The sequence below is a fragment of the Amblyomma mixtum genome, chromosome 4 (assembly GCF_055824585.1).
Source record: "Amblyomma mixtum isolate Tamu chromosome 4, ASM5582458v1, whole genome shotgun sequence".
Lineage (NCBI taxonomy): Eukaryota > Metazoa > Arthropoda > Arachnida > Ixodida > Ixodidae > Amblyomma > Amblyomma mixtum.
In genome coordinates, this window is record NC_143015.1 from 60,169,684 (window position 1) to 60,241,533 (window position 71,850).

Genomic DNA, 71,850 nt, shown 5'->3' on the forward strand with positions numbered 1-71,850 from the left:
ATATTTACTGCTGCTTTCAAGGTATAAGGGAAGGCGTTATTAAGAAAACTAACATCTCTGCGCGGAGAATGTTCAGTAATATGGGCTTCAATTAACTAGCGACCCTAATTAGAATGACACCACTACCAGAAATAACACTTCGGTTCTTTGTCAGCGCCTGCAAGTTGAGAGAAATAGGAATGAAGAATAATGCTGAAATTGCTGCAGAGCTATTGTTTACGTCCCCAGCTGTTACTCTTTACGAAGCCGAGCCGAAACTATATCCGGGAAATGGGAAGCAGAGAGAGAAGTAGGGGTTGTTTCATCCCCTCTGCTCTCCAGCTTTGTTGCTATTCTGTCTCGTGTTTAATCATCGAGGTTTAGTTTGTAAAAGTCGGAGGTGTTTACAATTTTGTCACTACGGGATGAACACGACTCTTCCGGGGCTACTATCTCTTAATGGGCCGCGTCAACTTAAAGAAATCTGGCAGAGAATGCAGCCAGCCGTGGCTTCCTTGGGCGTGAAACTGGCAGACCTCCGGGACTACGACGAGATCAGCGCAGCCTCAAGTGTTCACAGAGTCACGAGGCAAAATACATCGGTCTGTCCGGCCTTTTTCATTATTTCATCGAAGCACAGCGCTGGCATGTCCCTGCTAAGCGTTCCTGGATGGCTTGTTTACTGTCCACTCGTATAGCCGAACACAAGGGCGTCCTATGCATTTCGGCCCCATCGGGCAGAAGCTGTAGCCTCGATCATATACTCCTCGACGGAAGGCTTCTTTAGAGCAGGGTCCTTTTGCCTCAAAGGAGTAATAGTGTCTCACTGTATGTGAGGAAAACTGCACCTTGAGAAAGGCACGAAAGAGTAAAAGAGCAAAAGAATCGAAGAAGAGGCGCCGTAATACAAGACTCCACAAAAATTTACACCACCTGGGCTTATTTACCGTACGCTGACATCCCACAGCATAAAGGTGGTTACTGCGTTTCGCCTCCATGGATACGTGGCTTCCATGAAGGCGCTATTTTATTGCGCTTCCTCGTGCTCGGTAGCCGAGTTCATTTTAAGCTGCCACTGCAGTAGCGACTTTGGAGTGCACATGTGTAACGTCACCCATAAGCAGCACCAGCGAACAATTTAACTTTTTTTGAGACGGTGTTTGCAAATATAAGTCATAGTGTCGACCACTTCATGAAGCGGAGCTCTTCTGTTAACTCAACCCTATAAAGTGTGCTCTGCGGTAAAGAATTTACAATAGTGCTGGATGATTCGTTCTGGTGTTCTGAGTGTGCATAGTCTGGGTTCACCACAGCGTGGAGAAAAGGATAAATATGCTTGCCTATCCACACAGCTGCTATAAATGATACTGCAAGGTACGGGGAATGCAATGCTGATCTAGATAATATTATGGGACAATGTTTCGAGGCGATGTTCGCGAGGATAGGCCCAGAATAGAACCCAACGCATTATATTCTTAACCACTGGCTTATGTAACAAAACTAAGGCCAATTTTTACCACCATCGGTAAAAAAATATAAGCATTCGTCTAAGCGAAACATTTGTGAAAAGCCTAAAACGCAAAATGTAGTTTGGACGTGGATAACGCCGGCACATTTTTATCTAGCTTTTTATGCGCTTAGCGTGATATTAAATATTACCAATAATTTCAAGGTATCGAGCTCTTCTAAAATTTTTCAAACCCAGCGGGGGGTCTCGGTGGCTATGGGTCGTGTCATGATGTAGGATAAACACAAAAAACGCCCTTGTGGTCTGTGATCTGAGCGCACTTTAGGAATCGATTTTGGACCAAAATAATGTGCATATCCCCACTATACGCTATTTCTCATAGCCGAATTATCGCTTCGGGACGTGAAATCCCAGAATTAAGCAAAAAAACCTTCGAAATAAAAATTTTGTAGCCTTCACAAGACGAAAATAACCGTAGCGTCACCAAGTATCTTTCAGCGCCTGTCTTTGAGCCTGGTGGTTGTAAGCTCAAAATTTAACACCAGAACCATTCGTTAAAAAAAAATTCGGTGTGGCTTAGCTTGGTTAAGCCCGGTAATTGCGAAAGCAATATCCGTACCTACGCCATGGTACAGCTAGTAGTGTAGCTGGTGGTGGTGCTTGTGGTTAGACTTGTGGTGATGCATCAGTTATACAATCCAATCCAAACCAATCCAATCCAATTCATTCCATTCCATTCCATTCCAATCCAATCCAACCCACTCGAATCCACTCCTATCCACTCCTATCCAATCCAATCCAATCCAATGCAATCCAATGTAATCTAATCTAATCTAATTCGTTCCAATCCAATGTAATGTAATCGAATATAATCCAACTAATGCAATCAAGGTCAAATGAAGGTCAATGGTGGTCACCGCCGCGGCACGATGGTGGTCATCCCGTAAAGTGCAAGTAGTATTGCTTTCGCGATAAAAGGGTACTCGCGTCCCCCAGCCACCGAGCGTCTCGCAAGGGCGCGTGAGCGTATGCCAGATTATCGATCCTGTTCGTCTGTCACCATTATTTTTTTTCCTGTGTGCGCCCATTTGCCCACACGGATAGATTGCCAGAATTGAACTGCATGCTCTGTTTTTTTTTATCATAGAAATGCTTTACCATGAGCGATTTCGGTTCCCTCTCAGCAAGACAATTGGATTGGAAAACGTTTATTGTCAGCACTGAGCCCTAGTGGGCATTATACTAGGTGGCTTCGAGCCCATGGCTCTTGGCGACCTTGTGAGCCCACTCAGTGGCCCGGACTTGCGTCAACGGGTCTGAGCTGGCCAGTATAGCCTCCCACCGCTCTAGAGAAGGGACTGGTAGTAGGTCCGCCGGTGGCGGCGCCTTTTTGCAGCTCCATAAAATTTGGTCATATCCGTCTATCTCGGCGCATTGTTTGCAAGTAGCGTTGTATTGTGTTGGATACATGTGTGCTAATCTCGACGGGCTAAAGAAGGCTCGCGTCTGGAGCCGATGCCACGTTCCCTCCTCGCTTTTGTTGAGCTTTTTTCTGGTGGCGGATAGATCCTCCTTTCCAGTTTAAACTGATTGGTGTATTCGTGAAATGATATGAATGCCTCTCTCGTGAAATTTGGGGACTCAACCCGGCTCACTGCTCGGCTGACATAACCTCGAGCTATACTGTGAGCCAACTAGTTTCCCCTGTTCCCCGAGTGTACCGGCACCCATATTAGTTCCACCTCTCTTTGGTCCCAGTCTTTATGTCTTAATATTCGTTCTGCCTCCTGGGAGATCATACCCCGCGCAAAATTGTTGATAGCCACCCTGGAGTCGCTAATTATGGTGACTGCTTTGGTGCTGGCCATTGCCATGGCGATAGCAGCCTCCTCCGCTGTCCCTGAGTTTTTTGTTTTGACCGAACCGGCCGTTAATGTTTCACCCGAGTCGTTCACGGCCACGACCACAAAGGAGTCGCCTCCTTCGTATTCCACCGCGTCTACATAGGTTGTGTATTCCGAGCCTTCGAGCTTGGCTTCAAGGGCCTTTGCTCTGGCTCTCCTCCTGTCTTCGTGAAAAGCAGGGTGCATGTTTTTAAGCATGAAATGCTTTTAGCCCCCGTTGTCGGCAGTGTGGTGACGTCACGCCGAGACTGAGAGCCATCATCCAGGCACTGAAATGCACTCATCCGGCCACTGAAATGTTTAGAAAAAATTTATTTACATATGTACACATGCCAAGGTTACAAGATACATTCACATTTACAAAAACACATGACATTAAGCATGTAAGGTGAGCCAATTAAAGAGGTACCATAAACATGCACTCATCCGGGCTCTGAATAAAAGGGCACCGTACGAGACTTGAGATTTAACGAGACTCTCTAAGCCCTCCTACGCGACCGGCATGCAAGCGCCGGTTGGTCTCCAAAGGAGTCACAAAAAATAACTGCCGCCAATGCTTCTCAATGTTTATCAAGATATCAGTCGCTGTGCGTTGATAATGCACCGAATTATAATTTCCGATTTCTAATAACGCGTGCAAAAAGCACATAAATGCCACGATACACTTCGTTGTCATACGTGATCTCTTAGGGGCTTCGCGCATCGAAGCAAAGCCGCACAGGCGCACAGGGGCCCGGGGGAGAAGCGCTGCGTTCAAAGGGCAAGGCATCGCGCCGAACGGGTGGTGGCGTTCCTCCCTTCCACTACAGTGCGGTTCGGGTGTCCACCGAGATGGCAGAGAATTACTGCGCCATTTCCTTTCCTCAAAAAACCTTGCGTCCAAATGGCAAGGCATCGCGCTGAACGGGTGGTGGCATTCCTCCCTTCCTGTACGGTGCGGTTCAGGTGTCCACCGAGATGACATTAGGCCCGTAAACATTTCATGCTTACTCTACTCTCGGTTACGGGAGAGGCAGAGATTTTTTTGGAAGTGGTTTAATAGTGAGTAATTTTCTAACTTTGGTCTGTAATTTTGCCTGCGCGTTTCTTTCCGGAATTCTATCATGTAATCCTAGGTTGCTCAGGATCTTTCTCCCCGGGGGTGAGGTCGCAAGCCTCCTTAATTGCGCAAATATATGTGCCTCGCATAGTTCCGTGGTGGTGTTGTAGATCCCTAGTTTAAGAAGTTTTTCCGTAGGAGTGCAGTGGGACAGCCCCAATGCTGCTTTATATGCCTGCCTTATGATCCCATCTATTTTGTTCTGTTCCGCCAGCCCTAGCTTGAGGTAGGGAACGGCGTAAACTATTCTGCTTATCACGAAAGCCTGAACCATTCGGCAGAGATATTTCTCTTTGACTCCCCGTCTTTTGTTAGCTATTCGCCTTATGAGCCTGGTTGTCACGTTAATTGTGGACTTAAGCCTGTTTATTGTCTCTGTGTTCTTTCTATTGTCCTGTATAAGAAGTCCTAGGACCCTGATTTTGCCAACCCTGGCTACCGGAGTCTCATTTACCAGTACGTGAATGTCTCCTGCGTTGGTATCGCGTTTGCTAGCCCCCCGGATCACCAGAAGTTCGGATTTGCTTGGCGAGCATTTTAGTCCTGCCCATTCCGCGTAATCCTGAACAATATCGATCGCGTGTTGGAGATTTTGTTCTATTTCCCCATCGTTCCCTGTATGCGTCCATATTGTTATGTCATCCGCATATAGCGTATGGTTTATACCTTCGACAGTCTTCAATAGCTGCGGTAGGTTCTTCAACGCCAGGTTGAATAAGAAAGGAGAGAGCACTGAGCCCTACGGAGTTCCCTTGTCTCCCAGCTTAATAGTTTCTGACTGGATGTCTCCTAGATTTATTTCTGCGGTTCTGCCGGTTAGAAAGTCCCTTACGTAATCGTAGGTCCGCTTTCCAGGGGCAATCTCCGCCAGATTAGTTAGTATGACCTCGTGTTTGACGTTATTGAAGGCTTTATGTAGGTCTAGGCCCAGTATAGTTTTGGCGCCCCCTTTGTTGGGCGGGTCTATGATGTCTGCTTTAAGCTGGAGCATGACGTCCTGCGTGGACAACTTGCTCCTGAAGCCTAGCATCGTTTCAGGAAATACCTCCCTTTCCTCTGCGTATTCCTGGAGTCTGTTTAATATGACATGTTCCATCAGCTTCCCCAGGCAGGACGTTAGCGATATCGGCCTGAGGTTGCCCACTTCAAGTTTCTTCCCGGGTTTTGGAATAAAGATTACTTTGGCATGTTTCCATTGTGAAGGTAGACTACCTCGTTTCCATATCTCATTTAGGTAATCTGTGACTGCCGTGACCGAGACTAGATCTAGGTTCCTTAGCATTTTGTTGGTTACCCCATCTGCCCCCGCTGCCGACGTGGTTCTTAGTTGACTCATTGCTCTCCATACCTCCGCTGTCGAGATGTCTTCATCTAGCTGTGTGTTCTCTGCTCCTTGGTAAGCTGGAGATGAACCCCTTTGTCTGTGTTAAGGTACCTGCTCTTCAGTTCCTCTATTAGGTCCGCGGCTGTTCGCTGGTGTTTGTGAATCAATCGTTTAAGCTGCCCTTGTGCCGCCGACTTTGTTTGTCCTGGGTCTAGTAAGTGGCGAAGAAGATGCCACGTGTTCTTGCAGCCTAGCTTTCCATTCATTTCATCGCAAATTTGTCCCCAGTGTTGACGCTGAAGCTCGTTTGTGTAGTCTTCTATCTGTTTTTCGAGTGTCGATATTCTCTTCTTTAGTCTTCTATTGTGTTTCTGTTTTTTTCCACCTCTTCAAGAGGCTCTCGTGGGCTTCCCACATGTGGGCCAGCCTCGAGTCTGTGATATCATGGTCGGGGGTTGGGGTCTGTCTAGTGTGACTGTTTACGTCTCTTTTGATCGTCTCAACCAATTGATTTATATCCGATATCTCCCTCGAAGCGGTTCTGTCCCGGACTTTTCGGAGGGTGTCCCAGTCTGTCAGCTTCGTTTCGCGCAGCTTCCCCTTCATAGGCCTGGTTTGTGTTTCAATCTCTATGATGTAGTGATCGCTACCCAAGGTGTGTCCTGTGTTTGACCATCTTTCACCCTCGAGGTCTTTGCCTAGCGTCAAGTCTGGGGACGTGTCTACGCCGACGCTATTGCCTATCCTCGTGGGGTCTTGCGGGTTGTTTAGTAGCGTGAGCCTTAAGTTTTGGATTTCTGTCCATAGTTTGTTTCCCTTAGGGGAGGCCGTCCGATATCCCCATGCCGGATGCGGGGCGTTGAAGTCCCCAGTGATTACTAATCCCTTCTTATAAGATAGTCTAATGGCTTTACGTAATAGGTCCGCCAGCCCTGTGCCCCGGTTTTTCGGTGAGTTGTATATATTCAGAATAAAGAGACTTTTGTCCCCTTTTCTGTTTGGAATTATTTCTAACATCACGTAGTCTCGCTTGTGTTTTCGAGTGCGTGTTCTGTTGCCGTTAGATTTCTTTGAGCTAGCGTGGCCGTGAACGACTTGGGTTTGTGCTCTTTTTGCACTTCTAGCGGGGTGTACGCGGCGTAGCAATTTAATTTGACCATGCCGCTTGCCTCCTGCAGCGTGGTTACGTCCGGTGTGGTTATGTTTTTTTGAATGTATGCCTGCAGGTTCCATCTTTTGGACTGGAAGCCTCTGCAGTTCCACTGCCAGATTCTAATTTGTTGGCGAGGGGCCATGATGTCCTATAGAGGCTGCTGCTGCGGTTGCAGCGAGGGGAGGGTGTTGCCGGCAACAGGGGGAAGCCTGGCTTCTATGTTTGCTAGTTCCAAAATTTGCTGGAAGCAACCCATGGTTCGTTCCCTGAACATGACGAATTCCGCCCTCAGGTTGTCAGCACGTTCGGCTATTTTGTCTACCCTAGCGGTAAGGGCATCAATTCTAGCGTCTTGAGCGTCAACCCGCTTCAATAGTGTGTTCATGTCCGACCTAACCTTGATGTGGGTTTTAGCCGATGCGTCCTCGTTAGTACTTTCTGGCGCCTTTTTGGGAGTACTGTCGTCTGTGTTTCCCTCTCTGGGTAGAGGTCTTTTCAAGGGAACTCTGGTGTCTGTATCCATTGCGTTTTGAATCTCTCCCCCTTGTGATTATTGTGATTATTGTTCGACCACCTTCGGCTGTTTTGTGTTAGCGTTAATGAGTTTCCTCAGCTCTGCCATTTCCTTCTTCATGGTGTCTAGCTCTTTGTCTCTCTTAGCGAGCTGCTCTACCAGTTCCTCCTCCCGAGCGGTTTCCCAAGAAGAGGCCTTATCTGGCCAGCTCACCTTTTTGCCCGCGTCTCTGTCCTTGCTTGAGCCTCTTCCTCTGCTCGAGCTGCTCTCTCTGTCAGGACCCTAGCTGGCGCCTCCGGTCCCCGGTAATGGTGGGAAGGAGCTCGATCTGCTTCTCCTCTGGTGGCCTTGGCGGGTGCCGCTGTGGTCCCTGGTCTTCGGTCTTGGTTGGTGTCCGGAGTCAAGTTGCCCCAGGTCGTTCTTGGCTTTATAATGTTCTTTCTTTGCCAGCCGATACTTGCAATTCCGGCTGCCGGTGTTGTGTGGCCCCCCGCATACGATGCATTCGGGCTTGCATGTCGGCAGTTCTCCCTCCGGAGGGTCTGGATGGTCTTCGCCGCATCTGCGGCACCGCTTTACCCATGGCTTATAGCACACATCCGTCCTGTGTCCCGTCTTCCTGGAGTTGTAGCAGGTCTCTACCCGCTCTCGGTACGGGTAGACGATGAACACTGATCCCCAGTAGAAGACTTGTCTGGGAAGCTTTTTCTCTCCAAAGGTGATGAGAATAGATCTCGACTTGCCAATTCTTCTGGCGTTCAGTACTACGATGTCCGGGTTGCGTTTGATGAATCCTTCACGGACTTCAAGACAAGTTATCTCGAATCAACCATGCTAGTGTTGTAGAACTTTTTGACGGGTTAGTTGGTACATTCTCTTCAAAGAATGTCGTATGCTAGTGTTATTCGCCCGTGCTTCGCAAGGAGTCAGCTTTCCCAGAAATTTTCTTTCCTTAAAACTGAAGAAGGAACTGCCTGCCAAAGACGACTTTTGAATCTTCTGCTGTGAATATAGGCATGAGTGCATGCCTGCCACACCTGACGTAACCCTCTCCTGTTAAACAGCACTGCTGCTAGGGTTGTGGATAGATATAAAGAAAAAACGAATCTTTTTCTCGAGTAGGCTTGAGACCTAGAAACGCGATCTGAGTTCATGCCTTTTCTAACCACCGTTTACGCCGCTCAGTCAAGCAGGCACGTGAAGACGTGTGAGAGCGCAAGGTCGAGATGCTAGTGTTTTCGCGCCATTTTGGTGCCTTCTGCAAGAGAGAGAGAGAGAGAGAGAAAACTTTATTTACAAAGGAATTCGGGGCACGCCCCAGGGTCCCCGCACGACCCCACTGCACTCAAGTGTTTATGTTCCTGAGGTCCATAACACTGGCAGCACGGCCGGTGGCGATGGTCTGCACGGCCGGGTCCTCCGAGTGCAGCAGGGTCTCCCAGTCCTCCCAGGTCTTGAGGTTCTCTAGGTCCCGCGGGGGAGGGTCCGCCGGGCAGAGGGAAAGGATGTGGAGGGAAGAAGCGAAGGGTTCTGGGCATAGGGCGCAAGCAGGAGTGGGGAAGGAGGGATGATAGTGGGTTAGGGTAAGGGGCGAGGGGAGAGTATGTGTTTGTAATCTGCGCCAGAGTGTTGCGTGTCTGTTATCTAGGGAGGGGTGGGGCGGGGGGTAGAGCTGGCGAGAGGCTCTGTATGCCTGGGTCAGCTCACTGAATGAGTGCATGCGATCCTTCGTGAATCCCCGATCCGAGGCCACCTGAGCCCGGTTTGAAGAACCTCGGGCTAAAAGGTTGGCGGCCTCGTTTCCGGGATTCCCGGAGTGCGCAGGCACCCATATCAGCTCCATTTGGCGGGGCGGGGGTGCATCGGGCGAGTCCAGTATGCCAAAAGCAGGGACATGAACTCGGCCTCGAGCAAAATTTAGAATCGCAGTTTTAGAGTCAGTTAAAATATACCGGGCTTCCGTGCGGGTTATAGCAAGTGCAATGGCGGCTTCCTCTGCAGCCTCTGGGGACATATCTGGAGGGAGAGGTAGTGTGAGGAGGGTGGATGAAGAGGAGTCCACCGCAGCTGCTGTCGCTTCATCACCCGTGCAGGCAGCGTCCACCCATACGGCGTCCGGCTGGGGGCCGTACGCTCGATGGAATGCCTTCGCACGGGCTCTGCGCCGCTGCTCATGGTGGGACGGGTGCATATTCCTCGGGAGCGGCCTGATGAGAAGCTCTCGGTGAAGGGATCGTGGGATGGAGAGAAGGGTTGGGTCGTTGGCCGGTATTTTGATTCCCAGGGAGTCCAGGATATACCGACCTGTGGAAGTTTTTGTAAGCCTGATGTATTGGGCCTGTCGGTGGGCCTCCACCAGTGCCTTCTGCAACTTTCTTTCACTTGTTTCTGCTTTCTTTCCGAGCCATTGTCATCAAGCTTTTCACAATAATAGCTTCGAAGGCCGAGCACGTCGCCGACACCAGGATGACATGCATTGGTACGCATCTCGCGTAGCGCACACACGTCGGCGGAAATGATGGCCTGGTGGACCGGGAACTGTGAATGTGGTCACGTCGGCATGGGAGTTGACAGGGACCGCTTCACTGGAAGTAAGGGGTCTTGCTTCTTCTCGAAAAGGCTCCGCCTTGCCTTTGTACCAAAGGTCGGCCAGCTCAGCACAAAACGTTGGAGACTAACATGAAACTGCTACGCCAGTTTTTTTTTTTGCTTTTTTTTTAGTGGCGCAGGTTGCCGTTTTAAAAAATTGCGTTCCCCCAATCTGGGTAATTTTCTTCGCTTTTGAAATTAATCTTGGTAGAACAATTGTCTTCAGCGCTTCTATTTTATTTGCAACTACTTCTTGGGCTGTAGGGTCATTTCTTATCGGTAACGTCAAAATTATACTTTATTTCGCCTTTTAGTCTTTTTTTGACGACAATTCTTTGTGTATGTTTAGCAGACTGTCATCAGATGTTAGTAATAAAATTTTCCCCAGTAACACCTGCCTTACGGTCACAAGTAGCCCTACGTTAAGCATTTGCAGGACTTTATGCATACATCATGTAGCAAGCTGCCAGAAAACGTTTTACAAAACATCATTTTGGACGCCTCCATAAGTGGCCAGTCAGCCAGTTTCATTCAGCTTTCACTTATTAACGGGCCAAGCCTGCCCTTACTCTTCAAGAAAGGATAAGGCATAATGCTGACGCATTGTGATCGCATACTGATACGTAAGCGCCCCCGTAATTTCTCTCCCTCTTTTTTTTTTGGTTTGAAAGGAGCTGCGGTACGCGTTATGGCACTCAAGAGAGTTCCTTTTTTATCTGATCTTGTTTGTTTTCGTAATCAGGCCAATACTGAAACAGACGCAAGGCCGTTCAGATGACTGTCTAAAACATTTTCTCCTAACGTCCTCACCTTCATTGGCCCCCTTTTTCCATCACAATATGCGAGTTTTCTTAGACAGGTGGTTGCAGTTTTCCTCTTGGGCTTGTCACAAGGCAAAGACGAGAAAGCACACACTCTGCCGCCTTTTGCTTTTTCACCTGTAGGCAGCAGGCTTTCCATCATGTTACACGAAAGCCGAAAGAGGTATCTGACCGTTCTTCGTTGCGCTTCGAAGCACGATAGTTTCCCGATGTGTGCGTACTAGACGCTACATGTCTCGTTCGCTGCTGCATATTTTCAAGCGCCGAGAAAGTTGAACACGATTGATTTTGACGGGAGTACCGTCCAGGGTTATATGCGATTTCGAAGATGACCCCGACCCTAGGGCGCAATATACTGTATCCAAGTGTCAAAGTGCTCGGCTTGTCTATAATTTATTTCCATGATCTCTCACACAGCCCTGCCGGTAACTTCCGCATCGTTTTTCAGTCATGCCGATGCTTCATCTTCGATTTTGTGTTGCTCCAGCGAGACAACTTCATTGGAGGTGAATTTGTTTGCGCTGCGAGTGATGACCCGAGGGATGTTCCAGATGGCGCCTGAAACGTTAAAATTGAAACCTTAAAAGCCACTTTCTGGTTCTTCCGCTGCGGTTTTGGCAGACCTCGTTCTTTCGAGGGTCCGCAGGCTGCCGCAATTAAAATAACAAGAGAGACTTGAGGCTCTTTCACATGCCGGTGAAAACCGCAGCACGTCGCAGTGGCATCCTTATAAAATAAAAAAGAGAGAAAAGACAAAACAAAAAGAGTGAAAAGTTACCCTAGAGCATAGCATGCCACAAGACTCAGAACATCACCTTTAAAGTGCACTACAGAACTGAAAGCGCCAAATCAAATTCAAACCAAAATTTATATGAATTAACTGTCTCAATCCAAAGATCTGTGCATAATCGCTTGTTGTACAATCGATTTTCAGTATTCGTGGTCATGCTTAATTTAGATAAATTATACGTGCCTAAAAAAATTGTTGTGTGCATTCATGGCCACCTAAAGACATTAAGCAAGCCACATACAGCGTACATTTTTAAATTTCTACCAGTAAACATCTCCCACTAAATTACCTCACCTTTTGATCGATGTGGAAATGCAATGTTGAGTCAAGGAAAGCGCTACTGACAGACTGATTTAGTTGTGCTACTGATTTTAAATTCCTTCGAAGGCTGCCCAGAGGAGGCGGCCCTGTTGCTACGGCTTTCGTGCCAGGTTGAGTGATTTCTTGTTAATAATTGCACAGTTAAGAAGCCTCCTATTTACGGTTCCAAGCAAGCAGCTACCGCAAATGCTACTTACACGCTACTCACACACGATCCAGAGAGAACGCTTCTTGTAAAGAAGCATGTTCCATCCGCAACACAGGAGGTTAAAAACTGCATCTTCCTTTACAAGCAGCCCGCAGTAACTGCCTGCTTCGCTTTTATATCATAGTTGTAGAACCTTAGCAGGGCGGTTTCCTCAATGTTTTAGGAATTCCTTCATTTTGTAGACGTACAACACCAGAATACGGCGTAAAAAAAAGAAACAGTCAGCAACACCGGGCCACGGCCCGTGACGACCTTTATTACTCTCCTAGCTAATCACAACCGCAACGAAATAAGCTTCTCTATGCAGAATCTTATCGAACTGGCCAGGTTTCAATATTCTAGAGCTTATAATTTATTTGCTTTCGACAAGCTACTTGTTTAGGTAAAAATAAGGCTTTAATTGTTTTAAAAATAAATGTTTTAAATAAAAAGAATCTCACTTTGGGTTGATTTTACGAAAACGTAAAAATAACAATACTCGATGAAGGAAAAATGAAACGCAGAGAGAGAGAAAAAAAACTTTATTGTAAAAGGAATTCGTGCCACGCCCCAGGGTCCCCGCACGGCCCCACTGCACTCAAGTGTTCATGTTCCTAAGGTCCATAACGCTGGCAGCCCTGCCGGTGGCGATGGTCTGCACGGCCGGGTCCTCCGAGCGCAGCAGGGGCTCCCAGTCCTCCCAGATATTGAGTTTCTCTAGGTCCCGCAGAGGAGGGTCCGCCGAGCAGAGGGAAAGGATGTGGTGACAACAGGCGAAGGGTTCTGGGCATAGGGTGCATGCCGGATTGGGGAAAAAGGGATGATAGTGGGCTAGGGTAAGTGGTGAGGGGAGAGAGTGTGTCTGTAGTCTGCGCCAGAGTGTTGCTTGTTTGTTGCCCGCCCCCAGGGGGTCCCAGCAGGAGAAATCGTATGCGGTGGTCCGTTGGCAAGAATACCGCTCCCTCTGCAAGGAGATCCCCGCCGACGGGAACTTCCTGGACCACGTGGTGGCCTGTGCCCGGCGGGCCCTGACCATCACCAAGGTCCCGGCTGGCTCTCATGTTCCTGGCCTCCGCCTCCTGAACCTCAGGGCAAACCGGAGGCGCCAGGAGCGGATCGCCATGAGGACCCGCCTGCCTGCAGACTGGACTGCCTACCACCGCATCGACGCTGCCTGCCGGAGGCATGCCAGACGTCGCCGCCGGGAGAGCTGGACAGGGGATATGCTCGGAGATCCAAAGGTCCAGCCACTCGGGCAAAGCCTGGCGCCTGCTGCGGTCCCTGGTGAGCCCGCGTACTTCCAGGCACCCCATCCTGGCCATCGCAATCTCCAGGGCTACCAGCACCGACACGCTGGCAGAACTGATGGCTGATCAATTCTGCCCTCCCAGCCCACCCGCCCCCACTTCCTTCGGAAGCCTTTCCTTCCGGCCCAGCCCCCCCCCCCCCCCTGCAGAGATCCATGCCCTGGTAGCTGTCCAATGCAACTATAGCATCACGGCCCACGAGCTACAGGCAGTCCTGGACCACCCACGAAGACGGACCTCTCCGGGGGTCGACGGCATCACACCAAATGCTTCGCAACCTCGACGCCCCGGAGAGAGACCGTCTGCTCGCAACCCTTAACACCATCTGAGACTCCGCGACCCTCCCCGAGGACTGACTGACAGCACTTGTGGTACCCATCCTCAAACCTAAGAAATCCTCCCGCCTGCCATCCTCCTACCGGCCGGTCTCCCTCACCTCCTCAGCCTGCAAATCCATGGAGGCAGTCGTCCTGTCCCGCCTCACCTGGATCACCCAAGTAACTGGCTTCCTTCCAGAGCAGCTGACGGGTTTCAGACGGGGCAGGTGCACAGCCGACTCCATAGTTGACCTGGTCTCCACCCTGGAGGATGCACTACAGAACGGGGACGCCGTCATGCTGGTCCTGCTGGACGTCCAGGCGGCCTTCGACACCCTACCACATGGCATCATTGATGAGGCGCTCTGCCGCCTGGGCGTCACCGGCCGGCTCCTGGAGTTCATCCGGGCCTTCCTACGGGGCCGCATCTTCCGGGTCCGAGTTGGTGGCCAGCTGAGCTCTCCCCATCCCGTCCTGACGGGGGTCCCCCAGGGCTCAGTCCTGAGCCCTCAGCTCTTCAACCTGGCCATGGCTGGGCTACCAGCTGCCCTCAAGACCAGGTCCTCCCACAAGGTGCAGTGCTCAATCTATGCGGACGACGTTGCGCTCTGGGGGAGAGGGGCACCCAAGAGGATCCGGTAGATGCGCACCGCCCTCCAGAGAGTCCTGGACTCCTCAAGAACGTACCTGAAGTCCATCGGCCTCAATGTGTCCCCTACCAAGACCGAGGCCTTCCTTTGTCATCCAAAGGGTCTCCGAGCACGTATCAACACCCTGACGCTTGATGGGACTCAACTCACGTGGAAGGAGCAGGTGCGTTACCTAGGCCTCCAAACGACCGTCGCCTCTCATGGATCCCAGCCACAATGGCCCTCCTGCCTCGTCTGCGGCAGGTCGGCAGGGCAGTCCAAGAGCTCCTTGCCGGAGTCACGGCTGCTCCCCTTCCTGGGCCCTCCGCCTCTATCATGCGGCTGCCACTTCCCTAGTGACATACGCCCTCCCACTGGTGACACTACCACCAGCCCGCTTGAAGCCCCTGGAGAAAATCCACCGCTCTACACTGAGGCAGTGCATGGGCCTTCCTCGGTGCTCTCCCATTGCGGCCACCCACACAGAGGCTGGGACCTGGCCACTGTCTCTCCTCCTCCTCCAGACTGGGCTTCGACACCTTTACCACCTGCACCACTCGCCAGACGGTGGGGCCTCCTGTCCCGTCTCAGCCAGGCCCCGTCTTCCCGCATGGGGCTCCTATGGAGCACCTTCACCCGGCTCCTTGCCCCTCCTACAGCCGAGGAAGCAGCCCCTCCCCCCCACCACCACCACCCACCAGGCCTCCGCTCTCCATCTCCGTGGACCTCAAGGACTGCAGCAAAAGGCGAACTCCGGCTGCTGCCCTCCAACAGAGATTTTCCGCTCTGCTGCGCGAGACACTGGAAGGTCAATTACAGATCTTCACAGACGGCTCAGTCCTCCCGACCACCGGACAAGCTGCGGCAGCCTGCGTCGTGCCAACCCTGGGTATAGCCCTGGCTTGCTGGCTAGGATGCCCGGCCAACTCTACAGCGGCCGAACTGGCCGGCCTCCATCTGGCCGCAGACCTCCTGAGTCTGATTCCTGGGCAGCAACCAACCGTCATCCTGACGGACTCAAAGACTGCCCTCCTGCTCCTACGGCCAGGACAGACAAGGCAGGACACTGTTGCCCGCCTCAAGGCCCGCCTGATGACCATCGAGGACTATGGCCGCCCTGTTTCCCTGCAGTGGGTTCCCTCCCACGTCGGCATTGCGTGTAACGAGGCGGCAGACCAGGTGGCCGGAGCTGCTCACACTAGCGGCTCTCCCATCAACCCAGCGGTGACAGAACTCGACTTTGCCCGCCCCGCTCTCAGGCGGGCCATTCAGGGTCTCCACCCAGATCCCCAACTGGCCGCAGGGGAGCACTTCCTAAGGGTCCCTGACGACCTGCCCCGTAAAGAGCGCTCCCTACTCCTGCGGCTCCGAAAGGGCTCCTCCTAAACGCAGGCCCGTCTCCATCGCCATGGCAGAGCCTCCTCCCCAGGATGCTCCTCCTGTGGGGCCGACGAGTTCCTGGACCACCTCCTCTGCACCTGTCCAACCCTGAACGCAGCACGTACCAGCATGGTCCAAGGCTACCGTGCCCTGGGCCTCCCCGTCACCTCATCCCAGGACCTGCTCCACCCTGCCCGCAGCCCCCTCGCTGCCTTCAGGCTGCTCCCGGAGTTCCTTCAGGAGACAGGCCTGGACACTCGGCTCTAAGCCAAAACCCCTCCCCAGCTGTTCACCTGCATCCCCCTCCAGGACCCCAGCCCCCGTGCACCAGACCCGGTGCATTGGAGCCCTCCCGGTGCGAGCTGCACCACACGCCAGAAGAACCCTGTCCAACTGACGACCACTGCGCGCGCGCTGCTTGCGAATCCCCCCACATCCCCACCCCGCTCCAAACAGTGCCCTCGTTCAAAAGGGTGTCAGAATGCGAGCGTACCCCCCCCACCCCCGTAGCCACAAGTAGTAGTTATCTAGGGAGGGGTGCGGCGGGGGGTAGAGCTGGCGTGAGGCTCTGTAGGCCTGCGCCAGCTCGCTGAATAAGTGCATGCGCTCCTTCGTGAATCCCCGATCCGAGGCCACCTGAGCCCGGTTTAAAGAACCTCGGGCTAAAAGGTTGGCGGCCTCGTTTCCGGGATTCCCGGAGTGCGCAGGCACCCATGTCAGCTCCACTTGGCGGGGTGGGGGTGCATCGGACGAGTCCAGTATGCCAAATCAGGGACATGGAGTCGGCCTCGAGCAAAATTTAGAATCGCAGTTTTAGAGTCACTTAAAATGTACCGGGCTTCTACCGGGCTTGCTGCCGGGCCATAGCAAGTGCAATGGCGGCTTCCTCTGCAGCCCCTGGGGAGGTGTCTGGAGGGAGAGGTAGTGTGAGTTGGGTGGATAAAGAGGAGTCCACCACAGCTGCTGTCGCTTCATCACCCGTGCAGGCAGCGTCCACCCATACGGCGTCCGGCTCAGAGCCGTACGCTCGATGGAGTGCCTTCGCACGGGCTCTGCGGCGCTGCAGCTCGCATTTTTCACCCTGACACAGAACTGTGATGCTACGAATAGAGAAGCGCACATGCCTAAGCCATAATATTTAAGCTTCGTCCTTCTGCACAGGAAGTTATTTTCGCTGGTCTGTTTATGAGAACCTACAGACTTCTCTTCAAAAGTTCTTACATAGCCTGCCACAGTCTCTGCGATAGAAATGCACAGGGTGTGCTTTAATTAAAGCAGTCTGTGCTTGCACTGGAGAAAATTATAAAGCTACCAGGAGTCGCAGAGGTGAGTTGCCGCTTTTCTTACACCGTGGCGATATTCTGAGCATCGATGACGTCGTAAATCGCTAGCTTCATGGATCAAAATCACACCCCGTGTCCTGAGAACATCCGACGCAGCTTGTAAGTCTAAAGCCACATAAATTCACCTTAAAAAACTTTTTGCATGGATGGTTCGTTTCCACTCACAGTTCTGTCTCTGCAGTATTAAATATGAAGTCTATTGTTCCCTGCATGCCACCGCCACACTGCCTGCATGAGTGGCATCAAACGCACAAGCCCCTTCTATAGTTGTCCCTGGCTCCTGTAGACTTTTTCGTCGATCTCCTTCAGCTTGCTGTTCGCACGCTAGGAATTGCAGCTTCTAGCACGAACACGACGCGGGGACCCCAGCAGAGTGACGGTGCACAACGATTGCAATGGATTTGCACTTAGGCAACTCACCGACCTGGACACTCCAGGTTGTGTAGCTCAAAGCCTTGCGATATGGCCTGCCATTGGGCACAAAAGGTAAAAAAGATACATTAAAGAAAAGGTGTTTAAGAGGCACCGGCACATGCGGGGCTACCGCCGCTGGATGGTGTGCAGTAACGAGAGGCATAAAAATAGGCTTTCTTAGTGTGACAACACAAAACCCCGAACGTAGTTAGTTCGAAAAATGCTGCGACAGAAGCAAATAAAAGATCATTCTAAGAGTGCAATTGCTCGCTCGCTGAAGAATATCGCCTACGAATCTAAAAAACATTGACTAGTTTTTTTCGACGAAATATTCTCGAGGATGAAATTATCTACAATGTCATGGGCAAACTGTAGGTTCTAGTTAGCTTCGTGTGATCACTCTCACATTAGCATTATTGGGTACTGGATAAAAAGCACACCAGCGGAACGCTTGATCGATAGTAGAAGAGACTACATAAAAAAAATGGCTGAGGCTTAACTTGGTTAAGCCTGGAGAATGCGAAGCATCATCGTGTCGCGTAATTTGGATTCGCACAACCACAGCGACGGCGCGAGGTGGGCCCCCGTTTCTCCACTGTCGTGACGTCATCGTGTCACGTGGTGTGACGTCATGTATCACGCGATTTGGAGGCGCACAACCACAGCGACGGCGCGAGGTGTGCCCCCGTTTCTCCACTGTCGTGACGTCATCGTGTCACGTGGTGTGACGTCATGTATCACGTGATTTGGAGGCGCACAACCACAGCGACGGCGCGAGGTGGGCCCCCGTTTCTCCACTGCCGTGACGTCATCATGTCAGGTGGTGTGGCATCATCGTGTCACGTGATTTGGAGGCGCACAACCACAGCGACTGCGCGAGGTGGGCCCCCGTTTCTCCACTGTCGTGACGTCATCGTGTCACGTGGTGTGACGTTATGTATCACGTGATTTGGAGGCGCACAACCACAGCGACGGCGCGAGGTGGGCCCCCGTTTCTCCACTGCCGTGACGTCATCGTGTCATGTGGTGTGACGTCATGTATCACGTGATTTGGAGGCGCATAACCACGGCGAAGGGCTGAAGTGGTAGCTAAAGTAGTATGCTTCACATAAAAATGAAATGTTTTAAAAGAATGCTTTCCTAAGTTTTATTTATGTGCATGCTCTATTTCTACATTCTCGCCGCACAAAATAGTTGAAGTCCAAGGCGCTAAACTGCTATCAAGCTAAGTAATGAGTGTAAGGTTTTTAAATAGAGCCGCATTTTCACCCGTCTGGAAAGTTTACAGTGGTGTCAGAAGACCAGAATTTTTTTCTAAGAAATAATGAGGGAATTTACTTTGGACCGTGTGAAGAAGTCGAATAAATTTATTGCAAAGATCGGTCCGGGTTAGGCACAAAATCTGGTGCATTCGGCATGAATTGGTCCTTAAATTCCACGCTTTTTATGCCTAGCAGTGATATGACTCTTTCACAAGAATTTAGTGTTTTTCATATTGCGAAATGTTTATTTCGTTCTGCTCGCTAAGGCGCTAAGTACTATACTCAAAGAAGCATGCTTGGTAACCTCTCACTTAAGTACTACATTTACAAATATGATCTCCGGGCTCGTTAGCTGCTCAAATCACAAACACTGATTTTTCGATGTTGCAAGTTGCAACCTTTGTGATAATTTTCAGCGAGTTTATTATGTCTCAAAAAAAGATGGCCGCCGCGGTAGCTCATTCGTTATGGCTCTTGGCTGCTGACCCGAAAGACGCGGGTTCAATCCCGGCCCCGACAGTCAAATTTCGATAGAGGCTTACTTCTAGAGGCCTATGTACTGTGCGATGTCAGCACACGTTACAAAACCCCAGGTGGTCGAAATTTTCGGAGCCCTTCACTACGGTGTCCCTCATAGGCAGAAGATCGCCGTCAGCCGGGCCCCATACGCCATGGACCAACACCAAATGAACGTTTAGACCGTGAGTTGGGTCTTGCGGAGACCCAGGAGGCCTGCGGGCCTCGAATTCTCTTGCTAAATAAAGTTTCCCCATCCAACCATCCTTCCGTCCCTCCACCCGCCCGCCCGCCCATCCCTCCCTCCCTCCCTCCCTCCCTCCCTCCCTCCCTCCCTCCCTCCCTCCCTCCCTCCCTCCCTCCCTCCTGTCCATGCATTCGTTTTCAAGCGGTTCATAGGGGAGTTTTGGAAATGCTTATTTGCGTCGCCATCTGTTCGGGACAGCCCGATCAGCTGACCAATACATAAACCACGTGAGTGCAGTGGGGTCGTGCGTGGACCCTGGGGCGTACCCCGAATTCTTGTTCTATTAAAGTTTTTTTTTCTCTCTCTCTTTCTCGGCACGCACAGCAGTCGTTAAGCCCCGTGAACAGGAAGTGGCATGTCGGAACCCACCGTCTTGTTTCTTAAGACAAAGTGTGATACGCCCAGCGCGATGAACTGAAGCACTTCCACGGACGCCACCTCATAGCAGTTACTAGAATGACCAGGCGCGTCCACTAAACAGTCTTTCTTTTGATTTTGTTTATGAGGCCCCGAAGGGCCTTCCAAAAATTGCCTCGGCCGACGGTATTTCACGTCGTCCAGGCGGGGCATTGGGAAAAGTTTTCAACTAGCAATAGTCGCTCCTCAGTTGAGACTTCATGGGATGCGACACTGCCTCTGCGCAAAGCGAACAGGATCCGGGCAGCGTTGGGTCACCTTTCTCGCCATGCCTACTTATTGGTCCAGTTCTCAGAGGGGCTTAATTAAAGAAAGCCGCCAAACCGCATGAAAACTCGAGGTACAAATTTCACAAAAGGCTTCTTGACTGTACGGAGCAGCAGCCGTTTAATTGAAGCAATGCAACTGCAATTATAAAAATCGTGTTCTGGCGGAAATTGGCATTCAAAAACTCCTTAGCTTGAACCAAGAGCGTGACAATTGATGGCATGACTGGGCAGTGCGTATGACGTTGACAGCTTTCAGCAATACCTGTGTTTGGGTTAGTTGTTTGTTTTCTCAGAAGTCTGAAAAAAAAAAATATATGGGGACCCTTAAGCTCCGCCTTAAGCGTGGCCCGCATGGAGCGTTTTTCCGGGCGATTCGTCGGCGTCGACGGCACCGGAGCGTTTTTTTGCCGCCGGAGAGGACGTTTTTGCCAAATCGTCGGGTTCTGCCGAAACAGAAAAAAACTTCGCCGCCGCGCCGACGCAAGGATACTGCAGCAGCGACAGAGGCCCAATGAGAGCCGGAGCAGGCGTCACGTGACTCTGGACGGAGCCACGCCGGCCGAGAGAGACGCGCTCGCGAGCTCTCTCTGGCACTGTAGCTTGAGTCGGACCAGGGTTGCCAGGTTTGGCTACTTTGCGCCAAATTGGCTACTTTTAGGACCGCCTGGCGATAAAAATTTGAACTTGGCTACTTTTTGGCTACTTTTGAAATCGAAGTTAGGACTGTAATGGGCCCCTTTTTCTGCCAATGGTCCATGCATCTTTGCTTGAGTGCGTCAGAATGCCATACGTGAACACCATTATTCTGCGATGCCAGTCTTTTTGTTTAAATTTTGCCTGTAATCATGTCCCAGACTTAAAATACTTCTCGCTCCTGTGTTCTCCCAGGCGAGACTCCGCCACCGCTATCCAATGCTCATATGTAGGTTTCATTAGAACCAACAGTAAGAAATGTCTCATCTCTATTCACTCAGTGCGCCTCAGCTGAGTAGGGAAGTGACTGACTATTTAGCTGATGTGCCTTGTTTCCTCAGTTGGATACTGGTTCAAAGCGCGTGTATCGGCCACACATGCTAGCCCGGCATCCGATTGGATGATGCTGAAAATTACAGTCTTGGTTAAAAATTTTCAGGGCAAATACGGTTTCCTTTTAGCCGATTACTGGGGAACGGGGAAGAGCAAAAGGCTTTGAAACGCGATGACGAAGGCTCTTTGTATCGTACAGCGATATCCCGAGAGCCATGAGTGAAAAAATTTGAACAAAGCTATGCGTTCTATGCCTTTAAAACATATGAACTGCATGTGGCGATCAACCTATTTTTGCAATACAAAGCTGAAAAAAGATCAGAGGAGAGAAACGGAAAAAGAAATAGGCGCATCAAATTAAACCCTTGTTTATGAAGCAGTGAAGAAATTTCATGGAAAAATCAATGCCATATATATATATATATATATATATATATATATATATATATATATATATATATATATATATATATATATATATATATGGCATCCCTGGCATTGATTTTTCTTCACTGCTTCATAAGCAAGGGTTTAATTTGATGCGCCTATTTCTTTTTATATATATATATATTTCTTTTTTATTTCTATTTCTTTTTATCATGTATATATATATATGAATTAAAATTGCCATGCCTGTGGCTTAGGAACGCCAATTATTTCTCCTCTGAAAAGAAGAAAAACTGTTCTGATTACTTTTCCCACACTCTCTTTCCCTTCAGAAGTTCCTCGCGCGTTTCCGTGCTTCTGTCCCATGGTGTTTATGCCTTTTATTTCATTTCATTTGCGATACTTTTGTAATTCAGAGTTATTCGCATTCACAATTACCCTGTGTCCTACAAGAATTATATATTTCTTGCGCCCTTTATGCTTCTGGTGACGCTTTTATGCAACCTTGGCGCTTTTTTTGACTACTTTTGACACTTCGGCAGCTACTTGGCTACTTTTTTTGCCACTTTTCTGCTTTTTCTGGCTCCTTTTAAAATTTAGGACCTGGCAGCCCTGAGCTTGACCATTAAAACTGCGTCATGCTTCCCGGGAAGACGGCCGTTTGGAGCTCTGAGGGTACCGAGATCTAGTTCACTATAGTACCGAGGCTTGGGTTTCGGGTTTCTCGGCCGAAACGGCCGAGCAGTGAGTTGTCTTTCGGAGGAGTCGCTTTTAGCTGGCCGCGCCGTCTCTCAGGGTATCACGGGCATGCGTAAACGGTAGCGCCATCTAGTGACAAGACGTCAAAGCACATCAACGCTGTGTTGAAGAAATTTTTTATCCGTAATTACTATAACTACGATGGGTGCATTGCGAGCCTTTTTTTTTTCAAGAAGAAAAACTGCAAATAGATGAAAATATAACAACTGACTAAAAGCTAGGCAACTGCTCCGCCAGGTGTCGTTCTTGTGAGGTAAACACACTGCATTTAGTTAGGCCTAAGAGCTTGAAGATCGCCAAACTATCTCAAAAACAAGGGGTTGTTATCGCTTATACCTCTACGCGTGGGCGAAAGTGTGCGAAATAAAACCGAACCGCTACCATTTCAGCGAGCAATTGCGTCGAAGAATCCAGCGGTGACATGTATTTATACCGAAGCGGGCGAGCAGGGCGCCGCCATCTTGTCAACGTATCCCGTAGCTCGCGCCGCTCGGCTGCTGACCATGCGGGAGTGTATTCGTCGACGCCGGCGCGGGCGTTGGGCGCGCGACACGATTTCGCGGGTAAAAAACGCTCTATGCGGGCCAGGCTTTAAGGGCATGACGTCGCAGTCGCCTGCGGTCGTCTCTCGTTACACACACCCACTCTTTATCATGCAGTCGTAAGACACTTTTATGATCGACACAAAGTACATGTGACCTCCAGCTTGTGCTCAAACCGTGCAAGCATGCCTTCCGCGGCCTTATTGGCAATATGCCTGGCTCGCAGCCATGTGATGGGTTCGAATCTGTCTTGGCTTTCTAAAATCTTTAACGCACATGAATATACTTTATGAGGATAACCATTTGAGACATGCAGCGAACTTTGATTTTTATTACATGCGAACTTTCAATCACTTTAGCCCCGCCGCGGTGGCTCAGTTGTTACCGCGCTCGGCTACTGACCCGAAAAACGCGGGTTTGATCCCGGCCGCGGCAGCCGAATTTCAATGGAGGCGAAATTCCAGAGGCCCGTGTTCTGTGCGATTTCAGTGCCCGTTAAAGAACCCCAGGTGGTCGAAATTTCCGGAGCCCTTCACTACGGCGTCCCTCATAGCCTGAGTCGCTTTGGGACGTAAAACCCCAATAAAACAAAAATGCATGATTTTAATTCGACGCGTGACGTCACGTTTCAAAAGATCGTTGTGGTTTTGAAATTCTCACGGGAGGTTATGTGGCTGCGATGCTATGAGCCTCTCGACCAATTAGTAATTGTAGCGTTCAACGCCACCGAAGGTGGCTATTCTGTGACACGATCTCCTTAACTCGATAGCATTAAAATACGAACCCGCGCATTTATAAAAATTTTATCGCCTGTTTTATAGAAATCAAAAATTTTTGCACCTTTCCTTCTGGCTGCCAAAGCGATATTTTATGAGTGTCTTACGCTGCCTCGGTCTGTCGTGTTAACACTGGCCTGCCTGATCAAATAACCCCAGGTGATCGAAATTTCCGGAGCCCTTCACTACGGCGTCTCTCATAGCCTGAGTCACTTTGGGACGTTAAACCCTAATAAACAAAACCAAACCAATCTATTCATAGAGGCAGCTTACAGCCGCTATGTACTTACACGACATATCTGTGCACTCAGAAAAGATAATCTACTTTTTGCTGAACTGCCATAATGGACTTTCCCAGATTATGCTGCATACGCCCGATAAGTTGCAAGCGGCATATAGTAGAACGTTGGCTTAGTACTTCTCAGCCACCTGCTTGAGATTATGTGAAAGTCTTGTATATAAGCAATCACGACGATTGGTTCTTTTCCGGTGTTCACTTCGCCCTAATCAGCCGTTAACGTTGGCTGGCTTGTGTTTATTTAAAAGCTTCTAGCAGACACAGGAATTAAAGGGTTCTGGGTATCCCGCTTGGTGAATATCTTTGTTTAGCGCCACATAAAAACTACTTGCCCTCTCATGCTCACAACAGTACCTTTTGCTGGGCTAGTAGGTGGGACATTGTGTTTTGTGTAGAATTTAGCGCTGTTTACTTTCCTGAACTCATGCTCACAAGTTTTTCGCACTGCGGAACTTAGGCAAGTCGCCACCATTCTTCTCTTGATAAGGCTGTACTTTTTTGGACTAAGCATTTGCTTGTAAAACCATCAGTCTTGTTCGTCGTGTTTAAAAAGAAGTCTTAAATAAAAAAACTCGAGGTTGTTATTGATTGGCGCTTCTTGGAGGAAACAAATTTCACTGGTGAGGATGGTAATGATGCAATCAGAATTGGTGCTTGGTTTGAATCTGTTTGACTTATGAGGGCGGATAATAGCCCACATAACTAAATATGTGAACAGTATCAGTTCAGTAGAAGACGATCATCAACACTTTTGTCAACACAACACAAAAACATGTCACTCAATATTGGTTTGGTTTGATTTATGGGGGTTTACCGTTCGAAAGCGACTCAGGCTATGAGAGGCGCCCAAGTGAAGGGCACCAGACAATTTCGACCACCTGGGTTCGTTATAACGTGCACTGACATCGGACAGTACATGGGTCTCTAGAATTTTGCCTCCATCGAAATGCGACCGCCGGGGCCGAGTTCTAACCCGCGTCTTTCGTGTCAGCACCCGAGCACCATAACCATTGAGCCACCATTACGGCTGTCTCGAAATCTTGGATTAAGAGACCGACCAATGCCAGCGCCGCCACGCGGAACTTAAAAGCGTTTGTTTGTAGAAATTGGCAGTAGAAGAAAGGTAAAATTTCATACGTGCTAAATAGTCTTTACAGTTACTCCCTATTAGGTCCTGAATTATGGTTTCTCCCTTTAGAGCGATCTCTTCCATGCTTCCACGCTTTCATCGTTCTCGTTTTAACAGACATGTTAACTGCTTACGCTTAATCCTAATTGATTAAAATTTATCTGGAGCTATACTCTACGATGCCTCTTTCTGTAGCGGCTAAAGCGCTCGACTGGTAAGCACGAGGACATAGGTTCGAACCTTCCCGCGGCTTCGGCGTTGAGATGGAGGTGAAATTCAGTGGGATTTTTTCATGTTGTGACTGGTAAATGAAAGAAAAGTAAAATGTCCGAGGCGATCCAGTGGCTCGAGGCGAACCGCAGTCAGTACCACGTGCAGAACACGAGTTAACGAAATCGTGTTGTCGGAATCCCAGTATATTATTCTTACACCGTGGTCGGAATATATCTTTTCCTCTCTTCTTTCTTTCACTCCCTCATGCCACTGTTGACATAAAGTGCTGCTGAGGTGTCCAGATAGAAGAAGAGCTACCGCTTCTTTTCTTTCATCAAAACACAATTTTCGGCCTCCCTTATTTCACGCCTTGCCTCTTTCTCTCACAAGGATTTTTTTTTTCGTGCGCTTCAGCTGTTGTGTTGCATGTGTGACAATCATTTCCATCACGTCCTCGGATGCCCGAGGATCGCTGGCTTTACTTTCATCGTAGGTTAAGCATATATACTAAGCTTCCCATCTTTTCCAGTTCGGTTGCTCACGTGGTGCAATGTTCTCCATGTAATAATTGCATTAACTTTATGCCCCAGTGTAAGGGTTCTTATCCAAGTGTGTTAGTTGCCTTATAAGTTCACATACACTATTGTCATGAATACTGTGTCTGCCGCCAACAGGGGGAGGGGGGGGGAGGGTAGTTCTGCCTGCGTTACAAAGAGCAAGTTTCAAGAAAAATGAGCGAAAAAAGATATTCAAAGCAGCTCACACGTGAGTGAAAACGGAACATTCACCCAGCGTTAGCACAAGTGAAAAAGAATATCTTACAGACCGAGTCAGAAGTCTAATATAACCGGAAAAAGAAAACAATTTGAGGGAGGCTGCTGCTTCACAATTCATTGCTGTATAAATTTCACTCTACTGTACATTTTTAAAATGGGCACCTTTTTCTGAATAGCACAATACGAACGAGTAAATTGCCTTCAGCATGTTAAGTTCATTGTCTGCTGTCTACTGCAGATTTATTGTATATCAGCTAGAAAGATGAAAACTTCCTCCCGCATAAAAATCTGTCATTAATTAGTTCATCGACTAAGTGCCTCCGATAATGCAGCGTACTCTGGAATGATCTTGGTTAGACTGATATGGGAGCATGTTATTTTAAACTCAAGGAAACAAGCCGGTCTCGCAAGCCAGTGCATTACTGACTACGGGGAATGTGTAACTAATGTGGCCGGCCCGGTGCAAACCTAGCAACCACTGAAATGCTCGAGGCCTCTGCCTTCTCGCTAACGTGTAATTACTTCTTTCCTTGATCGCTCCGCTGCGTTCGCGAAGTGGGAGTTAGATGCGCTGCATTAGCGACCAGCCACCTCCACCGTCATTTATCACAGGACCAGGGTCGCGCAGATGCAGCGACTGTGAGAGGCGATAGAGGGTGCTTTGTAGCAGGCATTACACTTTTTCTCTCGTAGAGTGCAGCGTTAGGGCCGGTCAGTAGAGCAGGAAGACCGCACTACAGCGGCCTGCATGTTATGTTTATACGTGAGTTTGCGAACTAGCTATGCATGGCTAAGCACGAAGCATGCAGTGGAGATCTTTCAGTAGATATCTTCGTATTGGAGTCCATGCGCTAACAAACCGTAAACGGGAAAGTGAATACTAGTAATGACAGAAAAAAATCCTCCAAACCATAGAAAAAAGAAAGGTGAGATATTTCGCATTTAGACATGAAACATTAGCTTGAGTTCTAAAGATATCCTGAGTAAGTAGTGTTTACGCTGATGTCCGGATCAAGAGTGACGCTTAGCATAGCGCATTCTGTGGCCGTTAGCACAATCCGTTTTCGCGCGCAGTCAGTGTGCACGCGCTGATTGTTCCCGACGTGACATATATGCGAGCAGCTGGCTAGTAAGAGGCGCCATCTGATGGCCTCAGGTCGATCTTTGGATGCACAGCGGCTCCCCGTGGAAGTGTATCGCTCTGTACCAAATTTCTCTGTTGTCGTCATTAAGGCAGGTTTTGCCCTTCGCAGGGCAAAAGGTTCTCGCAGAGACCTCAAATTGTCCTACTCCTGTTGTCGGCCGTGAATCGCTTACGCCGATGTCATAGCATCTCTCTGGCTGGCTCTCTGCTGCTCTCAGTAATTTTTTCCTTGGGTACCTCGGCGAATTTCGCGAAGGAATGAATGTCAGAAACAGAAAAGTTTTTCAATTACATGGTTGTACTTACTAACTAATGTAGAACGCTGCTAAACATATGTGGTGATTGGAAGCAGTTACTCCTCTGTTGCTGCTGCAATCCCTTGGACTGGCGTGAATGCTGCTACGCGCCTGTGTTTTCAGTGTGGTGTTGTGATCGGCTGCGTGGCCCACGCATGCGCTTTAACGGAGCCGTAGCGCATTTTTCAGCCGTTTTTGTGGACGCTTGCGCTCCTGTGTCGGCATCGCACCATGTATACTCGAGGGGGAGACGCGAAGCCACCTTTCACACTCTCAAGAGCGCTTCTTTATTTTTCGACTCCCATTAACGTCCACATAGAGAGATACGAGATCTGTATGTGCCACTCTCAGTCGTGAGCACAGTCAAACGCAGACTTAAACTCGAGGGGTTGATATTCCTTAATCACAGTTACATGCTGCGTAATTGTATACGCGTCGCAAGATCAATTAACTGTTTCATACTGTATTTTTTGTTATTGTTCTCTTTTATATAATTAATCTTTCCCTGTATCTATATGTTTTTGTCATAAAATTCTTGATTTTGCTCCCCCATAATGTGATACATTCGGGCCTTTAAGAGAAAAAAGTAAATGAACTGAAATGAAACTGAAATTAAATTTGATTCTGAAGCGGCGAGATAAAAGCGCCATTAATAGTAAACGCTAGCTATAGTAACATAAAAGCGTTTACGCAAAAGGCCGGAGTACTTAACCTGGGAAATAATCCTCCTTTACCCTCAATGACGCATTGTGCAGAATGGCGTACTTCTAGCCAGAGCAAGAAAAATTTCCCGTCGCAACCGTCTAATGCTCGCTCATTCGCTCGGTACACGACCTTTTTCATTCTATCGCTAGTTGCGCTTTTGTGGTAACCTTACTTAAGTCGATGCGTCGCATCGGAAACTGCTTAGAGTTTTTGTTCGGTTTTGTACCATGTTTCACTCCTTGTTCTGTTCCGGTAGTTTTGCCTTCGGTGCGTTACAAAGCGTTCATGATAAATAACAGCTAAATATAGTGCGCGCACAATAAAGGTGACGATAAAGTAATTTTTAACAGCCGAAACCCGCGTTAGTGCAAACTAGCACGTAAACATCACCAACAGACTGCTTCGTGTTTCCCATGCGCGCAGTGTAAATTGGTTGCGAGAATCATAGGGAACTAAGCAATAACTGCAGAATGGGCCTTTCACTACTCTACAATCAACTTTAGCCTTTCAATCCTCGCTTCACCGTCCACCTTTCGATGGGTACAAAAAGCTAGACGAAGGTGTATTGTGCGATGCCAGTGCACGCAAAATAACCTCGGGTGATAGATATATTAGTATGGAGCTCTCCACTTCAGCGTCCTTCACTGCCCATCTGTCACTATGAAACGCTAAACGAAACAAAGCAATACCCATAGAAGTTAGAAGGGAAGGAACCCAGTCAGGCACTCTAAGAAGGGAAAAACAACAGAGCCACCTCCTAACGAGCACACATCACAAGAGATAGCAAGCTGTAAATGGTGAACGTAAGAAGCGCGTCTTTTATCCCAGACGCTTTTGTCGGGGATAAACATCGTCATTGTGTTTGGAGACTGCATACAAGAGTGACGACAGCTGCACTGCAGGATCAATGCTTATGTGCGTGCAGCATTACAGAGGTAAGACCCGACGGACGGCAAATCGCTGCAGGAAAATTACCAAGTTTTGTAAGTAATCCAGCCGCGACGATTACCGCATTTTTTGCTTCTGTGGTCGCCGTTGTAAAGTTACCCTTCATTTCCTCGCTAGCCATGGCGTACTTGGTAAGCTTTACATGCAAGAGCATTTGGCAAGATATCTCCCTAAACTAGACCCAATGTCGCCGTTTTTCAGCCGCTGCGGTGGAGTTGGAATAGCGTTTTACAACGGAGCACTAAGTGACGGGATTAGTTCCCAGAATGTTCCTATGCCGGCGAAACGCAAAAAGGGAAGCGTCCGAAGGGTTTAGCCAACGGTAAAGGCTCAGAGATGGTGTAAATTATTCTGGACGCCTCAAGAAACCCCTTATCCATTTTCCACTAACACACTATCATTAAAAGTGGAGATGTGTAAGAGAGAAAATAATTTATCGCGAAGAAAGCAAACAATTGTCGAATGAAATATGTCCCTTTATGCACATGGGTATTTGTTCTACATCAGTGAAGGAGATGAGGACAAATTGCGTTTGGACGAGACAGAGTATGTGTGTTTTAAAATATCTCCTGCACTGCGTCAGTGCGCTACTCTTTCGTAATGTTCACGCAATTCTTCCCTTCCTGTGCGGAGATGGATGGATGGAAAAACTATATTTTAGAGTCAATTGGAGGGTTGCAGTACTTTGTCCTCTTCCTCCTCCGCTAGGTATCAGCCATAACCCTTTGGGACTCGGCGGCCACCAACGCTTGATTGACGATGTTTCTTTGGACTTCTGGGTCTGGATTGTGCATCAGAGCCTGCCGTGACTCTCTTTCCGTGTGTTGTCTTTATAACAGGGGCATGTCCAGACCATGTGTACCATGGCCACACATCCTTTAAAGTGCTTACAGCTAACATTGAATTGTCGTGGAGATGTTTTGATACAGAATCAAGGGTTTGGAAATACTGTCACCTGGAGTTTCCTCCAAGCTGTCTCATCCTTCTTACTAAGTTTGCTAATGCTTTTTTCTAAGTTTGCTAATGAATCTGTAGTAGTGCGAGATTTGACGATAGGGGAGCATCCTATCCTCTTCTGTGGCGATCAGTTCGTTTGGAGGAGAGCTTGAGCTCACCCGGCAAGTGATGCCTCGGCCAACCTTCCCTCGTATGGCTTGATGTGCGGGTGTCCAGGCCAGCAAAATCTGCTGATATATCCCTTTTCCCGCCTCCAGAATCCTAACCGCTTCTGCAGAGCCTCTGCCGCTGCCTCTGTGTACAGCGCTCTTCGAGTCACTAATATTGAGACGCGTCTTGCTCCACGCGCCACCTAATGTCTCCTCCTATGCGGAGAGCATTTTCCAGAACGCTTAGCATTTTTACTTTATCCTTTCACGTAGGAAGCGAGAACGTTACCGTTCTCAACCTGTCGTCCTGTTGACGCAGTAAAACCAGTGGCAGCTCAAAATCGGTCTTTGTAAGAGGAGCTTCAGAGAACAGGGCGCGCTGTTTGAACGGCTTTCAGGATAAGCGATCAGCTTTGTGCACCCCTTGTTTCTCAATAGACAGAGCAGGCTGTATAGAGGACGCATGAAAAGCGGACGTGATTGTCTTCACTTGTTGCTGGTGCTACCTGCCATTTTCACCGTCGTGACAGCCAAACACTGAACGCTCGTTATTGAAATGCCTTTGTACTAAAATAGATTTAATGTTTCCCTCCTTTTTCAGTTTCCTTTTCTATGCGACTATCCTCGCTTGTTGTTTCCAAAGAGTTGATCCGCCGTACATTGTTTTTGCCGCAGCTTTATTTTATGCGCAACTTTTTACCGTTAACTGCAAAAGTCGGTTATGGCCTGCAAAAAAGCTGGTGCTCCAATCCATGCAGGGCTTGCATAGCACTGCAACCTGATATGCAGCAAGGTATTCCTCTAGGTAGCTGCAGCTTTCTCCTCCGCGGTGTCTCAGTGGTTATGGCGTTCGGCTACGTTCCCGATAGACACGGGTTCGATCCCGGCCGCGGCGGTCGAATTTCGATGTAGGGGAAATTCTAGAGGCCCGTGTACTGTGCGTCATCAGTGCTCGTTAAGCTCGTTAAAGAACTTCAGGTGATCTACGCTGTCCCTCACAGCCTGGGTCGCTTTGGGACGTTTAACACACATGAACCAAACCAAAACTTTTTTTAAAGGATGTGCATTCGGACGCACGCTTAATTCAATGCTTTCGCCTGCCCTTTTAGGTACCATAAATAACGGTGTACATCTTATCCGTTCTATATGTTTGAAGAAAAAAAAATTGTCCTTTTTTATTTTATAGCATACGAGCGCATCTATAAAGCAGTAATATATATCGCTAAGTATAGCATAACATGCGCACAGCATTTTATGTTGTGGTGTGGAGAGTTTTAGAACTAGTTTTTATCATACACAGGGAGTGGGCTTTATGCCATAAATTAGGGTATGCGTCCCCTCTACGCTTACTCAGATGAGATAAGACTTTTGGCTAGGTGGGCTCACATGCTGAGGGCCATATAGTAGAGCGCTATCTGTAAGAGGGAATTTGTCCCGTTTCATGTAGTCGGCTTTTTCAAGTCGTTAGCACGGATGCCTCCTTGTGCAGGCTAAGGCCGGGTGCACTCCAGGGCAAACAGGATCACCAGCGCATCTTTGTAGACTGACGGGCATAAAATGAGCCCCCATGAGAAACCGGACACGGGAAAGTCTGAATGTAACCATGAAATGCATTTCGTGCTTTGTAAATATAAAACCAACCAAGGTACTTAAACAATCACTAGAGGCAGCAAAAAGAGTAGTAGCTGATTCGCGGTACTCCATCTACCCCTTGAAATGGATTACTTCATGGTCTACTACTTCTAGCTCTCTCACCCTTGCACAAAAGATAGAGAGAACATATAGAACAGTGCCAGCTTATCAGCCTATAGGACATGTTTAGAGCTGTGTCTAATTCTACCGCGTCCGGATTAGCGAATAAGAGACAAAATAAATTGCTCAGTGCGTCCGTCGCTTTTGATCGTTTCGCGAATTGTTCTCGTGTCTTTAAATAGATGAAAACAATACAGCCACCGACGTCCCACGTGCGCCAGTCCTTCCGAGTTATTACCCGTTCTCCAGGTGGCAACCAGCTGAGTTTTAGGAGAGGAAATGATGCGCCACCGACCACTGCGGACTGACTCGAGCATTTTCACTGGGCAAGCGGACCATGGAATCGAACAACCGCTCTTTCAAAGAACACCTTTTCAACACCATTGCAATGATTTAACTAGAAAAATACAAAATTTTTAATTAGCGCTGCTTCACTTGAGCCCTCTTTTTAAAACAGCATTTTTATACCTGTGGGCTTCTCAACCCCATGCAATATGCATACAATTTTTGCAGACGTACCAGAAAACTATTTGACTCTGTCGCCCGCATGACGAAAAAATAAAAAAGGCCATGAAATTCCGAAGTGGTGCACGGCTTTCAGTTGGTGAGATAAGCTTTAAGAGGTGCCGGAGAAATACAAAATCGACATTTCGCGCAGAGTTTAAGATTGGTTATTTATTTTTTTCGTAACTACCGTGTGTTTACGTGTCTCGACGAAACAGTTATGCTGTTATAGCATATATGGAGTAAAATTTAAGTCGCCGGAATTCGCATCCAAATCGTGCTTCTGATGGTTCTGGCGCATCGCGAATTCCGCGGTTTTCGGATAGTGAAGAAAAATCGCGTTGATATCTCTGCGAAGAGGACAGATCAGAACAACATCGGAGCATCCGTTGGCTAGAATACCGCATTTCCCTGGCCAAAAGGAGCATCGTACGATTCGAGAAACGAGGCAAAAAGAAGGAATAAGCAGCAAAGTTGGCTTTTCCGCCTTCTCGTTTTCTGCAATTTCTCTCGCCGATTTCTCGTGGATTCCATAAGAAATTACAGTAAGATTATATAGTTTATGTGCACGTATCTGGTGTGGTGTGCATTTTTTGTACATGTGCTATAATTTTTAAAAGTTAATTTCGAAATAAACGTAGGCAGATATGCATGCTGAAGTTTTACTTTTATTTCTCTGGCTGGTTGTCTAACGAAAAGAATGATAGGTTAGTCAACGGTAGTCGGAAATCGAAGGGCGCGGTGTGATTTCTATAGAAATCAGGCGCGTTAGGTCCTGCGTCATTCAGGAACATTTCTAAAGATGCAGAGCTGGTAGGAATTCTTGGTGCCATTCTGAAATAGAGCGCAGCGGACAGACTAGAGCAATGTGATCCTAACTGCTGTCGAGTGTGATTGCTGACCGCAAATTGAATTTTTATGTTGGTTGCGAAGGTTCCTTTGTTTGCGCACAGCTAACTGTTGAAAGGTCCATGCCGAAGTCACTGACTCAACACGACGAGCCAAGCAGATTTTCCACGTGCACACCGTGTCCAGAACATTTTCGCTTCTAACTGTGCCGTAAGGAACAGGAACCGGAGCGCCCCGTAGGTAGCACACACAGAAAAGCTTCCACCGGCGTCTGAAAACATGTCGCTTTTTGACGCAGGTTCCGCTGGGGTCCTACCACATATGATTCTAAAGCACACTCTTCTGCCGCTTGAACTGCGGGAACAGAGCTGCTCAATATAAAGTACAATCAGGATAAGGCTTCAACACACGTCTCTTTTTTTTTTTATTTAGCCGCATCAGTTGCGCGCACAGGAATTGGATGTTGACGAGAATAAGGAGATTAAAGCTGGATTGCCCACGGCCACGACGTATCAACCTCTTTGGAACTAAACTGAGCTGACGTTTAGGTTGGCGTTCCGTCTAAAGCTTGCTGTGCTTAAATGGATGCTGAAACGGTTTTTTTGAGAATTCGAGGTTACTCAAGAATTGAAATCCATGAAGCTTCTGGGGGAAGCACGCAAAGTATTTGTGCCCTAGCGCTTGAATGGGTGAAATAATCGTAACTTAAAATCGCGACGACGTTCAGGCTTCTCATCATTTCGTTGGAGAATGTGGGGAAACTTCGTGACCGAATTATTGCCGAAATGTTAGATGTCCGCTGCCTTCTCCTGCATGCTGCTGTGTGTCATCTGATGCGCCAAACAGTGCTTTGTGAGCTTCACCTTCGATGGCACTGGTTTTCTTCCATGAAACAACTGTTTCTTTGCCGTAGACTGAACGCCGTCATACGTGACGTCATAATCGGGGCCTCTGACCGTCGCTGTATACTGCAGAGAAGCTTGAGCGCCGACGTCGCTTTATTTGAAGATTACGCTGCCATTTGAAATGGTAGCGCAATATGATTTCACAGGCTTTACCTGCATGTTTCACACAATCGGCCATTTGAAACTCATAGAATTCTAAAACCACTTCAGTTGCTCTTCAAGGTACTTTACATTCATCAATCATTGTCCGTTAGGCGCTATCCGACGATTAGACGAGAGGACTTATCTTAGCCGAGACGACCACAATCCCTCTAGCCGAGAAGACGGCCAGCGCACACAGGCTGTCCCTCAATGCTTCTTCGCTGTTTGTGGCCTGAACAGTCCCACCTCCCTGTCTTCTGTCTGGGTTTCAGATTACAGCGTTTCTAAATAAAATTAGCTCTTTTGTATAAGCCCTCTCATGACATCCAGGAACCGTGAGCTCAAATTTGTGTAGTGTACTCTCGCAAGTCTTGCGGGACGTTCTATAAAAAAAGAATCGATAATATTGCAGCCATCCAGGAAAAAAAACAAACAAACAAACATTATTTTCAACATTCGAGTGAACATAAAAAAAGCACCAGATAACAGATCTAGCGTCTTTTTTGAAAACCGCTTTTGTTAACAGTTAAAAGCGAAGTGAAGGTATTAGAAAACCTTCATTTGAAACTCTTGTTCTGGAAAAAACACTTCAGAGAAAATCTAAATTGGCAGCATTTTTGCGCTTGAAAGAACCGCTCGATCGGAGATAAGGGAAACCGGTAGAACAATGTAACACATATGTGGAGATTAGAGCAGAACGATATTGTGGACGGCTATCACACTGGCAGCGAATGGATCTCCGCGACGAAAAGAAATTGAGGTATTTACGGTGCTACGAAGGAGGAAAGTTTGGAAAGAACCTGGCGCTGCAGGAGACAGCCGAACGGATGGAAAAGTAGAGGCGCAATTTTCGTAGTAATCCTAGCGATACGATACTTGCGAATTGAAAAATGTTGTATGCGGCTTTGAAGACTTCGGCCTCAGTTGCCTCCAGCCGTCTGCAGTGCAAACTTTCATAAACACAATAATCTAGATGAGATTGTGTCAGCTGGAGCAATTTATGCAGTTTTTATGGGTCGATTTGTGCTGCCAGATGAAGAAACTGTTTTGAAGACAATAAAATACAGGCTTAAGGCACCCAGCTCGCTAGGAAAACAATAACAAGCTTACAACTGAGGCATGATGAGTTTGCTCAGGAGCACTTGCAAAAAAAAATGTTTCTGACTGAATAAGGGAATAGAATTTTTATCGGAATGCTTTTTGTAGGCATAGTAGTTTTAAAGCAAAGCGTTTGCAAGCAAGCAAAGCAAAGTACCGTACGCTTCAGGCTGACATCATTTTTTCCATTGTCAGGCGTCGGGACTGACCTGTATTCAAGGATCAAGACTTGTTTAAAATGGTTTCTTCCAAAGGTCAAAGAGCTCCACGGCGCGCAAGCCGAGCGGAGTTGTCCGAGAAAGAAAAATCGAAAAATGAACTGATTAATTAAAGTAGCAGCAGAAATAACCTTTCGTACATGCCCTTTATAACTTTTCAAGTAACACACAGAGCTGGAGAAAGATTTGATTAGAATGCACACGATGCGGTCGGAGGCGCAACGCGCAAACACGAAGCGAGTTCAACGTCTTCCAGCAATAGGTTTACACCCTCCTAAGTCTCATAATCTCCATACGGTAGGTACATCTCACGCTGACGCCAGACAAAAAGAGAAGACATTTCTCCATCATCGGGCTACATCAGAAAGGGCTTTGTAACAATGGGTCGTAATCTTAGAGCGCAGCTCTTTGGCGTCCGTTCCTTGGTTTCGCGTCGTCGTCGGCGTTGTCGTCGGCCTCGTAACCAGCTCCGCCCCCCTTTCATCCCCCCAGCGCTAGCAGCGACCGACTGATACCGCTGGATGCCGCTGACGCCGCTAGAGAGTCAAGATAACGTGACTGCATAGAACACCGTCGCCGCCATGCAGAAAGAAGAGGAAAGGGTCCCCCCCCCCCCCCCCCCTGTTCTTGTGTGGCGGATAGGGTGCTCTTCAGTTGCCGACGCGCCGGTTATTTCACGTAGGCCCCGGCACGTCGACGAATACGTGACCACCTTCCCGCGGCTAGACCTGGTTCTTAGCGCTGCGGAAGCGAAGGTATCATATTGTTTGTGTCGGCATCGGCGGCGTTGTCCCTGAAACCAACTCCGCAGCTGGGGTTGACTCACTATCGGCGTCAGCGGCATCAGTCAGTCGCTGCTATCTCTTCCCTCCTCCCTTTATCGTGTTGTCCGCTTGCTGCGCGCGCTTCTGCCCCCATCGTTTGCCGCTGGGTGTACACGCCGCCCCCCTCCCCCCTCTTCCTGCGAAAAATAAAAAAAAAATTCTGTGATAGCGCATACATGTGTTGCTCGATTTCTTTGCCTCAATCTATCGAAAAGGTGAAACAGCTTATTTGCTGCGCTCAAATTTCGCATTAGGAAGTAACGTAATCGTCGGTAATTTTTTCATACAGATCAGGTATGAAAGCATTTTTTAACCCTAAAATACTGCGTTGGTCATCTAGCAAGTCGTTTCTGTCCTGACCCTGTGCTGAGGACAGCTACAATTGCTCTTTATCAGGAGTCGCGAGACGCCGTTGGCGCGAAGGAGTTTTTTACTTGTTTAAAAAACTTTTATTAGCGACAAGCATCTTTCTTTAACTCGGCAGTGACGTCATTGTTGCCGAAATTTCAATGTCCGCTGCTTACGCCTGCATGCTGCTATGCGTCGTCAGATGGCGCCAAACAATGCATTGGGAGCGTAACCTTCAATAGCGTGGATTTTATTCCATGGAACAACCGTTTCTTCGCTGGAAACGTAATGCCGTCATACGTGACGTCATTATCGGGGCCTCTGCCCGCCGCTGTGCACTTCAGAGAACCTTGAACGCCGATGACGACTTTATTCAACGATTACGCCACCATCTCAAATGCTAGAGCAAAACGACTTCGCAGGCTTTATCAGTACATTTCGCTAATTAAACAACCTCAAACTCATCGAATTCTAAAACCGCTGCAGTTGCCCTTTAAGGCGCAGTGGTGCAGTGGCCTTATTCGTGGGTAGGTGAATGTCTCTCTCACGAAGAAACCCCTTAAAGAATTAATTAAGCCTGCTAGCGGAATATTAGGTTCAACTTCTAAAGCTGCGAATCAGAATCGGCTGTTCGACTCATTAGTGGATTTATGCTGCGAAACTGTTAGCCCAAGCCTAAGACCGCTGGAAGCCAGAAGGTGGAAAGCATTCTCTTTCTAATGTCATGACAGTGCTATTTTTGCGCAAGAGGGCTTCTCACAAGCTACTGCAAGATTTAATCCTCTTTCGTAAAAAGGAATTCCAAAAAAGGGCGAAAAAACGATCTCTCCAGAGCACTGCAATGCACTCAGTTCGACGGAAAGGCACCCCAAAGGATTCTTGCCGGCTTACCTTAAGCACTGGTCTGTGAAGGCGGCAGAATGTTGGCATAGACGCTTGCGCCAAAAACCAGGTGGATAGATAAAACAATTTGGTAAGAAGGGGGCATCAAGTGCCGAGAGCTGAAAGGTATGACAGAATGTCGTTGCTGGGGAAGCGCAAGAAACAAAAACCATAGTAAACGAAGCTGTGGAACCGATATAGCAAAACAAGCAGGTAGCTCTAGAAGTGGTTGTTGCTCGCCGTGCGCATAACCCGGGCTGTCAGTCACAATACTGCTGTCTGCTGCCGTTAAACCAGCGCCTCCAATTTTGTCGCTTTCGTGGAGAAAACGTCTTATGAGCGTTTCCGTGTACAAACCAACCGTAAAGTACTGTTCACAGTATGGTTTCTAGTCTGAGCGAAAGCAACACGTTATCGTGCTGGAGAACTTTTAGCGTGAAGTTTCAGCCGGCAAGGAGTACATTTGGGCTGGTTTGTGCATGCAAAAAAGTAACTAAATCGTTGGGACGAAAAAAAGGAAAAAAAGACACAAACAAGGCCCGGACTAGATAACCGTACGTTTATTCGCCATGTGAAGCCTACATTTACGAGCTTATGCGCAGATACAAAAGGGAAACAAGGAGCATACAAAATAATCGCAAAAATAATCGGAACGCAACAATGATTTACGCATCTACAAGATATGCAAGCTCTTTCAGATGGCGAACTATTGACTTAAAACTTTTACATTCTTCACCCCTGCCATTAAGTCACAGGTGCTTAACAACTTTCTTTCCCCTACGCTGGCGATACTTTTTCAAGATGTCACAACACTCTATGGAATTTATTAGCGTCTTTCGAGTTACGGCGCTTTTGCCGAAAGGACTACGTCATGGCTGGTTTTCTTTCTTGAAATGTGCCGCGCTAACGAGTCCGCGATAGCCTGTGCCGACGGTGGTTCTGTAGAGTTTATTTGGACCCAGGAGCATAAAAGGGACCGCCATCCCTCTAGAAAACTGAAAAATACCTTACGGCGACATATGTCGACCGATGCGCGCAGATACAATCACAAGCAACGTAAGTGTCCAAAACAAAAATTGTTCCAAGTACAAAAGTTCAAGAGGGTCCATACGCGCGGGGGAACCACGCGGGAGGAAGACCGCGCACCAATTCCGCGCACTACACTGATGCGCGACACTCAATGTGGCAGGAGACGCACCGTCACACGGCCCCTGATTGTGACGATGAAGCGGGTGCTCCACCATCGCAGGAACTCTTCTTCCGGCAGCGTCCCCCTGTCTAAGCACGCCTGCTGGAACAGGCGTGCTCGCACTCGCTCAACATCGGCAACATGGCCCGCTGGAGTCGGCCCTGTAAGGAAGCGGCGCCTCTCTGGCGCCACAAAACAAAGGCGCCTAAACACAGTAATAGCCGCACAAGCGTATTGCACGACCTGGTGCGGGCGTCGAGAGAAAGAAAAAACATACGCGACATAAGTCACCAAAATGTTCTTGCCACTACACAATCAAACATGGCGTGCTCGAGTCTCGGTCTCGCCGCACTGCGGACACCGCGAAGAGGGTGCGATGCCCCACGCTGCGACGCGGACTCCTTTAGGCGAGACCCTCCAGCCTTGCAGCCAGCCGAAGTCGCGGACGTTTGGTGGAAGCGTGTGAGACGTCAAGTCTCGCCACCGCACCCGCCTGTTCCGCTCTTGATTTTCATGTGTAGCCTCCTGGATGGCAAGGAGCTCGCAATCGCGGGAGGCCTGCGTCTGAGAGACGTCGACCTCTGGCAGGGTAGCGGTGAGAGGCTCAGCCGTCCGGCAGACATACCGGAAGAACCCCGGCTGCTGTAGGGCTGAAGGACCTACAAGTGACCAAAAAAGAGGCGCCGCGACGTCCCGAGAAGGCAGGCGAGAAGACCTCTCCCTGGGTATTCAGTGGCGTTGATCAGTTCGTGGACGCCTCGGACAGCGAGCACGCTGCACAATGTGCGCAGGTTGGGCAGGCTAAACCCGCCCATGCGCATGGGAAGGCGGAGGAGCGCGCGAGCGACGGTCTCCGTCTTTCCTGCCCAGAAAAAAATTGCCAGAAAGTGTGGACAAGCGACTCGTTGAAGTATGCGGTGGTGGTGGTGGCGAAAACATTTATATACAGATACACACAAAGAGGTTATGTACGAGCTGGCCCAGAGGTGGCCAGCCCTTACAAGTACTAGGTGGAGGCCCCTAGTTCGGGACCCCTGTGGCGTTGGCCGCCGTCTGGGCTCGCACGACCAAGACCCGTTAAGCCTGCAGGCCAGAGCAGCCGACCAGGGTCGCCTCCCAGTCCTCCCGGGTTGGGTTGGGGTGAGGGGGCATAGCAGGGTGGGAGGGGCAGGCCCACACCATATGGTAGACGTCCGAAGACTTCTCCGCACAGTGTGCACAGCTACCCGAGAAAGAAGGGTCGAAATGTTTGAGCTGCCGGGCACAGCAAAGTATTAGTATACAGGCGAAGGAGAAGCCGCTCCTCCGCCTTTGAGAAACCTCTACACTGGCGGGGATAAAGACCGTGGCCAGATGGATAAAGTAAAACAATGTCTTTGAGGGTGTAAGCTGGAGTGAATACGAGTTCCTTATTGTCGGGGTCGGAGGAATATGTTCGGTGAGAGAGCGCGCGGGCGGCGGCGTCAGCTGCCTCATTTCTCTCAAGGCCCATGTGAGCAGGAGCCCAAACGATACGCCGGCGAGCGGGGTCCCCGGTGTAGACGCTGTTTTGGAGAATGCGGTAGGCTAGGTACGGTACCCAGCCCTGCTCGACGTTCCGACAGGCCCCTCACGAGTCGGAAATAACTGTTTTTGAAGTCGGATCAGATGCAGCCAACGCAATGGCGACCTCCTCCGCGTGTGTTATGTCACGTGCTCGGAAAGTAATGCCATTCACTGTTTTAGATTGGTGGACGACTGCGGCCGTGTACCATCCCCCATGGTGAAGGGCGGAGGCATCAACGTAGAATACGCCGGGTTTCGACCCATAGTGGTGGGCCAGGGCTTCCGCCCGCGCCAGTCGCCGGCCATTGTGGTCATCACGGTTGATGTTCGTGGGAAGAGGGCGCACGTGGAGGGCGCATCTCCACTGGGATGGAATACGTACGCGCTCTTCCATGGGAGGGGTGTATTGGATGTGTAGTCGGGCAAGGAGGCGGCGACCCGACGATGTCTTCGAGAGACGTGTGTATTGGTTGGTCAAGTTGGCTTCCCGGAGCTCCCGAAATGTGTTCACCATGCCCAGCCACAGGAGGCGCTTGTTGGAGATGTTCACGGGGAGGTTCAGAGCCTGCTTAATAATTTTGCGGAAGGTGACTTCGAGTGAATCCTCTTATTGCTTCCGCAGGTGGAGGTATGGAGTCGAATCTAGAATTCGACTGGATACAAATGCATGCGCCAGCCGCAAAGCGTCCTTACATCGTAACCCCTCGCGCTTGTTAGAAACCCGGCAGACCAAGCGGCCCACTTGCTCCCCCACCTGACGGTGTTTGGCCAATGTTGTTTCTGACCGTCTGTCTTGATGTATAAAGAGCCCCAGTACCCGGACTTCAGCATTTTCAGGGATTGGACCTGTCTCAAGAGACAATTAAATTTTGGCTGTGAACTTTGATGAGGGGCGTATGTGCACAAATTCAGACTTTTCGGTGGAGCATTGTAGGTCGCAGCGGCGAGCATAACGGTCCACTATGGTCGCCGCCTCCTGTAGGTTGGCCTCAATGTCTCCGAGGGAACCCTGTGTGGAACACAAGGTGATGTCATTGGCGTACAGCGCATGCTGCACACCGGCGCCAGCACCCAGCTGGGCCGGTAGGCGCATCATAGCCAGATTCAATAACAGGGGAGAGAGCACCGCGCCCTGTGGAGTACCCCTTGTTCCTAAATTAAAAGGGCCATGTTCCTTATCCTGGATTCGAATGTAAGATTGTCTGTCGGTCAAAAATTGCCGAATGTATTCAAAAGTCGTGTCTGCCGCAGTTAGTTTGAGAGAGGTGGGTGAGAATGATCTCTTGGGTAACGTTGTCGAATGCTCCCTTCAAATCCAAAGCGAGTACGACCTTGTCATTGTGAGGGCATTCGATGGGGTCGAGAACAGCCCGATTGAGTTGTAGCAGGACATCCTGTGCAGATCTGTGTGCGAAACCCGAAAATGGTGTCTGCAAAAAGGTGTTTGGATTCCGTGAACTCGGACAACCTGTCGCGTACTATCGTCTCCATGAGTTTGCCAACGCAGGAAATTAGAGAGATGGGACGGAGGTTGTCCGTTTTGATGGCCTTGCCAGCCTTAGGGATGAAGGTGACCAGGGCGGTCTTCCAGTCGATAGGGAGTGGCACTTCCCCAAGCCAGATTGAGTTAATGTAATTGAATAAAGGCAGGTAAGCCGGGTCAGGGAGGTTGGCTAACAATTTGACTGTAATTTCGTCCCCACCAGGAGCGGTGCCACGTTTCATTTTTGCCAGGGCCGCCCTCAGGTCATGGAGCTGGAACAGTTGAGCCAGCTCAAAGTTCTTAGAACCTGGATAAGAGTACGCCGGCCCGCGGGGGTCCTGGGTGGTGCACAAGTACTGGTACCGGAGATTGTGTACCAACTGAGTTGTGTTGCCCTGAAAGCTGTGTATTGCTCTTTGGAGGTGTTTTTTGAGTTTCCGTGCGTGTTTGCGTTTGTGAAGGAACCGTCAGGTTTGTGAAAGAAGAACATTGGAGGATGAAAGAAGATAGAACGGCTTGCTCAGGAATAACTTCATGGTTCCAAATAACTGCCTACTAAAATGCGCCTGGAGTAACGCCATGAGAAGAAACTTCTGCAGACGTCACAAGGCCTCTTTATTTTTCAATAAAAACAAATACCTCAAATATTTGTAAAGAAACGGCATTTATCAACCCAGAAATATACTTTGATCCAACTAAGCCTTAGCGCAGGAAGAAAGGGATATTGCTCTTTAAAAAATCTTTCTGTTCCCCAATAATTTTTGGGGCATTAGGACGCCTCATGGCAACTCTGGAATTCATAAAAAGCTTTATCGATGAAGTAGGTTTTTAGTTGTTTATTGTATTAAAGAGGGTATAAACGAGTCTATGGTGCTTGCAGCCAATTTCCTTTGATGTAGTGTTTGGTGAGGGTAAGCGGACAGAGGAGTTTTTTTTTTATCTTGCGAGAACGTTTTTGCAGGGTAGTTGGTGCACACTGAAAGGGGTTTACAGCTCAATCAAGCAAGCACAGAAAGAAACGAAATGTGTAATTATGGGTATAATTATGTTACTGTGTGTAATTATGGGTATAACTGCGCAATTATGTGTATAATCATTGCAATGAAACGATAGTCAGCACCTGCAGTTCCGAATTTAATCTAAAATTATATGGAAGTCGACGAACAACAATCATTACACAGGAATTAAAATAACCAGCATGTGTTAAAAATATAGCTGAGAAGAAATACGAGACATCCAGTATTCTCCAATGGTTCATGACCTTTCTGCACCAGCAAACTACGCTTTCTTTCAGGCACATCTGCATTCAGAAGTTGAGCTGATTTTTAAGAATCTTTTCGGTGTGCAACAATTGGGAGAAACCAGGTTTTACCGAAAGAAATTAGGCAGCGGCTTAGCTCTGGTTAAGCCTAGGTATTCAAGCGAAAAGTTTCAGTTATGCTTGGTTTAACGTCATGGCTGTGGCAGTTTGCGCACAATGCACTGGGAGCACCACGATAACGATGGAAGCGTTCGGCTGTCCCCACACTGCCTGTACGGAGGCGGAGGAGGAGGCGGAAATCGGCGCGGTTAAATCTGTCCGCAGGAATGCGGAGAGGAGAGTTGCCGGCTGCGACGCGCGCAACACGCGGCTGCAACGAAAGGTCAAACGTTCGGCGAGGAAGCGGAGCGCGCAGTTGTAGCGACAGCGAGGAGGCGACGCGCATACGCAGTGGCGCGCGGCTGCGCCGAAAGGACAGGGGACGGAGTCGGCGGCGGCGACGGTTGTGCCAGCGGCGAGGAGCGACCACTGCGCGGCGCGTGACGTCACTCGGTTTCGCGCATGTGCATAACTCACCAGTTCGGCTCACGCGAAGCTCGGCTCTGACCAGCGTAGTGAATCTTTTCGCTTCAAAACAAAGGGCCCTTACATTACATCCCAAGCCCACAACCATGCACTTAAAGACTACGGCCTCTTCCATAAGAAAGGCTGAATGGTGGGCCTGATGGCATGGCATGCTAATAAATTCTTTACCTGCCAAAGATACATGCACACGACCAAACCACACAGGATAAGGGCTGCTAAACACCCTAGTCCTGTGGGGTTCTCTCTTATGTATGGGTCTTCTTTGGCTGGTAAAAAAATTCTTCCATAAGTCTCCAGTTTGCCTGTGTACTCCACAAACTGCGAAAATAATACAACCAACAGTTGATGATATGCTTGGGCAACAGGATTCTAAGAGCTTGAGAAGGGCAGTGGGTGTCCAAGCCAGGTGGAGTAGTGATATTTGACTCGTAGCGGACAGGGATCATGTAGTTTGTGAACGACACCGGCAAATTGGAGACTTATGGAAGAATTTTTTTACCAGCCAAAGAAGACGATTACACAAGAGGGAACCACACAGAACTAGGGCTTTTACCAGCCCTTTTATGTCTGTTTGTCCCATGATTAGATACGTATAAATTTACGCTGTGTCGAAAATAAACTCAGTTGTAAGTTTGCGCTCGTGTCTCGTGTTGTTCCTTTGTGTGTGTTGTTGCCTTGTCTAGGAGTTAGCGCTTCCCAGTCTCAGTATGCAGGACCAACTAGCCCCCTACAAAGCTTTATTGTAGAGCCCTTGTTTTGGAGGCGGCCGCGCGTCGTAGCAAAGTGTGGCACGCGTGAACTGACCCCGAAGTGGCTCTTCGTGTCGTCTGCCGCTTCGCTTCGATGCGCGTCCGGAACGTATGCACTGGCCCTCTGAAGAACGCGGTCACACACTCGCATGTTCACCTTAAGTTCGTATGATCCTCTTTATAACAAGAAAAATATTTGAAATTCATTGCACTCAAAGCCGCCTAGAATCGACAAGTAAGACGACATCACTTCACTGCCGTCTATGCCCGTAACGCAAGCCGTGTTTCAGCCACAGGCATATTTTCTTATTTACAAAGTGCATTTCGTAAAGTATTGGGTGGAGACAGATCGGATATAATATATGTGGAGTCGTACGCAAAATTTTATTAAAACTTTCTTCCTTTCACTGCTTTGGCTGATGTTCGGTTACCAGCTGCAAACTTTGGTTAATAAAACTCCCACATTGTTTGATTCAATATTAAATAAAGTGTTCATTTAATTTAGTTTATGTTAAATTGTTAATTATATTTTTTGCTTAAAATACTCGGAAGAAGTGCCTTTAAATTATTCTCCTTTGGTTTACGCATAATTTTCCTGGAGCACTGCCACAAGTCCGCAAGAAGCGGAGCAGTGCCTTTGAGGCCTTCACCGCCGACGATCGGCGCGGCCAGTGGCCGAGGCTGTCACTTCCCGAATGCTAACTCTCATGTGACTTCAATGTTATGTTACTCTCCTTTCTCTTTCATTTTTTTATCCCCACACCCCCTTCCCCTCGTGTAGGGTAGCAAACCGATTATTCTTCCGGTTAACCTTCCAGCCTTTCCTCTTATTCCTCCTCCTCCTGCCTTCCTGGAGCACTGTACTATCCATCTTACTGTTTTTCAGAGAATCGCTGCCGTACATATTTTTATTTATTTCTTCTGTGGCAACCATCACGTAATCTCTATTGCAGCTCGGGAGTCAAAAACGTAGGCAAACTGCCAGCAGCGAAAATATTAAAAGTGCATTTACAAAACACTTCCAAGATATGCTGGTTTTGAATTCAGTGGGCGCTCCCGCATTTTTTTAAGTGAGTTTCTTTACCCCCCCCCCCCCCCCCCCCCCATAAAGAGACACCACTCTACTCTCTCTAGCGCCATTGTGTTATGACTAGCGTCCCTGCTGGCTGGTAGCGTGATTCCAGTTGGGCTCGATCGATGCCCGCGCAATGAACGAGCGTCGTTAGTTCCTTACCTTACCCTAGATGGCGCCGAGGTTGTGCAACGAGAGTCGCTATTGGACAGAAGCGCGATGCCGGCCGGACCCCATTGGTTCAAAAAGTCACTCGCTCGCAAGGCGTCAGCGAGCTTTCTCCGGGAGCAAGCAGTGGCGCGCGCGCTTAGGCGCCAAAGTGCTTGTGCCGAGTGCTAGCCGATTCCGAGGCCGAAGGAGTAGCCCGCCGCTTTGATTTGGTAGATCTGTTGCGCCAACAGTCGTCGGTCGGGTGTCTTGGGGCAATTTTTCCGCGAACTCTTTCCGCGCTTCGATGTCAAATTGCGAGAGAAAAAAACATTCGTCGCTATTCTTATCGTTTTACTCCTCGTCCCTTCTTTGAGCTGTATTTTGCAGACGCTCTTCGTAGCGTCTTTAGTAGTACCTACTTTTTGAAGCGCGCCGCCGTGGACTTGCGTGTTTCGGGAGCCTGCGAAGTAACAATTTTGAGCGCTGCGGACCTCACGTCTTTTGGTTGTCGGACGGACGCAATGTGAGAAGTGCCCGTTCGTCTGGCCTACTCCTCTTTGTGATTTAGGTATTCTTCATCAGTAATTTATGAAGGCAGCTCCTGTGGAATGCTTTCTTCACGCGCTTAGTGGTGGACCATGTGTAATCTTTGTGTGATTCGTCAGCGAGGATGACTACTGTGGTTAAAAGGTCTTGAATGGTGTTGAAGCCACCAAACGGCGGTTTCTAAAGTGCCTAACGTTCTTGGACTGCGCTCACTGACTGAAATCGTAGACACCATTAGTGCCGGAAGTTGAACTTTTTAGAGGCCATAGGGGTAACTTCGCCATTCCAGCTTTCGCAACCAGAATCATAGCTATATTAAATCTCTCGCGACCATCCTCACCTTCCTGCGAGGCTCAGAAAACAGTGAGAGGTGGCTGCCTGCACTATTTCCGGCCTACACTATTTCCCCAAGCCCTCAAAACTTTAGTGTGCAACTACAAGTTAATTAACTTAATGAAAGTAAGATTAAATAGGAAAGGCGACCGCATCGAACCCTGCCACTTCCCCCTACTCCCCAGCGGAAAAGAGTGAGACTTATTTCCCTCCTCCTCCTCCCCCCCCCACCCACCCTTCAAATGTCAGCAGTTCTGCCGTTAAGGAGCCCTGACCGCCTTCTAGTTTCTGCCTGAATAACCTAATAACAATTCTCGACAAGTGTACCCAAGTCTTTCAGTAAGAGGAGTGCAAGTTTGAACGATTTGGGAACTGAAAGCCACCTGCGGTGCTGTGGCTCATCGGTTATTGGTTTCACCACTGCGCCAGGAGTTATATAAGGAGTCCCAGAGATGTGTGAAGGCAAAACAGAGACTGACCAAATCTGCATATATGGGGACGTAAGAAGAACGAAGGCGAGAGAGGAGCACTTGCGCGGGAAGGACCTCTAGTGCTAAAGAAATCTACTGTTACGGATAGTTTAAACTTTAGGCGATGGTGAAAGAAAATTTGACGAAAATACTTAGGATCTGCCTTAATTTTATGACGCGACAGCGTATTTGGGTATTTCCCATATATAGAGAAAGCCATTCCCCACTTTACATTAATAGATCGATGGGAATCTTCACACCCTTCATGGCGCAGTGGTGCAGCGGTTAAGCGATGCGCCAGTGCACTGTGATGGCCGGTGGTTTAACCGGTGGGCCTTGTGCGCCCAGGTTGCTCTTCCCGAGCCACCAATCATCGATATAACTTTCACCTGCCACGGTGAGATGTTTGCTCACTATCCGATGGCCAGGTTGTGAAGACGCCGCATGGTCACGTCACCTAGGTGGCCGACCTGCCTACAATCCTTGTCTCTGGGCGCCGTCTGCAAGAGTCAGGCTCGTGGTTTTCCGCCCACAACAGCGACGCAGACACCGACAACACCCACACCGGATTTTCTGGACAACGGAACCCTTAACGCTCTCGCGTTGTAGTAAGAGCGCCCGTTTGGGAGAAATGGTGCGGAAAGAGGACCTCAGGCTACGGAAGAGAGCCATGAACGTTATGGCGTCATAACCTTGACGCGGAGCTGGTGTCCCCTCAAGGTTTGTTTAGGGTCTCGTATTGTTGCTGGGGTCACTGAAAAAAAAAAGAGAAAAATGCGATGTCTCGCGTAGCAAGGAAAACAGCGGAACACACTGAATGTGCACCCAGCTCAAAAAAGAGAATCGACTCAACGAAGCGCCACGTACACCAGTATATTGGAAAAAACAGCGCAATGAAAGACGACACAAGACAAGGACGAAACATCAGCGCTAGTGTTTGGTTTGGTTTGGTTTGGTTTATGGGGTTTAACGACCCAAAGCAACTGAGGCTATGAGAGACGCCGTAGTGGAGGCCTCCGGAAATTTCGACCACCTGGGGTTCTTTAACGTGCACTGACATCGCAAAGTACACGGGCCTCTAGAGTTTCTCCTCCAAAGAAATTCTAGCCGCTGCGGCCGGGATCGAACCTGCGCCTTTCGGGTCAGCAGCCGAGCACCATAACCGCTGATCCACCGCGGCGGCATGGCGCTAGTGTTTCGTCCTTCTCTTCTGTCGTCTTTCATTGCGCTGTTTTTTCCAATTCGCAAAACATGTACCAACCAGCCCGTATTTGCCGTCTTCTGGACAGCAGTAAAAGCGGCGAAGGAAGTTGAGCGAACTGTTAAACTATGAAAAAAAAAACAGGTGACGGCGCAGGATCCTGAAACTGTCATGCGCGCTGCCTAGCCTGTAGTTTTGCGATCTGCCCACTATCTCACCTGCTTCTACCGTCTCCTGCTTTTCCTTAGGCGTGTACGCTTGTCTTTCGTCGACGGTTCGTCTGCTTTATCCCTTTAATATTTCCTCTTTTCACCGGTGTATAGTCTTCTATCTTCTGCTGCACCGATATTTAGTTGTCTTAAGTTTCTATCCATGAACGTCTTTTACTAGGAGTTTTTTTTTTGCATTGTAGTTCTGCTTCTGTTATATTCTTGGTCTTCTTTTTTTCTGGTACCTCTGTATTTCTCTCTTTCAGTTTGTGCTGCTACCTCCCGAGAGCCATCATTCAACAGCACACCCACGTTGCCTGGGGTGTTTTGTCTAACCCGTGTCTTTTCGTTTTTTGCTTGCTTGCTTCTTCATCTTATTTGCATCCTGGAGCGAAAATTTTGTGAACTGGAATCTGGGCTCTTTTGTCCAACATCAATTTCATTGAGAAATGTGCTTTTTTGTCTCTTTGAGCGTTCAGGTCTTTTTTGTCTGTCTTCGAGTGACTTTAAATCTGGCGGAGCTCCGCTGGTCAGGGCTCTTTCTCACTGTCATTAATGTTCTTTTTTTTTGGCTTCCGAAAGGTTTACTGACAGGGTTCACAAGTTAAATCAGAACCAAGCAGAGTTGATCAATAAGTGACTGAGTGTGGCTATAACGTCATCTATGAGCCATCCTACACTGTGCTGCGCCTTTCGGGCAATGCAGTTATTACTTCCACGTAATACTGGCTATTTTATTTTTATTTTATTACTCGTTTATTCATTACTATTTTTAAAACATTGTTCATATTCATCTTCTTCTTTTACTTCATTTAATGTTTTTTGCGCCTGTCTCCTTTCGTCCTTGTCTGCCCAATTCCTTTCCCACGAAGCATGGCATGTCAGGGAGTTTTCTTGGCGGTTAAAATCTCTGCTATTCAATAAAGGCCGTCTTACTCTCTCTCGAGGCGAAGGAGGTTACAAAACTTTTCGGCGGCCATTGCGTAACGCGCCGCAAATTAGCCTCGTTCCACTTCTGAGAAGAAGAAGAACAAGGGCACATCAGCACTGCTAGTGCAGAGCTTCAAGCACTTTTTATCGCTCCTTCCTTCCCATTGGAGCCTTGTTCATTTGATATGGGTACCCGGTCGCAGCAGCGTGACAGTAAATGAGATCGCGGATAACCTTGCGAAGGCTTCCCTAGGCGGCCCCGTGTGGCCCATGATCCCGGATACAGCGTATATCACAGCATCTAGGTTCCGGCGACGAGCGTTATTAAGCGCGCAAGACACAGCACTTTTAACATCGACGGAATATCAGCATGTGCAATATTCCTGGAGCAGGAAAATTTGTCAGTCTCAGCAGCCAGAAATATCCCTGACGAGGTTCAGCTGCCGTATCCCCCTCTAAATTTCTATCTGCACAGGTCTGGTTTGGCGTTATCTCCCCTCTGTGCATTTTGCCGTGAGCCTGAATCTATTGATCATTTTTACCTCTCCACCTCTTTGAGAAGAAGACGGCTGGAGTTGCTCTATCAGTATCTTGGCCTTAGGTTTGGTATGGTTTATGGGGTTTAACGTCCCAAAGAGACTAAGGCTATGAGATACGCCGTAGTTGAGGGCTCCGGAAATTTCGACCACCTGGGGTTCTTTAACGTGCACTGACATCGCACAGTACACGGGCCTCTAGAATTTCTCCTCCAAAGAAATTCCAGCCGCCGCGGCCGGGATCGAACCCGCGTCTTTCGGGTCAGCAGCCGAGCACCACAACCGCTGAGCCACCGCGGCGGCTATCTTGGCCTTAGTCTGAGCAGCCCACTCTTGTTATCATTTGGCGCCACCACAATTGCATTTAGCCACAGGTCTATTTGTGCCGCTGTTCAAAATTTCTTGCTGGAATCTCATCGACTGCGTTGCTAAAGGTTACAGTATTTTCTTTTCTCAGCTTTATTATATTTCGATTTAATCTCTTCTTTTTTTTTACATTTCTGTCTCTCTTCCCTCCAAACTCATACTTTGTTTCACTCCCTGCCCTGCTTGTGGTAGACTTCCCCGGTGTTGCTATCCCGTGTGCTTTCTTTTTCCTTTACTATGTAGAAGTGAATAGCAACCTTTTCCTCCCTATTCTTGGCCGATCCCCCAGTGTGGGTTTATGCCATCTTTTCAAAGGCTAGGAACAACAACAACAAGAGCTCCCTGCTTCAGCCGGGCCTTAAGACAAACGCAAAACCGCATCGCGCAGCTTTTGCGAGTGAGCATTTATTGGTCGGTTGCGGGACTCGTCGGTTTGGTGATCGCAGCACTTGTTCTTTGGTTTCGCCTCCTGAGCCCATGGGCGCGGGACCGAGGCCTCGCGTATGAGGCCGTATCTCAATAGATGCGGAAGAGTTAGGCGTAGTGTCAGTACACGTTAATGAACTCTGAGTGGTTGAAATTATCCCGCTTCCATCCAGTGCGGCCCATATGATAGCAAGTAAAGTATACGGAGGTGTTAACTCACACACGCCGCAACAAAAGCATGTTTGTTGCTTGCATTCTCGGATACACACTAGTTATATCTTATTTGCTTGAGAGACCACAGTATTTCGGTTGAGGCATATTGATGCGTATGCTTACTGACCGCAATGCAGCCCTGTGCTCACGGTGGTCCTAGATCAAGGCGTTCGCGGCGGGTGTGCATCTCTGAGGAATGTTTCAATAGTTCTACATTCCGTATCGGCCCACTGTTTATACTGTTCTGGATTTGGTGTTCCGTCGTGGATAGTTTGACTCACCTAACCTGAAATAACGTCGTATTATCTCTGTGTTTGCCATTAGGCATGGTTGCTATGTCGAAACGTAATCCTATCTGTCGCCAGCATTCGTGCTGGATTTCGCGCCATTTAGTTGTTAAAAATCTTTTTATGACTGATTGTTTCATTTGAAGGAAGCTCTCATGCTGACACGTTGTCTCGTTCTTGACGGAGCCATAGCTTAGAGCTCCAAGATGAGGCACTATAGTCTGTCCGGATCCTCACAGTGCAAACATGTAAAGTAGTCTTAGAACTTGTTGAATACTGATTCTTCCAACACCAAATTTTTCTTTGTCAGTTTATCTATAAGCCAACTACAATCAGCAGACGTGTTAGGGATCGATTTAGTAGGCTGAGTCTGACAACCCGCGTTCAACCTGGACGATAAAGAATGAATACAGCGGGGATCGGTGCTGAGCATATGCCACTGTACGCCCACAAGAAGGCGGCAGTAGAATGGGTGGAAAGTAAAAACTGACGGCGCGTAAAGGCAGCATAAAAACAACTTTTATTCTTTCACGACACAATAAAGGCAAAGTGCGCATGCACTGGAGAATTTATTTATCAATGAATGAAGGATGTGAACAGAACAGTGCAACGTTCGTTAACTGCTTGAGGCAGGTTTAAATAATGGCGATAACATTCGGATAGGGGATCTTAAATCCCGCCTTTAACTCGATGGGTACACATGCAAGAACGGCACACACTCAATTACATCAATTTTGAACGAAACATGAGCTCACTCATCACAACTGATAAAAGTGGCAAATGAATAGATCAATTACGTGCTAATCAGGAAACCGAAAGCAAGTCACAAGTCATTGGTGTTCGCTCGGTACAATCCGTATAGATATTTAGTAGCGCCTTTACGCATGCCTTTTGCACGCCCTGACAACGGAAGACCTGCATAAATGCTATAGTACCTATTGACTGAAGTGCTTTTCGCTGTTATTCCCGAGTAACTCAGCCGAACATTGCCCTGAAAGCGCTGGGAATCTGAAGCCGAACATGGGCACGAACGTAAGTCGAACAAGAAGCAGACCTCAATGGTAAAACTCCGATACTTTGTTCCAAAATGCAATCCACAAGAAAAAAACACCATTCTACTGTACAGATGAGCACGGTTAGACCCAGTGGTGGCTGAAACAGATGCATTGTTCACAGATGCCTTAGAAGTCAAGCTATCTCCACTTTTGTTTTCCCTCTCTAGCTAGCGCTGCATTTCTAACTAGTTGCCTATCTCTTATGTTCTTTTTTCAATCCTTTGTTCTGCACCACGAACTTTTGCAATGGACACTAAATAGCAGTGAAAGAAAATTAGTTGAAGATTAGAAATATATTCAGCACGCTATCATAAACTAAAAAAAAATCTCGGGTATCAACTGGACTGACGCGGTGGAACTGCCACGATTCATTCACTCGCCAATATATTCTGGTTCTCATTCAGTTTGAATTCTGACTCTATTCAACTTTGGCTCCAATGCATTTAAGTCCCAAATTATCGCAATTTGGATTTAGCCAAATTCCTACAACGCAACTACCGAAAATGTGTCACGTTGTTAGATTTAGAGGAGTTGTCATACCACTACGGGCACAGTGGCTCAGCGCCTAAGGAATGGGACACTCCACTGGCAGGCGGCTGTCTCAGACCGCCGGTGCTGAATGCGAAACCGAGGTTGCTCTTTCCGAGAAATGTCAGAGAAAATATCTCTCAGAAGCTTTCTTTTGCATAGATGGTTCTTCGGGAGGCAGTATATTTTTTACATAGGCCTGCTATTACCTGAGCCATAAGTCATTTTGATTTCTGCAGTCATTCTTCATCCAGCGTCTCTCTCCTATCCCCTAGGAGTGTAGATGAGGGAAGAGAAGAGAGGCAAGGGGAAAGCGGGATGGCTGACAGGTGGCAGATAGAGAGAGGCAAATCGCCCTAAACACCACCTCTCAGGTTTGTGCTTTACACAGACAGTACCTACACTGCCGGACAGTTTTTGCCTTCATTGCCCCTAACGGTATCGTATTAAAAAAAGCAACAGCGCAGCGTTACGCAGAGCACCAAAAGCAACGAAGAAAACTAACTTTCCGTCTAGCTCTGAAAAGTCGCTGGAAAAGCGGAGGTGCATGAAGGCGTAAAACAGCGGTAGCATACGCACTTGCTAAGCTTGAAAATCAGAAGCAGGCGATGCTGGGGCAGACCCATAACGGCATAGCTCATACACTGCGCGGTCTTAATCATGCACGTTTAAGCCAACCTTGATATTCTATGCCTTTCCTACATAGTATTTCATTCTTACCTATACTGGAGACACCAGATAGACAAAGGTATTTTTGTATTTCTTGAAAACTCTGGAAGTTGTTGGTTATATTTTGAACATTTCTTTGTGACGAGATTTCTGGTGAGTAGTTTCACGATTTCACGGGAACAACTAACCAGTAAAACTAACAGCACTATACAATATCTCAACACTCGGTCTCGTAGAAACGAGAAGAAAGAAAATTGCGTTTGTAGGAGCACACACACCTTTACAATTTTGTTCCTATCTGCGTAAGAGGAGCTTTACGTAGCTTATTTATAGTCCATGTAGAATTGCGAAAATTGCATGCCACAACTTAACGACCAAACCCTGACGCGCTAATGAATTAGTTTCTTCATTGCAACATTCCTCATATACACAAACTGCTTTAATTACGAAAAAGCGCGCATCGAAACACCGAATGCGCCGTTAACAGCTGCTCTGATTCGGATGCACGAAAGCGGACGTGAGAGCGGACATGAGGTAACTTAATGTGAACATCTTTTTTATGCCAGAGCCGTGAGCCGTTCGTCGCTGAAAAATTTTCATCTGCCGCTGGTGGACGAGACCTCTTCGTTTTTCAACTTTTATTTTCTTCCGCCACACTTTCTTAAAGCCCCGCCGCGGTGGCTCAGTGTTTACGGCGCTCGGCTGCTGAACCGAAATACGCGGGTCGATCCCGGCCGCGGCTGTCGGATCTCGATGAAGGCTACATTCTAGAGGCCTGAGTGCAGTGCGATATCAGTGCACGTTAAAGAACCCCAGTTGGTCGAAATTTCCGGAGTTCTTCACTACAGCGTCCCTTATAGACCTGAGTCGCTTTGGGACTTTAAACTCCAATAAACCAAACACTTTCTTATATGCCCTAAGAATTTTGTTCACAAGCAAAGGACCACATTACTTAATACAGTGACAGGCTTAGATTGATATGCGTTCCAAAGCAAGCTGCACTTTTCAGTGCTTGGCGCCGGCTAGGACACAAAACCACACTGCAGGGTTCAAGTTTAGGCATTCCATGGCAGTGCAGATCACATGACGAGAAAAGATTTGAAATGCCCAGTACGACACGTTTGCTTGTCCGCGGTGATTCTGCTTCTCGGGCAATGCGGAGCGCTCTGAGCCTCCGACAGATTTATCTGAGCCTCTCTACTACACTCTCCTTCATTTGAGGGGCGGCTCGATGGTGTCGGGGCAAGATTCTGGAAGTGTAGCGATAACGACATCCAACGCCAGATCTATATGGTCATCCACCAGTGTGCACCATCCGGCCGTTCTCATCCCTTCATGCAGGTTGGAACAAATAAAGTTCAGGGAGCTCTGGCGCAGAATGGTAGCGCTGATCTTGTCGCCGACGATTAGACTGAACACCGCATTTTCGACGCTGAGGTTCCGAATGAGAGCGTCTTCACACATGTCCCGAAGAGTCTGCAAGCCGTACTTGTCGGCAGCTACCATGAGGGCGTCAGCCATATCTTCGAGTTTCGGTGAGCGTCCGGTGTAGATGAAGCGGAGAATTTCCCCAAACACTTCGTTCTCGATGCCTGACACGAAGACTTGATCTTGCAGGTTCTCGAGCATGTCGTGCTCGAACATGGCTCGGAAAACAGGGGACCGGGACGCCAGTATCGCCTTGTGTACCCGATACCTGCCATCGCCCGCAATCACAGTGACGTCGGCACTGCTGCCACTGTCCAGAAGCCAGCCCAGGTCTTCCTAGAGACGGCAGTCAGTGACACTCACGCTGGTCCTGAGCCGATCTGTGTTCTCGTTGGTGTAGTCGACGAGCGTCAGATCACAGCGTACTGTAAGCGAATCTGCAGGCATAAGCTGCTCCGCTTGACTTTCCAGAGCGCTTCTGCTTATGGTACCCAAGAATCCGCAGCTAGCTGGCCCTTCGATAAACGTTATGACTCCGGTGGTGGTCTTGACGGCATCAGTGTTCTTCACATCGACGACACACAGCTCTGCTTCGGCAGTCAGTTTTTTCCTGCTCTCGTAGTGGAGGAAAAACGACAAGAATTTGCCCTCGTTGTTGTTATCATCAACGTTGTTGTTGTCATCTTCTGTGCGAAACGCAAGGTACCAAGAACCGTGCGTGTGAAATTTGGAGCTGACTATTTCTTGTCCGAGTCGCCCCCAGCAGTAGGAAAAATTTTGGACTAACCATACAAATGAAGTCCTCGCGGTTTTTTTCTTGACGATAAAGTCAATTTCAGGCACTTCCATGGCGCACATTTGAACAGGTTGGTTGGTTGGTTGGCCTCAAGTAGAATGGCACATATCCACTATGGGGGAGTGGCCAAGACACAGGCGGTGAACTGTTGGAATGATTAGGAGTTTTAGAGGAAAAGGAGTATCAATAGGGTATAGGCTGACAGATTGGACGACGCAACGAAAGAGGTCCTGTTAGCTGGGAGATCGAAGATGGGACGACGGCTTTATGAGCAAATTTGAATGCATCATATGGAATGGTTCAATTTTGTATTGACTGAAAGAGAGACAGAAAAAATAATAATAATAATAATAAATGAACTGTTTGATAAACAAAAAAATGGAAACAAATAGAAAAATAAATAAATAAAATTAGTATTAGCATGGGAGTCGCTGTGTTTCTAGAAGAAATTTTTGAACTGCACAGCGCGCACTCCTGTTGCTTCGTCCAAGCGAAGTAGCGCCAAAGGAAAGAACAACCTCAGTGGACACAGGCAGACCCAGCCGGTGAAACGGCATTTCTAATAGGCGCCTCCTCAAAGAAGAGAATCGGCGGCAGAACAGCAGGTAGTGATCCACTATCTCAGGCTCGGCACAAAATGGGCACAGTGGAGAAACCGCCAGACCAGATCTGTGGAGGTAGAAATTTAGCAGAGGAACTCGGCATCGCAAACGCGGGAAAGAGACCTTCAGTCTGCGCGAACTCCAGTCTTTGCTACTCCAAGGGTGCAGAAGGTGCTGATATTCGGGAGATGAAGTAAGCGCCGAGGCTGAAAATTCCTGAAATATTGTGTAACTGCGAAACCTCACCGCAGCTGTATATGCGCAGGTTGGCAGGACAGCAATTATTGGGCCACAGAGAGAGGCCCTTGCTAATGAATCAGCAACCTCATTTAACTGAATGCCCACGTGACCCGGTACTCAAAGCAACCTCACCGAATTTAGCTGGAGCAGGATCAGCTGCTTAAAGAGGCGTAATGCCCGAGACTCAGAGTTTGATGATAATGAAAAGCAAATAGATAGAGAGTCCGTCATAACCATGACTTGGGAAACGGCAGGATCTAATTTACGTAAGGCTAGAATGACAGCTAATAATTCGGCCAGATAAATTGAAGTGAAGTCAGGGAGACGGAGAGAAAAGGACCATCCCAATGCAGGTGAAAAAATGCCCACACCTGCCATTTCACGATCCTACGCTCGACCTAAACACCGCGCATCATTATATTCCTATTCACGCGAATATGTTAATGAGAAGGCCACTCGAAAAAAAAAAAACGGGGGCTAAAAAATTGTTGCATGTATTACATACTTGCATTCAAACGTGAAGCGCCACTCTACCCTCTTTCCTCCATTAAACATCCGTAAACCATAAACCATCTCCCCGTAAGCATTATTGCATACAACGTCGCGTTGATTTTGGTTATCAGGAATTTCGTAATCGCAATTAAATTTTACAGCCAAAGCCGTTACACGATGCCTGCACCAGTCCTTGGTGCCGCTCAAGTTGATAAGACTCTGCAGGTGCGCGGAGATGCACCCACGGAGAGCTCCCGTAGGAGGCAGCTTCAGGCCCAGAATGTCTCTGAACTAAAGCCCTATGTTCAGGTGCCGTCAGAAGTAAACGGAAGCCAATATTAACGACAAAATTTAGTCATTGCCCCCTGAATTCATGCATCCTTAAACACATATGTGTAGCGTAAATGTGATTGTGCGAATTGCACTGTGCACCAACAAACTGACTATTATGCTGTGCACTTAAAGATATTAAAATTTTTTACAAAGTTGCCTTCCATTTACTTTTCACGGGGAGCGCACAAGTGTCCATAATCCTCCCTCTATACCAAACAGGAATCCCGCTCCCCGCTTCCAGGTCTATAATGAGGAGTGAATTTCAGATCACGCCTACTACTGGACTCTAGTTGCCAGCGTACCTTTTCCTAGGGATGGATTTTAAGGTGTCGTGTTTGGTGGCTTGGATGTGGTGGCACAACAAAAGGGTGTGAAGTTGGATGTCCATGGCAAGTCCACGTTGGATTTACGACTGGACCACTCACGCTGTGCTCGGAGTCTTGCATCGTAAGTGTGCGCATCTGGGTACGGCGGGCACTTCTACTCTCTTCACGTGCCAGGCTTCTGCCGCCCCAGCTCGCAAGCATTTTATGTACTTTACTGAGCCACCGCACGCGTGCGGCTAGCAAATCTTCACAACTCTCATGCCCGCAGTAGACGCATAATTGCTTGTCCATGATGTGTGGATATGGCCCCGTTGATATCTATTGGGTCGATAGCTTGGAGGTGTGCGTAGAAGTTACCCTTACCTGAATAATATGCATTGTCAAGTGGTAATGGAGTTGGACGATGGCACGGTATACGAGTAACCTGAGGTGCCACAGAAACGAACACTTAATTCGGAGGACTGCGCCAGCAAATTACTGAACAACACGGTGGTGTTTGGGACAGAGGGCCCGGCCGTAGACAAAAGATCAGATCCTGGCTGCTCTCGGCAGCTGTCTGTTTTGATGCAGCTAAGAACTTGCGAGTTGAAGGACGAAAAACAGTTACCACAGTCTCGAGTATCGAAGACGCAGTTGCATGTAGATGCGATCATTCGAGTTAAACCTGACGGCATCTAAACCCGGAGGCAGTTAAACCCGGGACCACCACTCCACAGGAGCAGATGCTCAATCAACTGAACTAACCGTGACTGCTGGCATATTGTAGGGCGAGAGTGAACTGATCAATAAATCGAAGTACTAACAATGTTCGCTAAATTTTAGTGTTATTCAATGAGCAATTAGTCCCTTATTACAAATTCTACTCCACCTTGGGGGATTCCTCCGAACATTTCACCAACACCGTCGCACTTCGAGTTATTGCTCAATTCACTCTTGCCCTATCATATCCACGTTAGCTTAGTTGGTAGAGCGGCTGCCTCGGTGAAGTGGCGGTCCCTCTTTCGAACCCCAGACCAGGAATGATTTATCCTTAACGACGAAATTTTTGTGGAAGCTGTATAGCTTTACTCTGTAGCGGTATGGATGGTCTTCGGTGGATGCAAGTGAGTAATTTCTTTCGTGTTAGAAAATTCAGCGTTGCCTTGATAATGCCTTTGTGACATGTAATCAAAATATGCATATTTTTTGACCGAATCTATGTGATTTCCGGCTGCGTTCTATGAAGCTAGGAAACTGCGAAACACCAGCTTCGAAAGATGGCTTTTTGGAGTCGTCACAGAAGTACCTGTACTTAGTGATATGGCGGTTCATTATACGTGACCATCATATCTCACGAGTCGGATATTCAAGTAATGATTCTCACGTAAAACCAGAGCACACACAAGAGAAGAAGCGTGCAGCATCGGGGACGTCATGCATTCCGAATGCATTATGCCCTGCATTGATTCGGCTCTTTTTGCATTCTTAATGTGAAAATTTGCAATATGATTCATGTTTATTTTTGCCTGCCAAATGCTGTAAAGAAAGCCAGCAGGCAAAAATTTTGTATGGGCTGCAGCTTACAAGCAACGTCTTAAAACGCATCGACAGCAAACGGCAGCCGACGTGCGCGGAAAAGAGCGTATAGTCCTTGTATCTTCCTCCGTCTTAGACTTGTTATGCAGGGAATACTGCTGAGGAAGTACAGGCGGATGTAGTGAGAAGGGTGAAAAGCAACCGCAGAATATGCAATTCTGAATGCGCACCAAGTTCTATATGCGAGGCCTGAAGCAGACCTGGTCATGGTGGCTAAAAACATCACTTATTATGACGACGACAGCGAAACCGCAGTGTTATTTTGTTGCAATAATCGCTGCCAGGAACTCAAAGAATAAATACCTCGCTCCAGTGCATCCCGCTTGCTGCCCGAAACTTTAACCCCCCTCCCCGTCCCCCAAGCAGCCATAAGGTCAAGAGCGGACTTTTTTTCGACTGCAGCTTGAAGTGAGAGCAAATGGTGCCTTTTTTTATGTAATGCTATCTACAGTCGTTCTGCCCGACGCTGGCTCCAGACCGGTTGCGTGCTGCGGTAGCTTCCTGCCGACGCCCGCAAAGCCACTTGCGCTTCCACAGCTACAAGCGAAAGCACGCTCCCAACGTCCACTTCTTGCTTTCTTTTTTCTTACTTGTTTTTATTTCTTTGACTAGAGAAGAAGTGCAGCATTTCCTGAAAAGCGGCAGGCTGATGAAAGTTTTGCTGATGGGACTCATTTTACTACAGTAAGCTCGTTTCTTTATGGTCGACAAATTTTTTTATATCTTTTACAGCAGGAGACATCGTCCTGCTGCAGCAGCTGACAGAAATTTCTGTTGGCAAAACTTCTTGGCATCACAATTTTCTTCACATTTCGTGAAATAGGCGCATGCGCGCCTGCTGCGAATGAAAATATTTTCCAGATGGCCTTTGCCACTGCCGCTTGTGTGTTAGAAGGCGTCTGTTTCGTTGATATTCAGTGCCTGGCCCGCAATGAGATCGGTATGTATCAGCAGCGCGAACACAACACAGGAAGAAGAAGGAGAAGATAGTACAGAGCGCTGACTGCGCTGTACTACCTTCTTCCTATTCTTCCTGTGTTGTGTTCGCGCTGCTCATGCATATGGATCGCAGCCAACTAGCCCGGCAGATGGTCTTATTCAATGAGACTGGTGCTGAGATCACCATCAGCTTAACCGACCTTATAAGGAGTGGAGGTGTTGGTTCTTGCCGACATCTCTGGCGGACGTTTAATGCCAATGATTGGAAGCCACGCTGCAGTAAACATTCGTCACTATGCGGCCTCATTTACACAACATTGGGCATGGCAAGGCAGTCCTGAGCCGGTCGTAAACAGACACATGCAGGGAGGGGTCAGAAGTGCAACACAAATCTTAATCCCTTTTCTTTGTTAACGTTAATGAAGAGAAGGATAACAGCTGTTCGTCCTCATTCTACATTACTATTCAAGACGGCTTTGCGTCGCATCCTGGCAATGGCAACCCGACCCTCTCTGACCATCGTTAGCTTCAGTATGCGGGTGAACAAAAGACCTAGTCGGCCTAATTGAGCGACAGTTGCCTCTATACCTTTCAGCTAGTCATTGTTGACACCTGCCGCACCAAGAATAACTAAGGGAGGTTACTAGTTTAAGAAGAAAACTAAGTTGATGGCACTCCACCAAAGCGACACTGAGAAATGGCGGCCGACGAATAAAAAGACGCGCTGGTTCCCCTGTGAGCCCCGTTTTGTTGAAGGTGGCTCATGAAATGATCTTTCAATCTGGGGCGGCATTCCATAAGTCTGTCCATAAAGTAAGTACGTTCCTTCCATTGTTGCTGTGCCTCGGCCAATCTCTGTGAAAACAAAGGACTATTCGAGCATAGGTTACCAGAAATTGCTTTAATAAGAAGTGTCAAGTTTTAGATAGCATGAAAAGAAAAAGTATTCTATGTTGCCGGAATGAGCAAGGAGGTCACAACTGAGTCTTTGTGCTCATGTACCCGGCTCTTGAGTAGGCATGCTACAGTTATGTGACAGTTGAGCATCAATTCAGACACATTTGCATGAAATAACCTGACCCGTGAAAAGCATGCGTTGGACACAGTACATCATTTGGCCCCGCTAAAAGTAAATTAGCTTTTGTAAACAACGGACTGACATAGCTCATGGTAAACCGACTGAAGAAAAAAGTAATTGAAACACAAGACAAATGCACTAACTGCTTAAACACCAGCTTCGGGAAAAAGCTTCATTTGAAAAGTTGTATATCATCTTGAAAAAAAAAAACTGGCTGAAATGTTTGCACCACTGCACCAAAGTATTTGTATCGCAGGTTTATACCGACTGTAGTAAAAACTACCACGTTACAGTTGCCGTAGCATCCCTCACATCCAGCGCACGCTCAAAGCCACGTCGGGGGCAGCCGTGGAGTGGAAATCAAATTTTGTTCCCCGAGTCGTGTCTTGGGTTGCTGAAGCAGCCCTGCCGTCTCGTGGAAACTTTTCTATTTTGTTATCTTTCGTTAGAACCTCTCGATCTCAGAGAAAGATGAACAGAAACGGACAATTGTTTTTTTCCAAGCGCTCCTAATCTTTAATAGACTCGACACCCCTGAGTCAACGAGGCCTTCTTTTACTTCATTACTCAACCTTTACCCCGAAAAACCAATTTTCTCAGCATTCTACAGTTTTCCTGTTTTCTCGCGATTCCGAATAAAAAAAAAACGTGTTCGGAAATACATTGCCATCGTCTTGGTCACGGCAGGAGTAGCAGCATGTTTCTGTGTTGTAGTCGCCTGTCTGGCGAACGCCCTAAACAGGCAGAGAAAAATAATAAATACGACTTCGGATAGCCGATACGTGAGATGCCTTTTAAGAGCGCTGTAAAGTTTTGCCCAACTCAGATCGAAAGTACTTTCGCTAAAGTTGTGCCTCTAGACACCGTAAAGTACCGCCGTGAAGCTAGGCGTCGTTGCAGGGTCACATAAGTACCTGCCTGTACTACGCGCCATTGCGCATCTACAGTTGCAAACCATAAAAAAGGAGTTCAGCGCGTCTAATCTCACGGGACGCGCCAAACAAAATACATACAGGATCACTATAAACACGGAATGCTTCCCATGCCGCAGCCAGATATCAGAACCAAGGATATAAGACGATGTGAATTGCAAAACTTCGAACTCTATAAAACACGAAAGTCCTCGCATTCTACAAAATCGGTCGTCACCCCAGACCCTTGCTACACGGTTTAGCACATGACACGTCTCGCGAAAGAGGGTGATCTCATCGCCAGTCATCATAATAAACGAAGGCGCTTCTTAATCACTATTGACGCGCATGCGCTAAAATTGATCACATCTATAAAAATAACTCATTCTCGTGCTACCAAAGGAACCAAAAATTGGACGCAAAGGAACCGCATGTCGTGGTCACCTCTATGAGCGATATCACGTACACGCTACAGAACGGCTAAAACTTCTCGTACTTTCCTTAAACGCTTCCCTGTGCCGGCCACCTCCGCATTTTCCCAGTAGAATTCCCATCATCTGACTCCTTTATTTTGAGCATTCTTCTGATGCCTCCGTACTCTTGTCGTCGCATATGATTAGCTATCTCTTCTGCGAATTCCGTATATCCCGCAAGGGTCAATTTTCTTTCTGCTTGCACTGCGACATCACTGTTAAATATTTTTCATAACTTGACCCTTTGATGGATCAGTAAGGGAAGCTTCGAGTCGATAATAAACAATAAATGCGGAATACATGGTCTGTTCTGAAAGTAGTAGGACTCATTTTTTCAAACAAAATTTATTCAAGAGATTAGTACAAACGATTACAATTTTTCAAGGTAGCACCCTTCCGCACCTCGACGCTGCTGCCACTGAGTTTTACAGTTTTCGTACGCCTCCAGGACCGCCTGGACCGGAATGCTGTTTAGCTCCCTCGTCACGGCCTGTTGAACCGCCTCTACCGGTCCGTGATGTTTCCCCTCGAGCCGGTGCCTTCCAGGTGGTCTTCTATAGATGTTCGCCGAGCAAATCGGAGCTCCTCATACTCCCACCTACCAACAATGGCAGATGCAAGAGCAGACAACGCGAATGCGAAAAAATCAGAATCGTAACCAAATCCGGCAACGTGATCCCCGAGGTCAGCAAAATCAGGATCCTAGGCATGGTCATCGAAAAGCATGGAAGAAACGGCGAAACCATCGCCCGTCTCACGGCAAAAGCGGCCAACGCTATGCGACTCCTCAAAAGAGTAACTTCCCGGAAGGCTGGCATGAGAGAGGAGAGCCTAATCAGGCTCGTCCAATCCTTCATCATCAGCCACGTCGCGTACGTTGCAGCCTACCATAGATGGCTGCAACACGAACGCAACAAAATTAATGTAATCATCAGGAGAGCGTACAAGGCGGCGCTGGGCCTGTTCGAGTCCACGAGCACGACCCGCCTCTTACAACTCGGGATCCACAACACGCTCGAAGAAATAGCCGAAGCGCAACGGACCTCTCAACTGGAGCGGCTGTCCACGACCAAAGCCGGGAGGAAGATACTGGACGACCTGGGAATAGGACACTCGAACGACGCGCAGACGAAGCTCCCCGTCCCCGAAGAGGTCCGACACCAGACCAGAATCGACCCCATACCCAAGAACATGAACCCCGAGTATAACAAGGAAAGAAGAGCGGCGAGGGCCAAGGCTCTCATCGACCTGCACGCCAACGACGAGCACGCGCGGTTCGTGGACGCGGCCGAATACCAACGGAACGCCTTCGCAGCGGTCGTCATAGAGGCGTCGACCGGCGCCACGAAGACGGCAGCGAGCGTGAGAGGCGCCGGAGCGGAACAAGCGGAGGAGGTGGCCATCGCCCTGGCCATTGCCGACGCAGACTGCTACACGGTGCTGAGTGACTCGAGACAGGCGGTGCGAAACTTCGCCAAAGGCCAAGTCTGCAGGGAGGCCGAGCGCGTACTACGAGCGACTAAACTGCAAGACAGAAGAGTAAGAATCAAGTGGTTTCCGGCGCACGCGGGCGACGCGTCGGAACGCAGTGCGAACCACAATGAGACGGCACATGCAGCGGCGCGAGCGCTAACCAACCGCGCCCCGGCAACAGACCGTCCGACGTGGTTCGGAGCCAAGGACCGCATGACCGACTACAGCGAAATCACGAAGGCCTACCGCCTGGCTCGCAGGACTCTCCCACCCCCGCACCCGAGGCTGAGTCGAGCGGAGGCGGTACTACTGAGACAGCTCCAGACCGGATCGCTACCGAGCCCGAGACTGATGCATCGCATGTACCCCGAGACCTACCCGACCGATACGTGTAGAGTCTGCCGGAGGGAGCCGGCAGATCACACGCACATCCTGTGGGACTGCATCAAAAATCCAAAGGAAGCAAGATCAAGAACAATCCCGCCGCGGCTGGAGGCAGCCGCGAAGAGCAACGACCATGACCAACAGCTATGGGCCGTCCAGCAGGTCCTCGGGGCGCTCGAAAGGCAGGGATCCAGCGAGCCGGCAACGGCGAGCGGAGACCCGCGCCGAGTAACGGCAGCCTCGTAGACGACGTAGGCCCTCGTCGGGGCGCGCGAGCGTCCAACTGCAGGCACAAATAAAGTTTACTCCAATCCAATCCAATCCCCTCGAGCGTCGATTTTATTCTCGGGAATAGAAAAAAGTCTGGCGGGGCCAAGTAGAGGCTGTAGGGGGGCTGAGGCAGCGTTGCCGCCTTGTGCTGGACAAAAAATCGGGGTCCTCATTCAGATGATGAATGAGGACCTTTTTCCTCCTCTGACAACACTCCCGGCACCAACTTCGCGCACGCGTTTCTCATGGATAAGTTTTCTGTCACGATCCCAAAAACTTGGGTTTGAGGAATGCTCAAGTCATCAGCAATCATTCTGATACTCATTCCACGATCACTGTTCAGTAAATCTTTCCCTCGCTACAGATTTTCGTGGGTCTTGCTGGTCGAAGGACGTCTGAAGCGGTCGTCTTCCTCCACTCTTTCCTTACCTTCTCGGAAAAGCTTGTGCCACTCAAAAACACCTAATCTACCCATGGAAGCGTCACCGTAGGCCTCCTTAATCATGTTGAGAGTCTCTTTGCCCGTTTTACCAAGATTTACTCAAAATTTGATCGCGTATCGCTGATCCAGTAAACGCTCGACGATTCTGCGTGACGAGAAGCTTCGACAGGGGTTCACAGTACAAACGACCTCCTCTCTTAAACGGCCGAGAGCCGACTGCCGATTTTCCCCAGCATTCCCAATATCCCCCTTCAACGATCCTGCACGCGCAGACCACCTCTCGTCCGCCCGTTCGCCCAGGAAAAAACCAGTCCTACTACTTTCAGAACAGACCCTGTATTACACTTAATAAAAAAATGAAGAGACAGGATCTTGTAAGTAGTGCACTCTCTTATAAAATTGTTTGTTCGAATCACCTCACTTGTTTTGCATCCTGGTATCCCCCCGCTGGCCGTATTCGCTAAGAAACTCCGGTGCACCTAGAAAGTTTTTTTTTTTTTTCAGTGCGATTCTGAGGCTTGGGTACACCAGAATTCAATAGCAAACACTGATCACGGATGCTTTTTACCCACCAGAATTCAGTAGCAAACACTGATCATTGATGCTTTTCAGTGTTCACGCCATAACATGTTCATCATCATTTTCAAGCACTGTCGATTCCTGCATTTTGTAAACCCCACCCCTTATGTAACACCCTGGAAAAGGGTCTTTAAGGAAAATAAAGTGAAGTGAAGTGAAGTGAAGTGAAAAGTTCCAGCTCAATTTCATCGGCATTAAAAACGCTTTTAGCAGCCGGAACAAAAAAAAAAAACAGCAAGCAAACCGGCATAATGCATTCTGCAAGGAAATGATGATGAAATAACTTTATTGGCACCCGTCAAGGAATCAGAGGGCGAAAAAGACGAAGGAAAAAAAAATTGTATAGAGCGGGCCCCTATACAAATTTCAAGAGGTTACCTTAATCTCAAACTGCGAAAGTGAAAGGCTGTGGAAATACGAAGGTCATTATAACACAGCGGATCACGGAACGCTATTCTCCGGTAACCGCGTTTCTGGTTAAAAGCCTGCGTCGTTTCTCTGGGCCAGCATTGAATTTGTAAGACGGAGGGTCACTCCAGGCTCAAAGTCGACTCGGAGTCCACAGCAAACAAGACCTTTGAGCAGACGCAGACTATAGGGGAGAGGTGAAAGGACCGTGAATACGACGATATTAGCTTCCATTTTGATGGCGCCATGAATCGATGCACCCGAGGGCCGTAATCAGGTAATCAGGCCGAAATCAGGCCCTGGTAGACAGCCACGTCTCAAAGGCAAGGAATTTACAGTGAGGTTCATTGTCTAAACCTCGGGTATACCAAAAAAAATTGGCAGTAGCTTAGCTCTGCTATGCCAGGGCCTCCTTTTGGCATTGGCATTCGGCTCCACAGGCTAAGGTCGTAGAAGCTAGTCCTGGTCGCGGCGTCAACATTTCACGGAAGTGAAATAAAGTAAGCCGTGTGCCACGCGGTGTCAGTTTGTGTTGAAGAACAAAAGTTGATCAGAACTAATGAGCACCCCTCCAGCAGAGCGTCTCTAAGAACGTTAGGAGTTTTTGAATGATATATTCTAGTATTGCCCCCGTTCCAAGAAAAGCCAGGTTTGTGGCAAAGCTGTAGAAATTACTGCGTAAAAATAGGTTCACATGCACTTACTACGGCTGTCGCCGTTCGAACTGGTCCCTTCGAATTTATTTATTTATTCATAACAACCTCGAAGACCCCACTGAAGGGGCATTACATGATGGAGTGGAGTACAGGGCACAAGGTTGATTTGATGGATGACTTGAATGATGATGGGTCGGAATGAAGTACCACAGCATTGGGCAAGTCATTCCAGTCGTTTGCAGTGCGAACAAAAAATGATGATATATGAGCAGATGTCCGGGCAGGGGGAGGGTAAACGGCCTTCTGGTAGTTCGTGCTATTGGAGATGCGATGAACAGGGCTGATAACAGACTTGATCATGGGGTGATAGTAAAATTTATGAAAAAGACACAGTCTTGCAATAGTACGGCGGTTTACTAGGTTTGTAAGGTGTCCTTTACGTTTTAGTTTAGCGACACTTACATGATAGGAATAGGCCGACCGGATGAACTCTCATACGCGCTTTTGTGTTACATCTAGTAAGTTAGAAAGGTCACTTTGATAGGTGTCCCAAACAGCGCACGTGTATTCCAGTTTGGTACGAATGAAGGTTAAATAAGCTAATAATTTAACGACTGGAGGTGCTGGGCGAAGGGTTCGCCGAATATAACCGAGAACGCGATTAGCATCATTACTAATCTGCATTATGTGATGGGAATAATTAAGATCGCGGGTTAAATGAAGCAAGTATTTATATTCTGTCGCAGCAGTGTTTCCGGAGTTGGAAATAAAGTAGTTTGAAATTTGTTTGTGTGGCGGTTGTGAGTGCATGCGTGGCAGTATGCCTAGAAAGTACATCAGGAACAGAGTGAAATTGTTCCTGATTATTCCCACTTGGCAGTGACTACAACACCGAGACGAGAAAAGAAGGCTGACATGGTACTGAAGGAAACTCTTTTTTGGGGCGTAACTGCGTCCAAAAAGAAGTAGCCGACGCCGATAGCGGTAGATGCTTTGAAGATAAGAAAGATGGTTAGTCTCATTCCCGCTCCGTGTAAATATTGTATCGAGATTTCGAGATCTGGACCTTTAAGCGCTCACATCAATCTCGAAAATTATGGAAAATTCTGTGCAATCATTACATTTCAGGAACTATGTGAGCGCGCTCCGTGGGGCGAAAACAAAGCGATGCGCTCATGTGCCGGCGCTGGTGACGAAGGAACAAGCGAAAGCAAACAGAATTCTTTACAAAAAAAAAGAGAAATAAAACTGCTTTACTAAGTACCATCAGTGTCATTTGAAATGCATGCTTACCTTACTTTTGAAGGTTTGAAGGTTTATTAAAACGAAATACAAATGAGTTGTAAGTTTCATAAAAAAGTTAGTACAGTAGGAGGTCCCAAAGTGAAAACTGTCTGGGGGACCTGAATTGATCATGAATCTAATTAGATTTCCGTATACTGTCGTTGCAACCTCCTTTCTTTCCCAATAAGCCCTAGAGTTATTTGGCAACATTGATGACCATGATGACGCTGATGAAGTTTAATGGCGCAAGCTTTGATTTTGCAATAGAGTTCCACGGCACAAGGTATGTTCGCTGCACAAAGTGGAGTCAAAAAGCCATTTCCATGCATTTCATCACGCAATAGGCGAGCACTTGACCAATGGGAAGCTTGTATTCGTTGCATCACCGGTGAGTGGTGTAATGATTACGAGCTTCTAGCCATTGCTTGTATTCATTCAGCAAGGGTAAACTTGTATTCTCTGCATGACTGGTGCGTACCTTGCGGCACTAGGGACTGAACCTCGCACCTTTCGCAGGCTAGATGGATGCTCAAAGGCGGATGCTCAGACAGCCTTTCTGCCGCCAGTGACATAGTATCACTACACTGGTGAGATGGGTCTATTTTGCTCATTCGGAAGTTTACGCAGGCTTTCATTTTGTTTCCCTTCTCGGATCTAGACATCAAAGGACGTACCGCTTAAAATAACAGCTAAAGAAAAACTTCAACATCTCTACTCGACGAGTATACGGCGATAAGAAACCATATAATGAAGCCAAAGAATCTTCACGCTTTTCGTACAGTTATTTGAAAGAAATAGTTGATACCAACACTGACTTGACCCCATAATAAGGCCGCAACATTGAAGGCTTTCTTGTAGATTGTTTTACTGCACAAACAGAATAAGTGCCACTAGGCGGAAGTGCCAGCGTGTGTCTCTGCGCAGGCTTCAAGTGCAGCGAGTTCACCCCGATAGCGAGAACTGCCCCTTCGACGAGAGGCGAGAGGAAAAATGTGCATCGGCGGAGGAGGAGAGAGAAAAAGTGGCGTCTAAAGCGAGCTCCCGTTATCCGCTGATCTCACGTAGGGCTTCACGTGAGGCGAAATTCGAACGTAGCAACAAACATGCCATCCAAAAAAGTCCGCAGCGAGTCATAAAATCAGCCCCAGTAAACCCAAATCAATTGGCGCAACTTAGAGGCAACTGGATGCGGCAAAATTGAAAAGCACGGACTAGAAACACATCGAATAGAAAAGGATCATCCCAAAAACTAATTCTTGTTACTCAGTTCGTCGCATCACACCATCTGTGCTTCTGCCGATTTTTTTGTGAATCTCTCCAAATGCGGAAAAGTAAATAACGGAAAGCTAGGAAACTCAGCCAACCAAGGACAGTGGCACGGAATTTGATATGCGTCACCGCACGAAAGTGTAAAGCGATCGTCGTTTCTAATTCCTAGCAGCCTGCATTAGCAATCGCCTCCCGAGGCGCCCTGGTTCATTTCAGTCCTTAGGGAGCACTTCCGCCACTCAGTGACACTGAATTCGGGAGTGGTGCCTCTTTACGACTGAAGTGGAAGGCAAAAAAGGGGGGGGGGGGAAGAAGAAAGAAAATTATTTGCAACAGTCAGGTGTAAGATTAGCAAGAAAGAAAACTAAGTAGAAGTAGCGAGTAGAAGGATGAAAGGGGCGAGGAACGAAATGACTTTTGTTAATATTTAGGGAGCACGGCAACGATGTCGAGTGTTTTGTGACTCTAAACGGAGACTCATTCAGTTGACACTAATCGAGGAGTGGAGCTACATCATGCGAAAGTCAGACGGCAGACGCATTACCAGAAAACGTCTGTAAAAGCTTGGGGAGCTTTTACTGAGTTCCTAAATGTCGCGGTGCCGGTCCCATCGCGCTCTGTAAAACTCGTTTTTTACTGCGACACGCCAAATGTGAAGGCACTCTTGACTTAAGCAACTTTGGCAGCGCTAACGTCTCGAAGATAGGTCCGCCCTTTCTCCACATTAGTTTTCTCTCTGGTCTTCAAGGGAGCAAATTGTGTTACTGGCTGCTCCTTTAGGACATAAAGCTCAATTTGGGGTGCGCAGCAGACAAGAAGTATATGCTGTCATCAAAACGTCTGCATATTAAGAGAAAAGGTAATGGTGTATCTCCCGTGTAGGGAGAAGTAAAAATATACTGAGCCAACATATGTGACTACCAGAACGCAAGGAAAGAGAACAATCTTTGGACGGGGCTATAAATCGTAGCGTTTTGGAGCAGCGTTCCCTGGCCAGGAAAAAGTCCTAATTTGAAAGAAGCTTGAATTTTCTATTTGCAAGGCAAAATTATTACTTGTGTAAAAAGGGCTGCAGCGTAGCAGAAAATTTACATTTGAACAAATTTGGGGTTTGGTAAGGCAAAATTATTACCTGTGTAAGTACGAAGGGCTCTAGCGGAGTACAAAATATACGCTTGGACAAATTTGGTGTTCGGTAGAGCACTGGCATGTCTCAAAAAAGCAATAAAAATCAAAGATACCTTATTTAAAAAAAGTTCTAAACTCGTACGGAAAAACTTAGCTGCACAGAATAGTCACAAGAGGCAGAACTGCTTTTAATTAGATGCAACAAAACAAAGAAGCAACAATTTGCGCTTGAATCACACAAACTCGTTCATGTCTCAGTCACACACTGCGAATGGCACTGGGTTGTTCTTTTGACTGAAGTCTACGTCCAAAATGCGTCCTTTGCGTATACAAGTGATCGAAACGGGGGAAGGATGTTCACACTGCATAGTGTCGTACAATATTTCACTACCAATAATCAATGCAGCAGACAAGTTTTCAGAAGTCACCACGTAGCACAGCCGCTACATATTGTTGCGGAACAGGTCCTGTAATATGACTACGGTGGATCAGCGAGCGTCCTATGCGATTATTTTTTGTTTTTGCGTATTTTTTTCTTTTTTTCATTTTATCCAGGTTCCCCCAGATATCACAAACTCAAACTCTATGTTGATGTCGCGCATAATTAATGTTTAAAGGGGCACTTGCGAAAAATCTACTGTGGCCTGCACTAATATATTAGTGTATTCTAGCGTGAGACACACTACATTCTTTAAAAGCGGAACTGTTAGAAGCTGCAGATGGCCAAAGTACGAAATACATATGTCGTCCAAGCCGGCCCGTTTCGGATATATTCAGCAGTGCGTTGTCACACTTTTATACGCTAACATCTCGGAGGCTGGGCTGCACCCCATTTATTAAACGCATGGTCACGGAGTCCTTTTCAGAGCAGCCGCCATGGTTTTCAGATGAGTGCAGAGAAAAACTTTATAACCAATTTTCATGGCTTTGACTGCTTGTTTTGCTTCCCGGCAAACACCAACGTATGCAGAATGACCCATAGAGGCAACATTTCTTGCCAACAAGAAATGGGAGGAGTAGCTCTCAGTTTCCCTTTAAAGCAAGCTCAGTACGTCAGAGATTTAACGGAAAATAACAAGGCGCTA

The 71,850-nt window shown here is 48.1% G+C and overlaps 1 protein-coding gene, 1 non-coding gene and 2 pseudogenes across 2 annotated transcripts; 2 read left to right on the forward strand and 2 right to left on the reverse strand.

Moving 5' to 3' along the window:
• Positions 1-13,911: 13,911 nt before the first annotated feature.
• On the forward strand, positions 13,912-14,415 carry LOC149346577 (uncharacterized). The gene has a single exon (XM_089541380.1). It carries the CDS (start codon positions 13,912-13,914, stop codon positions 14,413-14,415), a length of 504 nt encoding a protein of 167 aa, XP_089397506.1.
• A 597-nt stretch (positions 14,416-15,012) lies between these two features.
• Positions 15,013-16,049, forward strand: LOC149346578 (uncharacterized; annotated as a pseudogene).
• Positions 16,050-20,070: 4,021 nt separating this feature from the next.
• LOC149346579 (U4 spliceosomal RNA) lies at positions 20,071-20,212 on the reverse strand. Its single transcript, XR_016282612.1, has one exon. It is a non-coding gene; the product is annotated as a U4 spliceosomal RNA (small nuclear RNA).
• Positions 20,213-54,891: 34,679 nt separating this feature from the next.
• Positions 54,892-58,016, reverse strand: LOC149346580 (speckle-type POZ protein pseudogene; annotated as a pseudogene).
• Positions 58,017-71,850: the final 13,834 nt, after the last annotated feature.

What these genes read in the sequence shown, in the direction of transcription:
- LOC149346577 (XM_089541380.1), top strand. Translation starts at nt 13,912, where the DNA reads ATGGAGGCAGTCGTCCTGTCCCGCCTCACCTGGATCACCCAAGTAACT.